Genomic DNA, 72,089 nt, shown 5'->3' on the forward strand with positions numbered 1-72,089 from the left:
TGAGGGAATGGAGCAGAAGTTGGAGAGATAAAAGTGTCATGTGGTATCTTATCTTAGCACCCAACAGCCAGGCTAAACATTTTGTTGTGCCCAAGCTGATTAAAAAAGCCCAACACAAACCTTTTTTTCCCCTATATCCTGGCGTTCCAGTCATGGACTGGGATCATGTTTTGCCAGGCAGTTGCAGAAGTGCAGAAGTGACAATCTCACCTGTAGGAACTCAGAGTCACTGAGTGACTGTTAACCAGGTCTGACACCTGCAGCTGCCTCAGTCCTGCAGAACAGCACATGCATAAAGAAGGGAGATCACAGGACACAGATGCCAGCAGTCATTTTCAAGGAATCTGAAGAGAAATTATTGGTTTAGAAAAACACCTTGGCCAAAGAAATCAGGAACAAAAAGTTAGCATCAACCAAAAAGATTAAAAACATTGGACCGCTTCTTTGTCAAGGCAATGGAGGAGCAATATGCAGAAAAAAAAAAAAAGATTAAATGCACAGAGTAACTCAGCAGGTGCAGATAAAACTGGTGCTTGGGTGAAATAAGGATGGCAAGTGTGAATTCTGACTTTTCTCCTTCAGGGAGGTTGCAGCACACTGCAGAATCACAGATTTATCCCAGTTGGGAAAACAAGACCTGAGGACTGTTTCAATTCAGCACTGAGGGAGAACATATCAAATTATGTTACAGCATAGTCATAGCGGGAAACCAGTAAAATTTTACCAGGTGGATACACAAGATTACACAAGGATATTTCCTGATTTTATGTATATTTATGTGCATGCACATACCTCTAGTACTTACATACTAGAGTTTCAGAAAACACTGAATGCCTGTGGAAATAAGACCCAAGACACTGAATGGACCTCTTAGAAACATCAGGAAAAACAGTTAAGTGTTCACGTCATTTCCCATTTCCTGACTCCTAGCACAAATAGTAATTTCCTTGCAGTGGGCAAGTATTTTCAGCAGACAGTTGGGAGGGCTTTGAGATCATCCAGCAGAAACAATCCTGGTGTTTACCCAGCACTTGCTATAGCACCGATATCTCAGATGAGCTGTGCTGGCAACAGGAAGTGGGAACAGTGCTGAGATTGCTTTGGGGAGCATCACTCCCAGTCACTTGGTACATGATCTTCTCTAGGTGTTTGCACTTGCCTGGATCAGAAAATCCTGAGGTGATCATGTTTCTCTAGAGGAGTGAATCACAGAGTGCTTGAAACTTCAGGAGACCCAGTGCACTTTTGCAGAGCTCCAGGGACAGAAGGGGCTGACAGGGAATCAGTTTGAGGCATTGAAGACTGTAGTCAAAATAGATAGTGCTGAGATAATGTAGCTAGGACTTCCCTTTTGCTAACAGAAGCCAGACTGAAGGAACTGATAAGGAACTGATAAATCATGGGAGCTGTCAAACTAGGGCTTCTGCATACTGAATAATCAATAGACCCTATGAACACAATACAATCATAAATCAAACAGTCCTGGGAAAAACAGGATTTAGCTGTCACGAACACTAAAGGTTAAAAAGTCAGAGCTGAGGAAGACAATCTTACTTCATCATTTTGGGACCCCACCCCATTAAAAAGACCACCGACCCATTTCAAAGAACAAACTACGCATGCTTGGTGGCTTTTTGGGCTAATTACCATACGAAGCGGGGAATGGGAGGTATCAGAGCTATGAATATGCATTTGTAGTTTGTGTATTCAATACTCCTGTACATAAAAGACCCTGTGATGATCTGTAAATGGCGCGTGTGTTTCTGGGAGCTATCCCGCACGCTGCCCGGCGTCGTAATAAACATACACTTTCTAACTTTGAACTGTTAGAGAGTCTTTGTCCGTCATAGTTGGATATTGGTATTAGATCAATGTCCATAGTTTTTTAATAAATCATAATAGTGCTGGAGTCTCTTTCCTGCAGGCATAATGTGCTGCCTGAAGAAATTAAGACTGAAACCACTGAAGGAGAGTGAAGTTCACTGCTGCCAGCAGCCCATCACTCACTCTTTACTGCCTCACAGGAGCTGGTGAGGATTGGGAAACCATCGCCACGCAGTCAGCAAGAGCCATTTACAGATAACGACCTCAATGAAAGGAGCCTGGAGAACAAGTGCATCCTCCCAAAAGGAGAGCTGGAGGAATGAACACAGGCAGGCCACACTCACAGCATCACAGCTAAAGCCGAGTAAGGGGATGCACTCACTCATTTTTGCGTGTATTTTTGTTTTCTTTAGAAACTCTCCACTGAACGCAATGAGCTGTTTACTTTGGATAATGAGCTGTAGCTAATGCACATCAGCTCTAGGAAATCTGCAAAGCTGTATGACCTCCCTGACAATATAATGTGGAATTACATGCAGACAAAGCGACCACACTGGTCTTCAAAACAGCAGAGACTGCAAAGAAATAATTTAAGTAAGAGTACAATCACAATTACAGCTATGGGTGTCTCTTCACTGTGAGGAAAAAGGCTAGTAAGAAGGTCTACCTGAGTAACAGGTGCCCTGTAATTGAACTTAAATCCATCTTTCCAGTTTAAAAAAAGATAAAATTTTCAATAGCAAAATATGATTTACAGTAACAAAATGAGACTGTTCTTCTCTAGAAAACTGCACACTCAGTAGCTTGAGGTATGAACATGAAGGCATTAGATAAACATTTGCTTTGACAAACAAAAAACCACCATCAAGAGCCAAAACTGCAGTAGGTCTCTGGAAACCCATGTCCCATCAACATCACCAAACCCATTAGCGCCTTTCCCTCAGGAATCTGCCAGGAATCTCCACAATCCAAACCGACTGCTGAAGTGAATGCAGTTAAAATGAAAGGATGTTGATGTATTTTTAGCAGGAAGCTTCTTGCAGTGATTTCAGTGCCAGCTGTATTTAAACTGGCTTAAAAGACAACACAGTATCCGATTTCTGTGCCACAAAACCTGACATGTGCTATACACATCATGGGTTTGATTTTTCTCCACACAAGAACAAAATTAACCAGGAGAACCACATTTCCAAAGATTAGTCCCTGCAGCAAAACCTGCTTCCTCTTGAGCTGCTCTTCCTACCTGGATCGACATACAGCAAAATTCTAAACATTTAAATACAATTATTTGTCTTGGCAGGAAGTCTTAAAATAGCAAGCATTTTCCAAGGCTCTTATGAAGCAAATAAAAGAATAAGAAACCAAACTAACAGAAGAATTTTAAATTTGATAAAGGCCAGATTTGTCTGAGGAATCTTTGTGGCACTGGGGATGTCTCATCAGTTCCTTGAGAGACACAGGGGAGCCAGCACAAAGGCGTGTGAAGGCTGTGTTTGGTTTTGGTTTGAATGCACCTGACTCCTCCCCCCTTCTGAAATTTCTGCTCCCGAGCCAGCTACTGAAAGTCAAAGTTATTCTCCTTCAGTGGCTTATTTTTTTTGCCTCCTCTCTCATGCTTCTACCACAAAGCCCCAGTGGTGGAAGCAGTCTCAGCGTGTGTGTGAGGTCTGGGTCTTTGAGATGCAGGGTGTCTGCCTCAAGTGCTCCATGTCAGAGGAAAAGAATCTCCTGAGCAAGGCCTGGGCTGGCTGGCAACTGCTCTCAAGTTTATCAAACAAGGATGCTCCCACCAGATATGCAGAAATGGGAAGGATCCACTGGTACAGGTAAAACAATTACCCCTAGAAAATGAACCTGAGGTGACAATTTTTAAACACAGTTACTGAAAAGGTTTTAATTACTGTACTGTAGCTGTAAAAATTCAGTTGCATTTATAAATATTTTAACTTGTTGCTTCCAGGAGGAGGGATCAACTTAAACTCCATCTGCCTCTTGGTGATGAGAAAGGTTGCTTAAAACAGGATAGGAAGAGCTCACACAGTTTAATTATGACTCCTGAAGCTCTCTGTTTTAAGTAAATGAGTTATGACTCCAGCATATGCAAGAATACAACAGCATAAAGTGAACATTTCTGAAATGATGACTGCTATGGGAGGCCCAAGCTGGTCTCAAGCTCATGGAGTGCTGGAGGTCCCTCCAGTCACTTCACTGGCAAATCATTGCACAATAGCAGAGCTGGACTCACAAACAGCACTGATACTGGAACCACAGCACACATCTATAAATGGAAATATCTCAGTCTCACCAAACTTTGGAGACTTGTTTTGTTTCTATGGGTTGGTGATCATTTACATTCAAGTTTTCTGAAAAAAGGTGAGAAGTAAGAATTTGGGATTAAGTTCTTACACTGATCTCAGGAGGACCTCAGGCAGTTGCTCAGCTGAGCATTCAGGTCACCTGCCTCACTGGCAACACACAGAAGATCCTGCAAGTCAATCTAGCTGAGGCAGAGGCTCATTTTTCCTGGCATTTGTACCTCTCTTCCAGAGGGAAGTATCTATCCCTCTGCTAAATGCAGCAACCACTGAAGGGTTCATTCCAAAAATACAGCCCCTTGAGCACTGGCTGTGTCACTCTGGAGAAGGTGGAAGGAAGAAAAACACCCATCACTTGTCAAAGAAGACAGTGGCCCAAGATCTGATTTAACTGCCAACGAATCCTGCAGGATAATTTTCAACCAGATCAAGCAAGTGCCAAACCCAAGTGTGATTTTTGGAAGGTGTCATTTGTGACAGAATCCCAAAGAGAAGCAGAGGTGAAGCCAGGGATACCGATAATAATAATAGAGAGTTGGACTGAGACAACACAGGTCCGACCACTGTGGTTACTTCTATGTTGTCCGTTTATTACATGCAGCACGGTGGCTTATATACAATTCTACATAGTTTATACATGTAATAACTTTTTCATTGGCACACAGCAGAGGAAAGAATGCAAACACACATTATTTAGTTTACTCTTAAGATGGCTAACACATGCTTATTAACAACTCTATTCAGTGACCTTCAACACTCCATTATTTTTCCCAGACACCTTAATATCTAATTCTAAGTGTGCCACAACTTACTAAGGAATTTTATCTGCGTCACAGGCTTCAAGGCCTCAACAAGGCCTCAGGTCAGGCCTCAGTCAGGGTAGTTCAATTTCTAGATATAAATCATGTCCTCCTTCCCTGAGGAATTCTGCAACACAGAGGCAATATTAAAAGCATTAATTACTAGACAAGTACAGGGTTGATTATGTGTATTATATAACATCCTGATTCCCTGCATCCAGATACATATTCTGGAGTATAATTGGTTCCAAAACTTTTCTTTTCAGTGGAAAAAAAACCCTATATGTGTCACCGGACTCCAGGGAGCAAAACTGCAGCTTCTTGGTGATGTGGAGATAAAACACTGAGATGCTTTCCCACTATTTCAATGCAATTTCTGTTTTGCAAAAGCAGGGAAAGGAATGGATACAGATAAATAACTATTTCACTCTCCTCCAACAGCATTAATTGACCCAGAGAGGTTGTGGACTCCCCATCCCTGGAACTGTTCAAGGCCGGGTTGGATGGAGCTTGGAGCAACCTGGTCTGGTGGAAGGTGTCCTTGCCCATGGCAGGGGGTAGAATGAGATCGTTTTTAAGGTCCCTTCCAACCCAACACATTCCATGATTCTATGATTAACTGCCCTATTAAAGCAAACTACAAAGACTCCCCACTGCTTCCCAAGAGTTAAGACCTTCAGTGCTTCTCACCAGCCAGCAGAAGCTTCTGTCTTCCAAACGATTTCACTGCAACTTCCTCTAAGTATAAACTAGGGACACATGTAACTTGTATTCAAAAATGTTTGGGTTTATTCTTCTTTATTCCTAGAGTTGTCACAGACCTGCAAGACAGCATTGCACAAGGAAAACAAGGTAAGTCTGCTGCAGTTTTTAAAACCTACTTGCCTGTTATCTAGACTGGGTGGAAGTAAATTACAATAGATATTCTGATTTTAAAAGAAAGCATTTAACCCCAGAAGGAAACAAGAATATGGTTATCTAAAAAAGTGCAGAAACAGCAAAACATTTATTTTTCCATTTATTGGCACTTATTTGAAAAATAGCATAAATATTCAACAGAAAAGAGACAAGTTGACCCACACTCAGCTATTAAACCCCCCTATACTGATGTGTCCTCTAACAAAGACTGGAAGAGACACCAGGAGGTCCATTCTTAAGAAATAAGCAAGATTTAAAAAAAAAAGAATCTTGCTCTCACCACAGAAGAGTGAATGCACAGCAACTCTTTGGCACAAACCTGAAACTGCAAAGCCAAACTTTACCTCAGCAGAGAGAGCAAACAGAGCCCAGCACTCCCGTGTGCATCTGCTCAGGGACAAAGGGCAGCTGGACTTGGGGAGAGACTGCAACCAGCAGGGTGATTATTACAATAATTTAAGAGGAATGATACCAGAAGTAAACCATGTCATATCTTAACTAGAACAGAGTTAGACTATTAAATACATTCTATTTTCTCTCTACAATAAGGACACACAGAAATGGGTCACTGGCCCTCAGGTTGCCAGGTCTTTGCACTCCAAGTCATCCCTTTCTCATTTTGATGGCTGCTGTGAGTCAAAGCTTCATCCATGTGAATCTTTCACAGCAGAGTTCAGGGCAGGTTTTTCTCCTACTTGAGGAAGTTTCCATACTTTTATGACACACTACAAAGATTTTGCATTAAAAAAAAATAAAACATTTTGCTTAATTCTTAACCTCTCTGGAGAGAAGGTTTGAAACCACACAGCACAGATGCACAGACATGTACAAAGACGGACTCAGCTGGGGGAGCTCAGCTGCACAACCCCAATAAAGGTGTCACTGCAAAATCCCAGACAGCTGTCCATAGGGGGGTCTGCAAATTCTTCCTCCTTGTTGGGGAATTTCAGAGTTGAGATCAGGATGCCTCAACGCACTGACTTTTCAAGCATCTCAGATTACCAGATTCCAGGCTTCCAATCAGCATCTGAAGTTTTCAACAGCAGAAACGACTTGATGCAATTGTTCGAGGAAGGAACATCAGGAAATTAAACACAGATTAAATGTTTGATGGCCTCAGGCTGTCAAAAGGCATTTAAGATTCCTCACTGTATCTGTCATATATGAGGACAAATACTGACTTAAAATAATGTATTTCTGAAGTACTAAATACTAAAATTTCAGGATTTAATGTATTGTTCCAAATATTGTCACTATTTTTCCCTATTAAAAGACATTTAACAGAACATCTACCACTCCTATACATCATCTAAATGGGGAAGAAAAAGAAACAAATGCCAGATACAAAACCTCAGAAAAATGTTCCACACCTAATTTAGATTTAGTCACAACAGCAGTCATGATCATGAATAAAATCCAACAAATAAATTTGACAATTCACCGATTTGTTCTTTTCTGACATCCACTGGAACACAGAATTGATTAAGAGCCAATCATAATAGAACACAATAATATAAATAATAATCAATTTTCCCCCTGTAATATTCTCCCTTTCATATGAAGAAGAAAAAAAAATTTAACACTCTGGGAATAGAAACAATTAGTAAGCTGCTTCATTGGTTTTAGGCTGAGGACAAATGTGAGTTATCTGCTCCTCCACAGGCAGGGAGGACACAGGCTGCTGGCAAGCCAAGTCTTCCACAAGTAGGACACATGCACAGTGTTTGTAACTCATGCCAAAGAGATCACATCCACTGCAAACCAGCGGCCTGCTGACTGATGTGAGCACTCAGCATGTCTGCAGCCCAAATGCTTATGTATTGTAGTAAATGTCATACAAATCACTAGAAAGGTGAATTCCTCCTCAAGGAACTATTCTGGAAGTTTTCTAGATGTAATGACATTGCTGGAAGTTCCTATGAGGAACAGAATGGGTTACACACAATAGAAAGTCTGGGCGATATTCCGCCTGTTTCCTGGTGTCCATCAGCAGATTCCTGCTTCTCAGTTCATCGGTAACTTGGCCATGAGATCGACTGGCAAAAATGGGGATCTGGAGTTGGAGAGTGACACTGGAGAGTCTGTGCTGGTGCCAACCTCAGCTGGGGAATCACAGGAGGAGCCTGCACTGCTCCTGTTGTCATCCAAGGCATGCGAGGACAGACTGAAAACACAGCGACACCAGGGCATGAGAAACGAGGCACTGGCTCAGGTAAGTGCCCAAAACCAGCCCAAATCATCACAAAGCCACTCTAAACACGCAGGTGCATCTCTGAAGGAGCAGCAAGCCCTGTGATCTGAAATACACCTGCAGCTACATACACAGTCACTTCCAGACTCACACAGGACACTGCCCATTTCCTCCTTTGCTCACCCAAAAATGGGGCACAGATCAGAAGTTCCAGACCTAACAATCCACTGCCAGCTTTGCTCCATCCTCAAAGCCCTGGGCCAGCACAATAGCCCGAGGCCTTTTTGCCAAGAGAGACACTGATAAACTGTCCATCTTCCATTGTACTATGTATTTCACATGACACAAATTCATAACTACAGCTGATCTATCATCAGTGATAGCAGCAAAGTGATTTTTTTAAAAATTACCATCTCCTACACCAAGAGGCAGCAATTGAACCCACACTGCTATCCTATCCCCATTGTAAATGGTGTGCAAAAAAGATATGATTTTAAAATACCTTTAAAACATCTATTTTGCCATTGCCACTCAAAGCTTCTGCATGACTTGTACATCAGCTGAGAGGCAAAAAGACAGAAATACTGTGAACAACCCTTGACAGTTGTGTGGATACATGCTATGTATGATTTAACATTTTGACTAAAACACTAGATCAAAATCCCTTGCTATTACAAATCACTACAATTTTTAACAAAGTACTTTTTATCTCCTCCCAGCTCCTCTGACCCTCCAGGGAGGGTCAGACAGACTCATGTTCCTCTGTGACTAACAAGGGAAAAAAAGAAAAAACCCAATTCACCCAAAAAACATCAGCATTCATATTTGATTGCAATTTGAATCCGACTCCAAAAAGCTATCATCCATGAGGTGTCTTTTCTTACACATGCTCAACACCCCATGTTATCAGTCAGGCCTAGAAACTGCAGAATTGTAGGGAACATTGCTGCCTGTTTACTGTGATAATTTCAGTGCTGTAACATTATGAGATATCTCTATTAAAAAAAGACAAAACAAGCAAAAAAACCCAAAAAACCTTCAAGCATTATCACTGCTAGAAAAAAAAAAAAAAAAAAAAGATTTGTAATACTTCTGCTGAAAGGGACAATAAACAGCACAGCATTTACCATGCCCCAAGGTCTGCCTGATGTGCAGCCTCAGCCTCAGGGGTTAGCAAGTTGGTGGATCCTTGGAATAATCTCTTTGGGTGATCTTCCATCTCTGTCACACCTTTGGGAAGAGATACTGAGTGATAAAAATTACGACTCATTTAAACTAAAATCTACTTTCAATGTAACTTCTACAGAGCAAACAGAATAGAGGTTCAAACTTCCAATATTTCATATGTAGAACATAGAATTTAGATGCTGAAATTTTAAAGACTATTTCCTGGAACCATTTTGTCCAAGCTTCAGTACAGTTTAGTGAATAATTAACTAAGGCTTAAATATCAGATATTTATTCTTCAGTAGTGAAGACTAATCCTTTTGTTTCAGTTTATCCAGCTATCAGTTCACTGACCAGCTCCACCAGAGCAGAGAAGCTGAAAATAAGGAAAAGGAACAAGCTCCAGGATTATCACAAAACTTTTCTATTGACTTTGATTTCCAAACACTCTAGAAGAGGAGAGGATAGATATATGCCTAAATAGGCTATGACAGAACTCAGATGAAAGTGTTTTAAAAGTTGTCTCAGAGCCAGAGGTATTCTGCAACAAAGGTGAAGCTTGAAGATATAAAAATAGGTGCAATAAAATTTCCAGAAGTTAAACTTGAAGAAAAATGCAGAAAGACAGGGAAACATTTCCTAATAAAGCTGTAAGGTGCCTACAAGGCCTGTGCATCAGCTTTGGGTTTTGAAGAGTTATTTGAAATGTACAGTACCTGTGTGCTTCAGTTAACCAGGACTTTCAAAGTTTTCTGTTTAAGTTAAATATACCAATAGTTGTATATTTATTGTTTTGTTAAGCAGGTTACATCAGATTTTTTATCATATCTATATGACCACAGCAATGGGGAGGAATTAGAACAAAACAATTATTAGCTTTATGGAATTAAAAGCTTTATGGAATAGTAAAATATAATTTAATTATTTGTCTGTTTCATTATGTGAAATATGTTCCATTTCTAGTTGCTTTTTGAAGTATCAGCCAACTGGACACAATTATGAAGAAAGCTATATGAATTATTATATAACTAACAAGTTGGCCTATTGTATTTGCCAAACCTAAATACTGTACCTTTTCTTTTGATTGATCCAAGAACACTTGGTCGAATGGAGTTAATTGGGCTCTGGCTTCTTCTGCTAAAAGAAGACAAATGCTGCACTGAGATCACCATTAAAAGAGAAAAGTTGAAAAAAGAATCAAAAGATACTCAGAAAACAAACTACTGGGTGGAAACCACTAAGAAAAATAGGCATTAAAACAGCTTATCCAAAACAAGTCCTTTTTTTTTTTTTTTTTTTTTTTTTTTTTCTGAAGATAGGCCAGGAAGCACAGAACTGAGCAGGAAATGTTTAATTACATTATTTCACAACTGGGGCAGTCTAAAAGCTCTCATCCAGGCACTGACTACATCTCAGTTGACAGGCTGAACTGTGAGGGCCTAGTAAAATTTAATTGTATGCCCACATCACTCAAAGGGGTAACAAACCCTAAATCTGTTTGTGTTTTCTTTCCCTCAGAACTCAATTACTAAAGATGTGAATGAGAGCAATAAAGAGACTACACTGGGAAGATAGATGACACAATGCAGTCCATTTCCCAATGTTATGACATGAGGATTTTGACAAATGTTTTACAACACTGTAAAATCTAAAGTCTACATGAGTATATGAAGTTGTGTTTGTGCTCAGAAATCAATTATGGATACGACAAATTCTGGTATTTCAAATGCCTACTATGAACAAGCTACATCTATTTTCTATCATTGATATGATCTGGTGACTTACCTTGAAAATCTCCTTGTTGGACTTGGGCTGGGACTTGGAGGCAACCCACTGCTGCTCACCAGACTTTGCAAAGATGGTGAGAAACATTGCTGAGAGGAAAAGAGTTTGTGTTATTATAAATACTGTATCACTCCCGTGTGGTAACAATTGATGCTTAACTGCAGAGAAATAAACAACCCAGTATCAAATTCAACAACCAGTCACTGGGTATACTAAGACATCACTTTTTGCTACTGAGAAAAAAAAATTTAAAATTTGACAGATTCCATTTTCATGCAGATTTATTTCACTGTACTCTGGTTAAACAGACTTATTTGTTTTTTATTAACCACAGCATAATAGCTGAACACTCCACAGAAATTCACATCCACAGGATGAGCAGCTGGTATTTTCTCATTTGGGGTTTTAGAGGGTTTTATTTACTCTCTAGTTTCTTGTTTGCAGCTGAGGTAGAAAGGAGCAGGTGGCTTAATCTTTTGCTACTAATTTGGTTGAATTTATTTAGCTCTACTTAAGATAAAACCATTATTACCACATTTTGCTCACCTTCCCTATTCCTCGTGTAGGTGAAGGAGCTGGAGAAACTGGAACAAAGTCTACTTGCTTTGATGATAGTGATTTTTCAAAATCATTGTCACTCTGTAAACAGTACACATAATCTTATGAGCAGGTACCTTAACAAGAAAAGGACTGATTGGTGTGAAATCCCAAAGTTATCCTCCATCATATCAACAATTTTTAGGCAGCCATTTATGACTTTATGCTTAACAAAAAAAACCCCAAAAACTTAAACATTGCATGGAGAGTATCAGAACATGTAAGAAAATTTGAATAGACAAACATCCATGCAATTTCCTTTTGACACAGCAGCTCAAGGAACCCACATATACTTTGAACAATTGATAATTCTATGCCTTGTTAGTGTGAAAAATTGCTGATCAAAAGCAGTGCTATACTAACAACTTAACTATAGGTCAAACTATCAAAGGAAATGTTGACATGAGAGGGTCTCTAGTGTCCTGATACTGATGATAGAAACACAAATTAAAGCATGAATGCATTACCAGGCTCAAGCTCTCCTCCCATGAGTGGCTCATCTGCATTGCTACTTGCACTTCTCTATAAAGAAGAAAAGAAATGTATTGTCCCGGACCCACAGATGGCTGCAGTGACTGTTCTGCTTTGCCTTAGTGCTCACCTTTCACGAACTGTTTCCCTGTTCAGCAAATTCATTCCTTCTTCCTAAAAGATTAGCACATGAAGAAGTAAGGTCAAAAAAAAAAACCAACCCACTTTGTTCCAGCAAATCAGAAAAGTTGTGGTTTCACTTCACTTTGGCATGTGGAAAATTTAATTCAACTCAGTTAAGCAACAATAACTTCAATTCTCATCCATGGAAAGGAGTGAGGAGAGGATGAAAAAGAGATGTAGCAGGAGAGACCATCATATAAGAAGTGCTTATATGTGCTGGTTGTTTCCAGCTTTATTTTCATTACTAACCAAGAAGTAGCTACAAAACTGAATAATGATAGTATGAACCAGAAATTCTGCACATGCCAGAGCATCTTTATGCAGTCTTGAGTAACATCATTTTACAAAGGGGACACTAGTACAGATAAACCTCAAAAACATGGCTGAATTCTTACCTTATTCTATGGATTAGTGACTACCTAGACACTTGTCAGCATCTCATTTGCAATAGACTGCATTGCACATAATGAATTCAGGAGTCAGTGAGGTTTTTTTCTAAAAAAAAGCTCCATAAAATATTATTAAAATTGAAGAAATATATAAAATTAAACTAAACATTAACACCAAGTACAAATATGACTCAATCTCCTCTTAGGCAGACACCATTCCTTAAAATTAACTGAATGCTACCCAGTTTGTTCAGTGAATGAGTATGTTCCTTAATTCAAGAGTAAAAGTTCAACTAAACATCTTCACAATCCTCATCATAAATAGGAAGAGTCTAACTTCACCTGTGTGATAATTTGCTCAGATTTGTAAGAGATCAGAAGTGAATCACACAGGTTCTCAGTGAGTATACAGGACATGGAATTAATTCCAACTAGTGAATCTAATGCTCAAACACAAATTAGGAAATTACACTGTTTGCTTTAATAAATGGATGACACAAACATGACTGCAGAAGCATTTTCCAGAAGACTGAATTATTAAATTTTACTTCAGGTAATAGAGCAGAGCCACAACAGTCCATTCCTTTGCTCTCAGCATATTTCTCATTATATCTCCCTGCTCACTGCAGGGAGGTTGGACCAGATGACCTTTAAAGGTGCCTTTCAACCCAAAATAATTTATGATTCTATGATATTTACATATTAATCCTAAGCTTTTTTATATTGATAAAAAGAGCTGTACAGCTGACCTGAGTGCTTCAGAGTCTATTTAAGCCAGTAAATTATTTACATAATGAAAGCAAGCTGTTATTTTCTTCAGGATTACTGTGCAACTACCTTAAATAGCCAAGGTAGAAGGCAGAAGTGCTTTCCTTCCACCACTCAGGCACCATACCCTAAAAATGCTGTCTGAAGCATTAAATTGTTTTCTTAACTTTTGACCCTGTAAAAATCAAGCCTATCCATTGAAAACTAGCCAGCTAAAAAAAAAAAATTAAAATTAAGCATCTTCAAGCCAATTTTATAACCATTCTACTGTCAAAAAGTGGAGATATAAAATTAAGGACACACAAGAGTTTGAGCTTGTTGATTTTAAAGCTGGAGTCTTCCGCCTGCGGTGCTGGCTGGGAGCAAAGCTATTTGAGCCTGCTCAGATATTCCCCACACCACCCCCCTTTCCCGAGTGTTTGCTCTGCTGCCCTTCCCCCTCCATTTGTGCTGTGATAGCATGAGTACAGGGATCTGGCTAAGAGAATTATACAGATGAAAAATAGCCCAGCCAGAAGAGTACAGACTATTTTTCAGCCAGAGTGCTTCCTTATTCTCCTCATTTTCTGGCTGTGCAAAAGCCTTGTGCAAACACAAGTTAAGGAACACTTTGTTATTGGCCCCAAATGTTTATGCTGGCACTGCTGCCAAAAACTTGGTGAAACTTTACCCTAAGGGTTTACATTAAAGGTTTCCTTTCTAAAATGTCAATTTTAAGAATCCTCTTTCTGCTCAAATCTTCTCCTTGCTGTAAGATACATTTTGTTTCATGAAACGTGGAACTGGGCAGGCAATTTGAAACATTGACTGCAAAAAACCCCAGCCACCTATAAAAAACTCATTTAGAACAATCTGTGCTTACTTGTTTGATTTGATGAAGACGGCTGCTAGGAATACGGATAGGAGATGATGGCACAAACTGCAAAACAAAGTCACATACAATTAAAAGTATAGCAGAAGGGAGGGAAAGGTGCCACAGAAATGTTAGTAAAGTAGTGTTGCCCCAAACTAAAAAGAACCTAATTTTAAAAAAACCCATGTTACTTATAACACTCTTGGTATATATATAACCTACATTACTTACTTGCAAGAACATGTTAATATATATTTCCACATTATACTGCTTTGTAAGCTCACAGATGCTAACTGGTATCAGCCTGGCCTCCACTCCATTTCCAGGCAACTAGAACTGACAGCTTTCCCCACAAAATGGAGCTGCTTTTCACCAGCACACTGTCACCCTCAGTATATATGTTGGCATAAATATTTTCCTTTATGTGATTCAGAATATTTATTTCCATTTAAGTGATCCAGAAAGCTCTCCAATAGATCCTTTAAAAATACAAAGCCAAAACAATGCATTGTACAAAAAGGTTCCTGGATTGTTGTCTACCTATAAATGAGTACTTTGACAGGTGAAAAAAATCAGCTATTAGAAGGCTAACAAAGAGTTAAACACTTTGTTTATGGTTTCTCAAGAGCTTCACCAATTTGTGTGAAATCAGAGAAGACATGACTAAAAATGGTCTTCTGTTAATGTTGACAGTTTTGCATCAAGATCTCACTGGAATGCTATGATCTAAAACTGCACACCCAAAACTGAGTAATTTAAAGTGATTATTTTCTTAAAATATAATTTTCTTTTATATATTTCCCATTCCTCACATTGTCAACTCTCAGTTGATTTGTCATAGCCATTCAGGGATCAAAAATTCTAAACCAAAGCCTTGAATAGAGGTTTAACTTCTCTGTAAGATGACAATCCTTCCAAAAAAACAAGGTGTCTTTTTGAAATGGATGTGTTCAGCAAGTAAGGCTTGCATTATTAGAGGTGTTTTTATAGTTCATTTATTATAAGGCTTCATCTGCTTCACAAAACATTATTAGGGCTCTTCATCATGCTGAAACTGGAGAACTAACAAACATTCAGTTAACTGTTACTGCACCATCTTCTAATCAGTGCCACAGAGAATACAAAGATTTTGGTGCCTGACAGGGTAAGTTAACACAGACTATTAATGCTTCATACATCCAGAACCCTCCTCCTAAAAAAACAAACATGAAGACATCACACCCTGCTTCTCACAAAAGAATTCAGCCTATCAGGCTCACACAGAGGATGACTAACGTTTATGCCAGAATTTAGTCATCGTAATATATAATACTAGAGTCTAACAGCTATAATATCTTGATTTGCTACTTTTAAAGTCCAGTTTAGGTCAGCTTTACTATTATACTGGGTTCCCAAAAATCCTGTGCACCTAATAAAAAATCCTTCAAGCTGCACCAGCCAATGCAGATCTTGAGTTGACCTTGATTCTCACACAGAGAAAAGAATTTGGACAATAGTGCATTCCTGCCTATTCAGTCTGTCATTCCACAGTAGAAATGCATTTGTTCCACTCATTATATTCTAATTTTATGACTGTGATCCACATACTTTAAGGTTTAATATTAACAGAATATGTACAAAAACAGTGGTTTGCAGTATAAAACAAAAATATAAAAAGACAATTAAGTGTTCCTCTGCAGGGTCTGATGCACTAACACATCTCTGAGGATCTTACATCTTGTTTCCAACAAGTCATCATCCTTGCTTTGTCAGTGTGTAAAATTCACTTTTGCTCTATTTGCATCATTCGATTTAATTCTTGTGAAAAGAAACCTCTGTCACTTTCAAAAGATACTTGCTAAACTGAACCCATTTATTAAAATTATGCTACTCAAATCCTCAATGTTTTAAGAGAGCAAAAAGCTTAATAAAAACATTATGAACTATTAGACTATGACAGGGAAGAAAAACACCTTCCCCCCTACTCCAGTGTGTCGGATATTGTGTTCCAGCGCAGGTAAAGTTTCAGCAGTGCCAGGCTGGCAGAAACCACTGCCCAGGTGAGCAGGGACTGCCCCAGTGCTTCTGCCCTGCCCTGCAGTGCCCTCTGCCTCCTGCCAGCACAGCCACTTGTGGGGCCACACTGAACACAGCAGGGAAACTGCCTGGTTTAAAAAAATAAAATTAGAAAAAATTTAACATCAACTTCTGCTGAAATAGCACCTAAACATCTAACCAGAGACTCAACTGCTCTGCTTAAGCAACAAAACAAAAACCCCAGCCATGCAAAACAAAGCAAAAACACACCAGAACATTTACTCACTGGTATTTCCTGGAAGAAAAAAACCTGCAGATACTGAGCCTGGTTAACCCTTCCTTGGCAATAACATGTAGTGTCAGAAAACTGCAGATCAAGCCCCAGCCCAAATGGCACCACTGCCCTTGCAGTGATCATTATAAACCAGCTGAAGTCTGAGACTTGGAGAAGCTATTCCAAAAATAGATTGTGCAATTCAGCTGAGCAACTGGGACAGCACTGAAGATGGAGTTGATGGTGTATGACCTTCCGTTACCAGAGATTTTAGCAACTCCCGTTGTTCCCCTGACAGCGAACACCACACAGATTAGACAAACACTAATCAACTTTTTTCCACAAAGTTTAACAAAACATAAAATTTAAGCTGTACTTGTAATAAAGAAGTTTCAGTTGCTTACTGAATCTTTTAAGCCTCATAATTTACACTGCAGTAAAACCTGGATTAGATTTCTTAAATACAAAGAAGTGGGTTTTGAAATACACTTTATCACCTTCTTATGTAAAATTTAATTTACAAAAGTAGATGTGATCTAGCTCCTTAGAATATCTCTAACATCATAAAACTAAATGTACTTCTTTGCTATAGGAAGAATACCAGGGAAAGTTGCTTAGGGTCCTTAATGGTGAAAGTTTAATTATAACACAAAATTATTTATCTGTGGATGATCCTGGTTTAAGACCACAGAAGGATGAAAATCTATAAGATCCTTTCCAATTCCATCCTCCCTGCCATATTCAACAGAACCATAACCCAGATCATAACTCACCCTGAATTAGCATCTTTTTAGCCCAACAACTGAGGTTATTCAGGAGTAAACACAATAAACTGAGCTTTTGCCTTTGTTTTTTTTCTCCTCTTGCCTGACCACGAGCACAAACAGATTTACACTAAGCTGCTGCCCTAAAAATATGAAGAAAGAGACTTGATTAAGAAATCTTGACCATAACACTTTCAGTTTTTTCATCCCAGCAGGAGAAAGGCTTTTCCACCAGTCTTTCTTATATAGAACTATTCTGGTTCTGTTACAGATGCAACCTTTGCTGAAGTATTTGTCTGCACTTTTTTTCTTAAGCATCAGAAATCATTTAAGACATTGATTACTGTTAACAGTACAGTTATATAATTCGTTTTCTTAGCAAGCTACCTTTCCTACTCTACCCTGGAACATCTATTTTATAAGCCAAGTTATGATCACAATGAAATACAAGCATTCTCCAAGCCAAATGATCTATAAGTAACATTTCATTATAGCTACAGCATATTAATGTCACAGTCTAGAGCCTTGTTTCTGAAAGCAATGTGGTATTAGTTTTACAGACTGCAATCAAATTTTGTTTATTCCTGTTTGCACACTTCTGCTTGGCACCTGTTGAGGCTGCTGTGGGAGTTTTCTTACCAGGCTGTGCCGATTCATGACGGTGGTGCTGTTCCTGCGGGTGTGCAGGACGCTGCCCTGGAACACCTGGGAGTTATCGCTGTGAAAATAAACACTTGTCAAATGCAAAACCTATTTCCTCCCCAGCAAAAAAGCACCTCTTCATACCAGCTCAGTTTCAAATGCTGTGACAGCTCTCCTGTTCAGACAAAGCACTCCAGAGACAGGTAGGTAAGAACTCTTTTAGCTTGTTGGCAGAGAGTGCAAATCAACTCCTTCATCCTCCAATTCCCAGCTGCTTCAATTAATTATTTCAATTAATCATTTTGTGTCTTCAGAATAATTGAAGAATTGTTTAGACTGTGGGGATTTATTATGTTTGGAATGGCTGCTGCTTGTATATTGCTTCAAATGTCATTCAACAGAACAAATGTAATAATGGCTTGTAGGCAGTAACTGAAACCAACTTTGATCCCACAGATAAAACAGAATTTAAAAATACAGCATCTTGATAAATCTTATCACTACAAACATTTAATATCTTCTGAACATTTTTCCAGGAAAGTTTAAATTAAACTTACAGTAAACCCAGTTTTTAAGGCCCCACAGCAGCATATCCATTGAAATGGTATAAGATTATTTATTTGACACAAAATTAACTTCTTTCTCAAGGCAATTTTAGTTCTATTGATTCCTAAAGCAAGTTTTACTGGTAATGTCATCACCAGTGTTTCAACAGCCAATGATCAGCACTTAATAAATGCAACTGCAGAAATAAACTAAATTTTATGGTCGCTAGAAAAAAATTTTGAGCCACAAACCTATAATCCTCATGCCCAAAAATCAGTGAGGAACTGCACAGGTGAACAAATCCAAATGTAAGATTGTAATTAGATTCAAATTACAAGAATTCACATTATATCTTTTTTGTTTCTGCTGCTAACTTGGGATGAACAAAAGCACCCTACAAATACAATTTCTTTAAAACTAACCTGACCAGCACCACTACCTTGCTGTAAGGACTGATAATCCTACTGCACTTTCATGACACACCATTGTCAGAATCCTCTAGTTTAAAACACACCAGTTTGACACATAAATTTTAGATAGCTTTTATGTAGCTAAATAAAAAACAAAGCTTATACTGTGAAATAAAAACCAACAGCAACTGGCATAAGCACTGTACTTTCTGCCAAGAAAAATGCATAGACTCTCCTTCTCCAAAATGTCAAGTACATAGGACCAGACATCATTACAATTTTCCAAGAAGTTTCACTCAGCTCATGCCCATGAGAGATCAAACAGCTGCCATTTGACAGAGGCGGAAGAGGACAAATTGAAGGGATCCATGACATGATGTTTAGAGATCCGTTTTAGCTGAGGCCAACAGCCACAATTCTTTTCAGTGTAAGTGTACTGGTTGGCATGCAAGCACAAGACAAACAGCACATCCTGAAATCCAGGATCTGAGTAAAGAAAACAGGTTGGAACAATACTGTCCCACATTACCATAGCCTGAGTCCAATACTCAGTGCTAAGTAGCAGAGAGGGAGAGAAAAAATACCTGCAAATAATCCTATCTTTAATCTCCCTTGCAAAAACACCAGAACTGGTCAGATCTCAGTCTTACTTTTCACAGAAAACTACAGTTCCCATTAAAAATCAAATTTTTTTGGCACAAAAACAAGAATTAAAAGTTCTGTGAAAGGTAACTTTTGTGATCTAAAATATTCCACTTATAACTGTTCTCTGGATCTACAGCAACTCATTTTCCAAGTTCCTTACTAAAAAATGAAGAAGTCAAAACAGGAAGCAGAGGAGAAAAAGCAAGCTGTGTAAGAGCAAGAGCTTTTGTTTCAGTTTACCTAACAAAGCCATTCTGGGAAAAACTGAACTTTCTTGCCAAGAGCTGCAATCTTGCAAAACCAGTATTCTGGTGGGAAATTCCAAAATAACAGGCAAACCACTACAACCACCTCAGATTAGTTTGATGGTATTTCAGTTTTATTTCTATGAACACCTAACTCAGTGTATGCACAGTGTCAGGGAGTCCTGGGTTGTAGTGCAGGATGTACACAAAGTATTTATTCTATCACCATCTTCATGAACTGTTAGAACCAGGGCAGTGTTCTTCCCAGGCCCCCTTCCTTTGGGCTGTCTTCTGCTAATGGCCCATCAACGCCTTGCCCATGACCCATAGGTAACTCCCTCCAGGAGTTATCTCTGTTTAATGGGCCATCAAGGACCCACTTCACAACTCATCATCCCATTGTCAGATGCTTTGCCCAGGGGGAGGAGCCAAGCATTCTCACCTGGATATAAGCTGGGATTTGGGACAGTGCAAGCAGCCCTTACTCACTGAATTCCCAGAGGAGCAGAGCTACCAGACCTTTCTACAGGATCACTGCTTCAGGAAGACCACCTCATCTGGACTGCTTCCACCATCCTGCTCAGGTTGTATTCTGACTCTGTCAGTGGTCTTTTGTATTATTGCATTTATTTTATTTTATTATTTTATTTTTCTTCTTATTAAATTGTATTTCTGACTTGGAGCATCTCACTCGTTTTGCTTTCAAACCATGACATATTTTTTGGTGCCCAACGTGGGGCCAGAGGCACTGAGAAAAGTCAGAATTACAGTTTTGTATTGAAGAAGACACCTGTTTGCTATGATGCTCAACATGCTTACATGTGTCTTATACCTATCTCTCTATATTTTTCCACACATGGCGCACTATCTGCCAGTCTTAATGCTCCTGCATAGACCAGGGTATGGTACTAAAATTGCTTTATTGGTCTATTATGTCCATTGCTTGATAAACTCCGAGGCAATGAACAGCATTCAAAATATATACCCAGTTTTGTATTTGTGTTCTGGTCTAGGATGCTACATCTGGAGCCTCAACAATCTCACTCAGCCCCTGTGGGGAGGAGTAAAGAATGATTTTTTCCAGCTTTTCAGGCATAACACAGCAGTTTTTGAAAATATTGAGTACCCTCTGGATGCCAAGGACAGCATGATGTTGTTGTTAGTCCTGCTTTGTCTTCTCTGCACAGCCCGTACCATGCTTAGGATCAAAACACTACATGGTGTGATACAGTGTGTTCTTAAGGAAGAGGGAAAGAGAAGCAAAGCAACGGCATCAGCGTCTACACAGACTGTCACAAAGAAGAAGAGAACCAAAGGCAAGGCAACAGTGTCCTCATCTACACAGACCATTGCAGAGGAGAAAGGAACCGAAGGTGCTGTCAGCATCTCCACACAAACCGTCACTGAACTGGAACAACCTAAACCAGTAGCAGTTGCCACCACTCAGAAAAAGAAGTCAAGGAGCAAATCAGTCCGCGTAGTGACTGACGAGAATGCAGCAGGACCTTCGCAGCCAGCAGAAGTGACAGAGATAGAGATCATCACTCGCTCCCTATCCCTGGGTGAGCTGCGTGACCTGCGAAGGGAATTCACCCGCCAGACCAACGAGTCCATCCTGACCTGGCTGCTCCACATCTGGGACGCTGCAGACAATGACACCATTCTGGATGGAATTGAGGCCAGGCAACTGGGATCGCTGTCCCGGGATGTGGTCATTGACCAGGGGATCGGGAAAACCCAAGAACCTCTCAGCCTCTGGCAGTGACTGCTAACAAGTGTGAAAGACAGATACCTTTGTAAAGAAGACCTCCAAGTGCACCAAGGCAAATGGAGCACAATAGAACAAGGTATCCAACGCCTGAGGGAATTGGCTGTGCTGGAGATCATTTTTTCAGAAGACGAGAGATTTCCTAAAAGCCCAGATGATGTCCAGTGCACATCACGGATGTAGTTGAGAATTGCACGGCTTGGACCAGAAATGTACTCACATTACCTGGCAACACTGCAATGGAGGGAAGGTGAGGACAAGGTGGGTGTCTTGGCTAATAAATTAAGAATTTACGAGGACACTGTCATCGCCCCAGTTCGCACCCATGTCTTGTCTGTGGAAACAAGACTGTCTGAGCAAGTCCAGAGCTTGATTGAAGAAGGCCATAAAAAAATTGAAAGAACTTAAGGAAGAAATTTACCATATCTCACCAGAGCCGACGAGAGTCTCTGCCATTAGGAGCAGGCGTCCCCCAGCCAGGCAAAGAGGATACACACCACGGGGTAACCTCTGGTCTTTTCTTCGAGAGCATGGAGAAGACATGAAGAAGTGGGATGAAAACCCACTTCCTCCTTGGCAGCCCGGGTACGTGAACTGAAAAGAGGAACACCTACCACAAGAAGCCCATCTAGAATCAAGGTTGCCCCAGTCTCTCATAACTCCAGACGGTTCAGGAATGATGATATGACTGATCCTCTGGAAGGGAACTCAGAAACATATGTACAGGAAGAGAACAATGTATGCCATGACCAGGAATAGGAGGGGCCTGCCTCTAGCCAGGAAGAGGAAAGGGACAATCGGATCTACTGGACTGTGTGGATCCAATGGCCTGGCACATGTGACCCACAAAAATATAGGGCATTGGTTGACACTGGGGCCCAATGTACCATGATGCCATCAAGGTATGTAGGAACAGAATCCATCTCTATTTCTGGGGTGACAGGAGGGTGTCAGAGTCTGTCTGTGGATGTGTTATGCCCCACAACTGTCTCCGATGGTTGAAGACCAAGACCCCCGAAGAGACTGGAGAGAGCCCCTGGCCTGGCTGAGGTGGGGCGCCTGCCGAGGACTGATATGCATCTCCACGGGAACGGAATGCAAGAACAATAGTAGCTCATTACAGTGGACTGAGCTGACTATACTGACCGTGCTAAAAGGGTACAGCCTGCAGCTTGTTCCTGAGCACCCAACCTTAACACAGGTGCCTGCCTGGGCCATGTGCCACTTGCCCAGTTCTCCTGGGCTTCGTGCCACTCGCTGTGGTAACCAACCTATAAGAACTCCGAAGATTCCGAACACCTTCGTGATCACCCCACTGGAGAAGATCGCGTCTATGGGCATCTCTACACCTTGAGGACTCGACCCTCCAAGTTGGTAGCTATAATCCCCTCCCCCTCTTTCTCTATCGTTCTCACTATTCTCTATTTTCTTTCCCTACTATCGCATTGTGGGCACTAAATAAAAGTGCATTTTTTTGTTTAAGCAAACTGAGTTGTCCCCTGCTGTGTCTTTTGCGCTTTGAGATCTCCAAAATGAATCATCAGGTTCCCTGCATATGTTTTAGGACCCTGACAGAGGGTCTCAGGAACTGACTGTATTAGAGGCTGAAGTGAGTTTAACTGGGAATGGGTGGCAAAAACACCCCATCGCGACTGGTCCAGAGGCCCCATGCATTCTCGGCATAGACTATCTCAGGAATGGATATTTCAAAGACCTAAAAGGATATCGCTGGGCTTTTGGGATAGCTGCAGTTGAGAAAGAAAACATCAGACAGTTGAATATTTTGCCTGGTCTCTCAAATGACCCCTCTGCTGTGGGACTGCTGAGAGTCGAAGAACAACAGGTACCAACTGCCACCACAACAGTACACCGCCGCCAATACCGCACTGACAGAGACTCTGTGATTCCCATACATGAGATGATTCGTAAACTGGAGAGGCAAGGGGTGGTCAGTAAGACTCATTCACCTTTCAACAGCCCAATACAGCCTGTGCATAAGTCCAGTGGAGAATGGAGACTGACGGTGGGTTACCATGCTCTGAATGAAGTCACGCCACCACTGAGCGCTGCTGTGCCAGACATGTTAGAGCTTCAATATGAGCTGGAGTCCAAGGCAGCAAAGTGGTATGCGACCACTGACATTGCCAATGCCTTCTTCTCCATTCCTCTGGCAGCACAGTGCAGGCCCCAGTTTGCTTTCACCTGGAGGGGCGTGCAGTACACCTGGAACCGACTGCCCCAGGGGTGGAAACACAGCCCCACCATCTGCCATGGGCTGATCCAGGCTGCACTGGAGAAAGGTGAGGCTCCAGAACATCTGCAGTACATCGATGACATCATCATATGGGGAAACACCCCAGGGGAGGTCTTTGAGAAAGGAGAGAAGATTATCCAAATTCTGTTGAAAGCTGGTTTTGCCATTAAACAAAGTAAGGTTAAGGGACTGGCTCAAGAAATCCAGTTCCTGGGAGTCAAGTGGCAAGATGGACGTCACCAAATCCCCACAGAGATAATAAACAAGATCACTGCCATGTCCCCACCTACCAACAAGAAGGAAACACAAGCTTTCCTAGGTGCCATAGGCTTCTGGAGGATGCACATTCCTGAGTACAGTCAGATCGTGAGCCCTCTATACCTGGTTACCCGCAAGAAGAACAATTTCCACTGGGGCCCTGAACAGCAACAAGCCTTTGTTCAGATCAAACAAGAGATTGCTCATGCAGTAGCCCTTGGCCCAGTCAGGACAGGACTAGATGTGAAGAATGTGCTTTACTCCGCAGCCGGGAACAATGGTCTGTCCTGGACCCTTTGGCAGAAGGTGCCTGGGGAGACTCGAGGCCGACCATTGGGATTCTGGAGCCAAAGTTACAGAGGCTCCGAAGCCAACTACACTCCCACAGAGAAGGAGATCTTGGCCGCCTATGAAGGAGTGCAAGCTGCCTCAGAAGTGATTGGCACTGAAACACAGCTGCTTCTAGCACCCCGATTACCAGTGCTGAAGTGGATGTTTAAGGGAAAGGTTCCCTCCACACATCACGCCACTGACACCACATGGAGCAAATGGATTGCTCTCATCACACAGCGCGCCCGTATTGGAAACCCAAATCGTCCTGGGATTCTGGAAGTTATAACAAACTGGCCAGAAGGTGAGAATTTTGGATTATCATCTGAAGAAGAAGAAAAAGCAAGTAACATGTGCCGAGGAAGCCCCACCACATAATGAGCTACCGGAGACAGAAAGACAATACGCTCTCTTCACTGATGGCTCCTGTCGAATTGTAGGTGCTAACCGGAAATGGAAGGCTGCAGTTTGGAGCCCCACAAGACAAGTTGCACAGGCTACCGAGGGACAAGGTGGCTCGAGTCAGGTTGCAAAGCTTAAAGCTGTCCAACTGGCTTTGGATATTGCTGAACGAGAGAAATGGCCGAGGCTCTATCTCTACACTGACTCATGGATGGTAGCTAATGCTCTGTGGGCATGGCTGAATCGCTGGAAAAAGGCCAACTGGCAGCGCAGAGGAAAACCCATCTGGGCCGCTGACATTTGGCAGGACATCGCTGCCCGAGTAGAGAGACTGACCGTGAAGGTTCGACACGTGGACGCGCACGTACCCAAGAGCCAGGTAATGAGGAGCATCACAACAACGAGCAGGTGGACAAAGCTGCCAAGGTGAAAGTATCACAGGTGGATCTGGACTGGCAGCACAAGGGAGAACTGTTCTTAGCTCGTTGGGCCCATGATGCCTCTGGTCATCAAGGAAGAGATGCGACATACCGATGGGCCTGTGACCGAGGGGTGGACCTTACTATGGACAGCATCTCCCAGGTCATCCACAACTGCGAGACCTGCGCTGCAATCAAACAGGCCAAGCGAGTGAAGCCTCTGTGGTATGGTGGACGATGGCTGAAGTACAGGTATGGGGAAGCCTGGCAAATTGACTACATCACCCTTCCGCAAACCCGCCAAGGAAAGCGCTACGTGCTGACCATGGTGGAAGCCACCAATGGATGGCTGGAAACCTACCCTGTGCCTCATGCCACTGCCCGGAACACCATCCTGGGCCTGGAAAAACAAGTCCTGTGGAGACACGGCACCCCTGAGAGAATTAAGTCAGACAATGGGACCCATTTCAAAAACAGCCTTATAAACACCTGGGCCAGAGAACATGGTATTGAATGGATATATCACATTCCTTATCACGCACCAGCTGCCGGTAAAGTTGAATGGTGCAATGGACTACTAAAGACTGTCCTGAAGGCACTTGGCGGGAGGACCTTCAAGAATTGAGAAATAAACTTAGCCAAAGCTACCTGGATGGTCAACACCCGAGGGTCTATTAATCGAGGTGGTCCTGCCCAGTCTGAACCCTTGCACACAGTGGATGGAGATAAAGTCCCTGCAGTACATATGAAAGGCATTTTAGGGAAGACTGTTTGGATTAATCCCGCCTCAGGAAAAGGCAGACCCATCCGTGGAATTGTCTTTGCTCAAGGACCTGGTCACACTTGGTTGGTAATGCAGAAAGATGGGGAAACCCGTTGTGTACCACAGGGAGACTTAAAATTAAGTGAGAACAGTGTGTAACATTTTATTCTCTATGTGTATGCATATCTTTGTAAGAATGTATTGATTTGGATATGATGTAGATGGTAATAGAATAAGAGGTGGATTATGTCCTGGGTTGCAGTGTAGGATGTACACAAAGTATTTATTCTATCACCATCTTCATGAGCTGTTGGAACCAGGTGGGGCAGTGTTCTTCCCAGGCCCCCTTCCTTTGGGCTGTCTTCTGCTAATGGCCCATCAACGCCTTGCCCATGATTCACAGGTAACTCCCTCCAGGAGTTATCTCTGTTTAATGGGCCATCAAGGACCCACTTCACAACTCATCATCCCATTGTCAGATGCTTTGCCCAGGGGGAGGAGCCAAGCATTCTCACCTGGATATAAGCTGGTATGTGGGACAGTGCAAGCAGCCCTTACCCACTGGATTCCCAGAGGACCAGAGCTACCAGACCTTTCTACAGGATCACTGCTTCAGGAAGACCACCTCATCTGGACTGCTTTCATCACCCTGCTCAGGTTGTATTCTGACTCTGTCAGTGGTCCTTTGTGTTATTGCATTTATTTTATTTTATTTTTTACCTTTCTTCTTATTAAATTGTATTTCTGACTTGGAGCCTCTCACTCGTTTTGCTTTCAAACCACGACACAAGGGAAGAGCTCAGGCTTACCCATCTGCCCAAACCCTGAACTAAATAATTTGTTTGGGTTTTTTTTAAGAGTCAAGGGTCTTACAATTTCCAATTTACAAAAGGCTGATATTATAAAAATGTCTTGTCTCAGTTACACAATTAGTTTACCTGCTCAGAAACCTCCCAGGGGAGAGCTGCGATACACAACCCTTCCATACTGCATCAAAATATAAAATGGGAGTTGTTTCATTGTGATTATGTAAAAGAATCAAAATTACATTCACTTAACATTAAATCACGATGGAATAGGCAAGAAGTAGTATTTCATCTGAACTGTCAGACACTGTTAACCATTTTGGTAAAAGAAGTATGTGAGATTTGTTCATCACTTGATATCCAGTTCCTTACAGAAAAAGAAAGGGGGAAAAAATCAATCCACCATGAAGTACTTATCATGTAATATACTACAGTTTATGAAACTTATTGTCAATATGCTCTCCCAAAATGCAGACTCATCACTAACAGCAGCACGTGGACCACCTTGCAGTTGGATGGAAGCCACACCACGTAGTAGATGAGGAATCTCTCAACTTCTCAACAGCCCAGAGAAGACAAGAAACAGCCCTTTGGGTTATAAACTTACTCAAACAAAACTGTACAAGAAACCCTGCCTGTCTGAAAGCTTTGACCCGCCCCTTGCCTGCCACTGCCACTTTCTGTCCTGTCAGCTGAAGAGAGCCAGACCTGGCAAACACCCAACCCTCCTTCAAACAGACCTGCCACAGGCTGGTGGCAACATCCAAGCACAACACATTGTATTTCTCCCAGTAATGCATACTACAGAAATTAGCATCCAGGAAAATTCCTGGCCACCTGACACACTGTTTTACACTAAATGTAAAACTTACGTCAAGGTCCCGTGAAACTACCTTCCTGACCAAATTTGCCTGATTGTCCCGAAAGCATTTACTGTTGTAATCATACACAGAGAAGTGATTTATTTTGTTCAGACTTGATCCATTACAGAAATCATCGCGATTGTTATTCGATGTATAAGAACAGCCACAACTGACGTTGTGGACGGTGTTTCTCTGCAACACAGCAGACCTTGGTGAAAACAAAGCGTTTCATAAAACCAAACCTCGTCTTCCCGGGTTTCCTCGCACCTCTCCACACGTTAATATGTTCCCTAAATCCCTCCCAGCCCGGGACAGCGCTCAGGAACCCACTTTTCCACCCGCCTGCGCTGGGGCCGGGCCGGGCCGGGCGCCCCCCGGGCCCCTCACCTGAGCCCGTGGATGAGCGGGGCGCTGTTCGACCGCCTTAGGCCGCCGCCGTCGCCCGGAGCCGCGGCGCTCCCCGGCGGCAGCTCCAGGTCCAGCTCCATCTTCTCCTGAGCCATCGCGGCAGCTCCGGCTCCTCCCGCTCCGCCCATCCGCGGTCTCAGGTCGCCGCTGCCCCGGCCCTGCCGAGCCCGCCGGCGGGGGGGCTGCCGCAGCAGCGAAGCCGCATCCTGGAGCTCCGGGGGCGGCCCGTGCCCGCTGTTCCTGCTGATCCCCGCAGCCCCCGGGCCGCCCTCCCCGCCCGGCCCCAGCGCAGGCGGGCCCGGCTGCAGGGCGCAGGCGCGGCGCTCCGGCTGCGGTCGCTCGGGCACAGCCCTGGCAGGTTTGAGGTGTCCGGAGTATGCTCGTTCTCCAGAGCTCTCTCGCCAAGGGACACAGTGCTGATCGCTAAATAGCGAAAATACCGCCTCTGAGTTCATACCGAGCTGTTCTCGCTTGCAGAAATACCAGTGAATGGTTCTGTCCAGGCCCAGACAGCTCCAGGAATAAAGAATAAAACCAAACGTTTTCAAAATACTTTAATAGCTACATGTTGTAAGGAAGAAGAGCTTGACTCGGCCAATATTTCAAGCAACAATCAATTTATTAATTCATTAATTTAAATGGTAAAGTGTGAGCAAAGCAGTGCGTTGGGTACACTGGGGGTTTCCCCTCCAACTGTACGCCGGCTACTAATTTTTGCTGGTATTTATTGAGCATCTTCATAAGCACTTTTCAGCAGTTTATTTTTTGTGGTTTCCTCCTAGTTTCTAGTTATGAAGTCTGATTTCTATACCCCATTGTGATCAGTTCCTATTGGTGACGTTGAATTTCTATACCCCAGGGTTGTAAATTAGTGATGGTGAGGTCCAGTCCCTTTCCAGGACTGCAAATCAGTGATGGTGATGTCTAGCTTCCCTTTCCAGGATCATCAATTTTTAGCTTGGGATAAGCTCACTTCCTTCTTTTATTTAGGTGATTGCAACTCTTTTTATATATTCTAAAGCTATAGTTCAAAACCTCTTATTACAAAGCAGCTTAAACCTTATAACAATTTTATTTTCAAAGCAAATATTAATACTTCTGCATTCTTCTATCCTACATGTTAAAGGCCTAAAAAAACCCTTAAAACCTCTATTGTGAAAACTTTAAAGCTCACATTATTCACTTATAAGCATGCAAAATATTTGTCCAAAAAGCCTCTTTCCATGGTTTTTCCATTTGTTCATTAAAACTCATTTTTATAACTGTCCCATGGCCTTGTTCCACACATTTCACAACCACAACTACACAGGCCACCTTTTTCTACCTGACATGAAACACAACCCCACATTTCACAATGTGCCCCTAGCTTATATCTAGAGGACATTGTGGTGAAACAGGTTGGAAGGTCAGTGCCACACTGGCTGGTAGACAGTGCTGAGGCTCCTAACTCTTGGGAAGAAGTGGGGAATCTGGTTTGCCTTAACAGAGCATCAATCATGGAATGGTTTGGATTGGAAGGGACTTTAAAAACCATTTTGATCCATGCCCCTGCCGTGGACAGGGACATCTTCCACTATCCCAGGGTGCTCCAAACCCCGTCCAACCCGGCCTTGGACACTTCCAGGGATGGGGCAGCCACAGCTTCTCTGGGCACCCTGTGCCAAGGCCTCACCCCCCTGACAGGGGAGAACTTCCTCCTAATACCCAATCTAAACCCATTTGCTTTTGATTTGAAGCCATTCCCCCTTGTCCTGTCAATCCAGGCCCTTGTAAATAACCTCTCTCCATCTTTCTTGTAAATTTCCTTCAGGTACTGGAAGGCCACAATTAGGTCACCCTGAAGTTTCTCTTCTCCAGGTTGAACAATCCCAATTGTCTCAGCCTTTCCTCAAAAGAGACGTGCTCCATCTCTTAATCTGTTTATAGTGAGAGTTTCAGGCAGTCTTTAGGAACAGAAATAACCAGAGAAAGAGGGTAGATTATGGAGAGCTAAACCATTTTTTCATGGGCTCCATGCTTACTAATTTATCTAAGGCTGATGGTATTTTGTTACTGTGGCTGAGTTTATTTCACCCACAGGGTGAAATTCCCTGACACTATTAAATACCCCCCACTTCTTCACCCACTTCATGCCCATCAGTCCCTCTGTATCACTGTGCTCATGTATCTCATTCTATCACTGTTGCCCCTCTATGAATATCCATCCTTTAACTGTCTCCTCCTAAGGCTCCGTTTAACATGTTCTCTCCTTTCTTAACTCCTCTTGCCATGGTGCTGGTTATCTAACTCAACAACTTGTGATTTGTTCATTTCCATCATTCCATTCCACAGCACAACTCTCCCAGAGGCACCTCCCTTTGCCTCATTACCCTCCGCAGCCCTTTGGAGGGTCACCCTGACAGTCCCCACTTTCCTTTGTACATATATTCCCAATAAAGTTCCCTTGGCTACAGTAAATCCTGATCACAGTAGAATGGTGTGCCTGGCACTGGAAAATCTGAGGACATGGAGCAGATGTTTTTGAGCTCTCAACCACATTTTGGATATTGTTTAATTTTTCCTTAACAGTATCCTGGTACATAGCATTTGAAGCTGTTTGCTGCCCTTAGTGGCAAGGACATAATATAATAACTCCGCAATAAAAATAAATAGCAAAATCCACATAGTTTAGTGCTGTAGTCAGATCCTGCAGGTGGCTTTTGTGTTAAGAGAACCAGCATATTTGTGAGATTTCTGTTCAGAGATAGAAGTTTTGCTAGGAACTTTCAGATGAATTGGCTTTTAGGCAATTCTAGCCGTGGAAAATGAATGTATGGAAGCTATTCCAAGCTGTGAAATGCTTTTGCTAAAGCACCAGACAAGGAGAATGGTGCAGGTTCTGTAAAAGTGTTGGATTGCTTTTAGAGAATCGCGGCAGTGGTGATTGACAGTATATTCCTTTTGCAGCTGCAGATCCTAATTTTCCAGTAAATCAGACTGGTCATAATTATTAGAAATTAAGCAAAATTATTTAGATATTTATACAGTGTTTTAGTACAATGAATAAGATTGGTCTGTTATAAATGCAATGGCAAATATCGGATTAACAAAGAGACAATTTATTAATAACACGATATCGATCACCAATAAAAGAGAAAACCACAAAATAGGAAATTAGCAGCGCCGCGCCGGGTGGATAGGGGTCTGCACACCAGGGTACAGGTCACCCAAATCCACCCTGAACAATTCTCAGTCCACCGTTTTATAGGATTTTTCTGCCCTGAGGCAGTCCAGGTGTCCAGGGTGGGCCAAATAGTCCAAATTTCTTTTCGATGGCCTTACCGGATCTGCCAAGTCCCGTTGATCCATTCCGGGAAGGTCTTTTCTTATGCCAATTGTACCAGTCAGTCTTATGTTGATTTCAGTGTGCACATCGTGCCAGGGCGTTGATGAAATCTGCATCGTCGTCAAGAAGGAATTCTCCTTGCATTGGAAAGGGTGCGATTCTTATCGGGGCTGGCTAGCGTCTTTGTTCAGTCTGATGGTCCTTCTCCTGTTTCGCAACTGGAGCCGTGGAGGCTGGGGATGCAGATTTCGACCTACTAGACTTTACATTTTATTAACATCATTCTTATTATACATTGGATTATTATTTTATACACGAATTTTTACACCAAATTTATCACAGGTCCTTTAGGGCACCACCTTTTTGTAAACATCTGTCTTGGTTTGAATAGACAGGTATCTGCCAAAGAAGATTGGAGTCTCCCTTGGAATGTAAGCCCCTCCCTCCCCCTTTTCAAATTATTATAAATTTGCAATTAAAAGGCTGACAGGCAAAGATTTTGGGAAAAGGTATAGCAGTTCTTTACTAGGGATATTTAAAAAATTACAAATGTTGTAGTACAAAAGAATAAGCAAATAAACAAACAAGGAATCCCAGAAAACCCTGACAGAGTCAGAAATACAACCTGATGCCCTGTTGGTCAGGGTGTTGGAAACAGTCCAAAGTCAGCCCTCCTGGAGTGGCAGATGTGGTCCTGTTGGAAGCAGAGATGGTCCTGTGGAGCCAAGGGTCCAGAGATGGGTCTAGTCTTCCTTTGGGAGTTCCATGGGAACACTGGAGTGCCTGGTGACACTTGTGGCTTCTTTTTATCTGGGTGGAAATGGTTTGGCTTCTTCTCCCTGGGTAGAGCATCTTACAATAGGATGATGAAATGTGTCATGCCATTGGTGAGCTTTAATGGTGCGTTAACAGAAGATATTCCCATGGGGGTAGTGAAAGACTGAGCAGAGATAAGAAACAATACCCCACCCAGTTTTTTAACAGCTGGCTTGTTATCAGAGAAGGCAGTTACCTCCTCCCTTCTGGAGTTACAACAGATAAGAAAAAACCTCCCCAACCAAGCTTTGGCCACCTCTTTGTTTTGGTCAAGTACTCTTAAGTATCCAACACTTAGTCTCCTTGGTAACTTATGGGGAAAAATTCTTTAAAGTAAAAAAGAAGCAAACCTAACCTCCAACATCTCTACCAGTAAACAAGTTGGAAAAACATCAGGTGTCAGGAGGAGGATATCTACAAGGTTGTTTTGGGTTCCTCCTTATGATTTCCCAGGCCAGACTGAGAGAATTTTGTACTTGGCTTTCCCACAGGCTTCAAGCTTCTTGCCTGAAGCCTAAGAATCCATGTTCTGACCACTGTCAGTTCCCACATAAATACGTATCAAAAAATCCTGTAAATATTTTAAATGCAATCTTGTGAGTCTTTTAACTCGACTCCATGCATCTTTGTGCATGTCAGCCCAAAAGTCTTCGTTAATAGTATCATTGCAGTGAAAGAAATGCAAGTGATTTATTAAAAAAACTATGGACATTGATCTAATACCAATATCCAACTATGACGGACAAAGACTCTCTAACAGTTTAAAGTTAGAAAGTGTATGTTTATTACGACGCCGGGCAGCTAAATCCTGTTTTTCCCAGGACTGTTTGATTTATGATTGTATTGTGTTCATAGGGCCTATTGATTATTCAGGATGCAGAAGCCTAGTTTGACAGCTCCCATGATTTATCAGTTCCTTATCAGTTCCTTCAGTCTGGCTTCTGTTAGCAAAAGGGAAGTCCTAGCTACATTATCTCAGCACTATCTATTTTGACTACAGTCTTCAATGCCTCACAAGCATCAACAAAAGCTGATAAAACAGTCACCAAATGTAGAAAAATGGAATATGCTCAAGTCAGTCTTGATTAACAAAAAATGCAAGGAGGTACCATAATAAATACTAAGGTACAGTAACAAGAGTTCTAATCAGTTATCTAGAAGCATCTACCTTCAATCATTTTAAAGTAAGAGAATAATTCATCTAGCCATGTTCCTAACTAAGGTAGTTGAAAGGTTGAAAAATCCTAACTTTTTATCTTAACAGTTTCAATACCTAGCACACTGGCAAAAGAACTGTTTTATTCCAGGAGAAAATTAAGACCTTTTAAAATTTGGTGCTGGGAAGAATCCTGAAGCCCCCTGAATGTAAGAGACAAATATGTATTGTAATAAATGAGACAGTCGGATTTTGAAAAAAAAAAAAAACAACATATATATATATATATATTTTTTTTTTTTTTTTTTTTTTTTTTTTTTGGCATAACAGCGAACTCGGAAAAGCCACAATAAAAGGACAACGCTGACCCTGGGATCGAAGCTGGGTGAACTTCAGACCAGCCTCTATCGCACCAGTCCCCCTCCGTCCGTCCGTCCCCCCCTTCACAAATCCTGGTACCAAAAGTGCAGTTTATATACAGTTTATTTTCTCCGAGGCAGGGTTTCTTTGTCCACTTCTACTCAGATCGCATATTCATGTGTCTTCTTTTGGGACTTCTGTTCTCCTGGATAGCCTTCCGGGCGGAGATGAGGAATTGATGAGATTTCCGAGAAGCCAATATTGATATGATCAGTCTTGACGAGCTTGGGCGTCTTGTTGTTGATGCATATCTGGTATCAATCACCTAGGGTAACCTAGCTGATCACCCTTGATGGCCCATCTCCTGGCTGCAACTCTTTCTGTTGCAAATTCCTCCTCGTCCTCTTACAGATGTAAATCAGCTTTCCCGGCATCAGCTTGTGATTTCTTATTTCTATATTTCTTAATTCCCAGCACAAATTATTTTATACAGCCATTACCCATAACGTGTATGATGCAACTGCTATTGCAGAAAAATACTGTAAAGTAAGCACAAACTTTGATGCTTTGATCACTTGGAGTGAGTTTGCCCAGGCCAGTGTCAAACCTGAATACAGTCAAGAACTAGGATCACATCTCATAATGAATTTTACGCCAGATTGCTGAAAGCTGAGCAGACTCTCATTACAATCAAAGCCCTGGTACGTGCTTCAGCAGCTAGGGAAGGCTGGGGAGAACACTGGGAAAGCTTGTGGGACTTAGGTCGGAGAAGGCTTAATCTTGAAGAAAGTTGTAAAACCTTTTCGAACTAAGACGGGAAAAAGGCGCCGGGTTGGGACTCGAACCCGGATCCTACTCAGGCCACGCCCCCAGCCACGCTCCCGCGCCGCGCGCGTCCTAGCGACCGTTGCGGCGTTTCAAACACACACACGCTCCTCCCACAGCCAATCAGCGCTTGCAGCGCCCCCGGGGGCTGTCGGGAGCTCTCCCACCACCGAAGCAGTGCCGGGGTGTGGAGCCATTGCGCATGCGCCTTGCGAGGTGGGCGGTGCTGCCTGCGCCCCGAGCCCCGCTCATACGCATTGCACGGCGGTGGTGGGTACGGAGTGTGGTCGGCACCGAGGGAAGCACCGGGAGCGCTTCCACTGCCGCCGCGGGCAGCACCACCGGCAGCACCACCGGCAGCAGCTGCTGGAGGAATTGGCCGCCTCCGGGCCGCCCCCGGGATGCGCCGCTGTTGCGGCCGCCCCCTCCGCCGGGCCCGGCGCGCCCCCGGGCTGAGCCCGCGGCGCCGCCCGCGGGGCCTGTAGGGCCAGGGCAGCGGCGGCCCGAGGAGCCGCGGCGGCCGCCGGCAGTGAATGGGCCCCGCGGCGGGGCGGGAGGAGCCGGAGCTGCCGCGATGGCTCAGGAGAAGATGGAGCTGGACCTGGAGCTGCCACCGGGGAGCGCCGCGGCCTCGGGCGACGGCAGCGGCCTGAGGCGGTCGAACAGCGCCCCGCTCATCCACGGGCTCAGGTGAGGGGCCCGGGCGGCTCGGTTCATCAAGCCCCGGGGTCGCCTCGGCAGACCCGGTGCTCGCTCAGCGGCCTGTGGATCGTGTCCGTCGCCCGCGAGGCCTGGGCCGCCAGTGCTCCCTTGTCCCCCCTCCGCTCCGGAAGGTGCTCGCCGCGCTCCCAGCGACAGCACTGCTCCTGTTCAAATAAAATGATGTTTTCAGCGCTCTGGAGGCTGAAGCGCGTCATAGCACTGTGGAGCTTTAAGTAAAGCGCACCCAAAAAAGCTGTTCACAAAACTTTGTTTTCTCCCCCTTCAGTGACAACTCCCAAGTGTTTCAGCCTTACGTGTTGCGGACTCGCAGGAACAGCACAACAGTTATGAGCCGTCATGGAATGGTGAGGAATCTTAAGCATGTCATGTTTACACACAACAAGGAATAATTGGAGTAGAGAAATGTCGTTAAACTTGATTTGTATTTGCACTAAGTATCCTAGCAAGCTTCCTAGCTGCAGAATAAGCATTTTTTTTCACCTCTAACAGCAACCTATAATGAAATAATACTGGTGTGTTGACTGTGTGTCCCCAAGAAGACAAGAGTAGTTGACATTGTATGTGACTCCCCATATTAAATCCAGTTTTAAAGTTAACTTAAGCCTGACTGTGTTAGAAGAGTAAGATTCTGTCAGAGTTAAGTCTTGAAAGGATGTTTTACTTTGTTGTGAAAATGGATGAGGGAGTCACAGTTCTTTGTTGACCTGTTTGACATAGTGCTATTTTATCGCAAAGGCAGAACACTAGACCTCAGAAAATCACTGAAAGAGGAGGGATTTATTTGTTACTTTCTGTTATAAGTCTGGTAGTATACACTACTGCAGTTGTTTAACTTTTCAAAGATGTTGCATTTCTTTTTTTCTACTCTTTCCTTGGCAGGTGAGGGATTTATGTGCTCCTTCCACTGAAATTTTTGTCTTGTCTGAGGGTAGTGAAGATTAAATATTGCTTTTCTCAAAACCTTAAAGTCCTGACATAAGTTTCCTCTATGTTATCTGTTCAGGAAAGGTGACAGGGATTTTTAATTCAGTCTTCTGTTGTGAAATTTCTTAAAAATCCAGAATTTTGGAGCTCATTGGACACACGGCCATCCTGAGTGGGAACTGTTGGCCCATTTATATGTGATGTTAGAGTTCCAGAGAAATTAGATGCATAAAATTGCACACAATTGAAAAATTGCAGAAGTTAAGCTTTAGGGAGTGTTGCTCAAGACTGAGTTGAAGCACTGAGATTTCTCTTTTACAATAGCCAGCTGGTTGAGTAAGGTGCCCTACGGGTGTTTGTCATATCCTGGGCAATGGGGGACTGTGTAACAATCACATTTTCATTTGTAGTATCTCCCTTGTCTAAGTGGCATCTGTAGCTATTTGTGTACTTGAGATGCTGAGCAGTATCTGCCTGCAAGTCAGATCCATGCCACTTGCTGAGTGAAACAAGGAATTTGTGAGAGGTAAAACAAGTCTTTTCTCTTGAAGGTCAGTGTTTGCTTTTTTGCAACATTGTTTGAGTCATCCACATGTAGTTGTGCAGCTCATTTTGAACTCCCTAAGAATGTAGTTGATGGTAAATAGTGTGTATGCAAGCAGTTATGTGTGATTTAATCATTGTGGCTGTCACTTTTTTTTCCAGTTCTTGTCATCATCTCCTATTCGTATTCCTAGCAGCCGACTTCATCAGATCAGAAGGGTAAGTGGAGTTTTTATCTGTGTATTCAGTAACAGAATGAAAAGTACTATATGATATTGAAGTACTTGCACAGTGGGGGTTTCTTTCCTATTGAATTTTCAACTACTAAAGAAAACAGAATATTTCTTAAGACTTAATTTCAACAGGGAAGTGGCCTTGCAAGGCTTATTGTTGTGTTTAAGCTACCTTGCATTTTAGTAGTATTTCATTTAAGAGAAGCAGTGAGCTGGACTGGTGGCTGTCCTGTCTTTCTGTAGTGGTTCTACTGCTCATATTTCAATCCTGATGGCAAATAATGGAATCACAAGTATTATTTGAAGTACCTGTGATGAATCAAATGTTGTGGGAAAACTTATGACGTTTATCTCTTGCAGGAGGAAGGAGTGGATTTAATGAACAGAGAAGCAGCACATGAAAGGTGAGTGTTGCTGAAAGAAGGTGATAAAATAGCCAGTTATCCTCTTTGTAGCTACTGATGGGGTTTTTTGTATTCTAGGGAAGTGCAGACAGCAATGCAGATAACCCAGTCATGGGAGGAAAGCTTGAGCCTGGTAATCTTTTTATAAATGCTTCCTATTTAATTCTACTTTTACACTGAAAGGACAAATTTAAGGGAAAGGGAAGAATTAACTGAAAATAATTTAAGAAGAATTTAAGCTCATCTGCTTTAGCTACTTTGTGCATTTGACCCAATGACTTTCCATTAGAAGGTTGTGCCTTGGATTTCAAGGTGATGTCTTTGCCAGTGTTAAGTCTGAAACCTTGTATTCACAGAGCGACAATGACTTGGACAAGTCTGAGAAATCTTTTTCCCCAAAGAGAATAGACTTCATTCCAGTTTCACCTGCACCTTCACCTACAAGAGGAATAGGAAAGGTAGGATAAGTGAAATACCAAGCTGAGACAATATTTCAGAATTCTAGACTAAGTTGAACTGTCAAGATGTGTAACTTCACAAATTGTTCTGTAGTTTAAAAAACCCCTGAACTACACAACTGAACAAGCACCAAAAAAGCTGAATCCATATTTTGTTGGTTTCTTAGAATCAAATGGTTGCCATCTGGGAGCCTGCAGAGTTTAAGGATGTTTTCAGTTACTGCTGTTTGTGCAGTGTTCAGGTGGGTTGGGGTTCTGGTTCTAGGGAAACTGGAAGAGGTAATGAAAATAGTCGTGGGCAGGATCTCCAGGTGCAGAAGTGGGGGGGATTTTGGAGAAGAAGCACCAAAATTGGACTGCAAATCTGTGTGGTGAGAGATGAAAATGTGTCCATCAGTTATGAAAAGGAAGGCACAAATGCACTCTGAATGAGGACTTGGGTGTGTTGAATTCATACTGAAAACTGGTGGCAGATGCCAGAGAAAGGGGTATATGTTAGATAAACTACTTTTCCAGTGAGGATTGGAAAACTGAAATGTAGCACAGAGAAACTGGCACCTGGGTTTGAAGGTCGGCTGCTTGACTTTGCACCCTCTTGTGTGATTCTGCTTTTGTACAAAAAAGGAGCAATCTGTCTGCTCCTACCATATTGGTGCATGTAACAGCCATGTACAAGTGCTGAGTAAATGTGTTCCTGGGAAAACACTGATGCTGGTAGCTGGTCCTGTACCTTTGGAATTCTGACTGTAAAGCACTAGCAGATAACTTGACAGGAAGATTTTTGTGTTTAGCTAAAAGCATTCATGGGCTAAGATCAAATTAGCTGCAGAATCACAGAGATAAATATCCTGGTTTACTCTGGAATATTGTCAGTTTTCAGGTCAGAGGTATTTTGAGTAAACTCAACTTGTTTGTTTAACAAGCCCCTTGATAGAAGTAAGTCCTGAGTACTGTACTGCTGTTTCTAAATGTAACAAAGAACAGAAACAATTCTCTTATTTAGAGACCAGTGTCTATTTCAATTTTACTTCTCTTGTGGGTTTCAATTTTAGCTTAATCTGAGCAGAATTGCATGGGCCAGTATGTTTTTGTAAGTTAAAATTTAATACTTGTAAGATTATATTTGGTAATCTGCATAATCTGTTGCCAGCTTTTCTTTAAGAATAAAAAGGGAATAAACGAAGGGATGTTTGTTTTGGAGGGTGGAGTGTAACAGCTGAGTATTTTAAAGGAAATTCTGAACTATCTTCATTTGAACTTCTTGCAGCAATGTTTTTCACCATCATTGCAAATGTTTGTGAGCAGTAATGGATTACCTCCAAGCCCTATTCCTAGTCCAACAAGGCGATTCTGCAAGTAAGTAATGAGTGTCTGTTGTGCTAACATTGGAATTTAAGCCAAAGATTAATTAAAGATGATGTTAAGGCATTAAAAGAGACTTCAGTTTTACAACTGCCGAAGCATTGCTACATAAAAATGTTCTGAAAGTTCAACCTTTACCAATGGCAGCTCTGTGTATGCTCTTACAGAGCATGTGTCAACTTTAAACTAGACTTGGTAACTTGAGGGGAAGTTCTCAGGTATTTCAAATTACTTTGTCAGCAGATTAGTTCTATATAAATACACTACAAAATTTAGAAAAGGATTGAAATGAGGATGTGATTCACTAAGGGAAGGAGAAAACCTTAGAAAATCTACTACAATTTCGTGTGGCATATAATCTGCTCTATTAGGCAGCCCATATTTGTTATCTATGTATTTAGATTCCACAAGAATTCCAGTTGTGCAGGAATAGTTTTGAAAAATGCTTCATATGCTGTGATTGTGTTGATTTTATGCAAATTGGAACCTTTACAGGCCTGACTCAGTATTCTCTTCAGCAGGAGGAGTCAAAGTCCAATCAACTGTATCAGGCCCAGTGTTCTTGGCCCCATTAAAAGAAAAGGTATGTGTATTTACCTTACCAGATGTTTTAGTATGTATGTCGTTTTCTAGCTGGATACGTTTTTTGTTATTCTGTAGATATAATGCACTTGTATCCACAGTGAACTGGAATTTGCCAGGCATAACTCAAAAATACAATGTAAAGTAGCTAGTCTAAAACACAGGAGTAAAAAACTTAAAAAACAGCTACTGCTTGACAGAGGCAAACTTTATTATACATCAAATTAAATGTCAGAGCTTACGAATGTTCATAACATTCCTACAAGTACCACTGAACAGTGCACACCCTTCAGATCATCTTGGGAATGTTGCTTATCATGCAGTATCTTCTAAACTTAGTACTGAATGTTTGTTTACACTCTGAAAGTTCAGAAGGTGAGTGTTTAAAGAAATGGAATAGATCAGTGCTCTTTCCTCCTGAAGGGGGGAAAATGCATTCTTTCCTGGAACTGTTCCATGTTGGAGATTTTCAAGTAACATCCCCAAACAAATCTCCATAGTGGAACTGTAAGAATGAGACATTCTTAAAGTATGCCTTTAGCTGTGCTTATCCTTTCTGCTTTTTTTTTTTTAACTTAGGCATTCTTAACTGCACCAAAAATGTAGTTTTATTGTACAAGACTTACATTTAGGCTTTGAGAAAAGTTACTGTTTGTCGTTTGGCTTTTTTTTTTTTTTTTTAGTACTGCTTGTCCTGTCAGATAAAGAACATTGTCTAACTGATATTGATTTGACAGAGGAGAGAGACAAGTTTTCTCATAGATGTCAATTCTATCTTGGCTTTTATTTTCTGTAAATTTTAGAGGCACTAAAATGGAACAGAAGTTTATTAAGCTAAATGATCAATAAGGAGTAAATATCCACATTTGCACTTTACACAAATTGTAAAAGCAGTGCAGGTAGAGAGACAGGCCTTTCCTTACCAAATGCACGTGCTCCCATGGAGCGTCTTTTACAAAGTGGAGATGCAAGTTTTCCTTTTCTTACTTGAAATATCAAGGAATTTTCAAAATGCTGCTTATTTTTGAAATATCAAATCCATTTAAATTAACTTACTTTCTTTTCCTAAATACATGGCCCTGTTTTTTTCTGAATTTTAGCAGTAGATTTATAGTAGGAGAAGAAAAGCCATGAACTGAAGAACTTTTCACTGCCATAGGAAATTAATGCTGGTGGACTCTGCAATGTGTTGTAGCAGTGCAGATTTGTCTCTGTGAAATTTAAGGGGCAAAAGTGTTACTTAAGTTGGTGTTTTGTTCATTTTTCTGCAACACCAAGTATTTTATAAGTGTTTTTTGCCCATTCTGCTTGCTAGAAGCAATTATTCCTTGCCTTAAGACAGGAATGTATCCCTGTGGGCTGAAGGAAATGAAAATTTTGGAAGTTACCAGTCTTCTATAAAATGTAGCAGTGTGATTCTGTTGCAGAACGTATAGACTGGTTTGCTATAATGCTTAACCTCTGTCAGGTTTTCAAACTGACTCTGTAACTACTGCAAAGTGTAGGTAAAAGCCAGAAAAATGAGTGCCATTTCATGCTTTTTTTTTTTTTTTCTCCAAAGTAAGAATGAAAATATACTGTAGGTGAGAGTTGGTTTTTTTTTTTGTTGTTTGTTTGTTTTTTGTTTTTTTTTTCCCCAAGTTGATGATATTTTCAAATGTCTGTTGTAGAGCAGCTATTAGTGAGCCAGTTCATTCTCACGGCAGATTACATTAATTCTCTCCATCATATTTAATCTCTTAATGTCTGGAGATGGTTACAGGTACAAAGACAGTCTTATCTGCAATGAGTAAGTGGAAATGCTTCCACATGACAGATTTATTCCATTCAGCTTTCCTGTAAAAGTGTACCCATACATCAGAGTTTGTTGTACAGGGGAGGGTGAAACTGAACCCAGCTGTCATTCTTATTTTCATAATCACAATTTTAAACTTAATATTTTGACTTAAGTCAGTTACCTCATCTCAGCTGTTTACTTAAAACTAAGTCATGGTAATTAGTTTGCTTTAGATTATTTTGTCTGATTGCAGTACAAGTAGCAAGTTTTATGTCTTTGAGATCATTGTAGCCCCTCAGATACTGCTGAAGTTTTAGCAAAGGATGGACTGGATGGTCTAACAACAGCTATCATCAAATTAATGTCTTAGCCAGGTGCTTGTTTGGCTGAATTAGAGAACTTGTGTTACAAATGTAACCTTGGAGTATTGTAGGTCAAACCTCTCTTTTACAGCAGACAAATATTAAATGGATATTCCAGAGACTCTAGTGAGTTTGATTATTTACACTTTTCCTTAGGTGAAATGGAAACTGAAAGTCAGCCAAAGAGACTTTTCCAAGGAACAACCAACATGCTTTCTCCAGATGTTACACATCTGACTGATCTCAGTTCATGGTAAAATATTTCATGTGCCCTGAAATGCCAAAACAGGGAATGTGTTTTTATCACAAGCTTTCTAGTTTTGTTTTGTTTTGTTTTTTTTTTCTCAGGAAAAAAATACTTTGTGTGTATCTTGCAGATGTGTATTAATGGGAGCTATCCTGTGGTGGTGTCCTGTGACAATGGTCCTTCTCCTTTGATCTGTTCTTCCTGAACAGACTCTAGCCTAGATTTTGTGTATCAAAGCTTTTACACTGAATATAATTGTTACAAAATCCCTGCTGATTCATAAGCAAAGTTACTTTGCTTCATCATTACAATATGTTGTAGGCAGTGGTCATACAGTGTCTGTGGCACTTTGCTGAATACTTAGAAAATGTGTGAGTACTTAATTGTTCTTGTCCCTAAGTTCATGATTTTTAGAGTTATCTTTCTTTATTACAATCATAAAATACCAAGGGTTTTTTTTTGTGTTGAGTCAGATACTAAGTATTCAAAAATATCAGCTGTTATTACTGTAATTTTGGTTTACCTACAGATTTGAAACTGCCTAGATGGTTTTTTCCATGTTGCTTCCCCCTAAATTGCAAAAGCATCAATTTATGTGCCTTCTGGGATCTTGTATCTAGACTTCAAAATCCAAACACGGGAATTCTGTGAGGAAAAATAGGTCTCAATCTTGTTTTGAGTAGTGCCATGTTAAAGAGCATACCAGCTAATTAATGACATCTTTGCTGCATTGCTGAGTAATTTATTATTTTTCCTTTACTATATAAGCTTTTAAGGTTTTATACTTATTTGTTGTCACCTCCTTTCTACATCTGATTAAAATCAGCTTCAAATTTATCCTGCATGTTAAAAAAAACCAATAATTCTGCTCCTCATTCCCATGAGGAGCATGAATATCTCTAACATGCTACAGAAAACAAGGAGTTTTCAGGGCTGCCAGTCTTGCAGTAAAGACTGAGTGGTAGTATAGGTCTCCTACAAGTCCTGTCCAAGGGGGAAGCATGTCAGCTTTGTTTAGAGCCTTGTGCCCCTGTACTAAAAGACCTTTTTCCCTTCCCCTAGCCTGTCCTCTGATATTCTCGATGGGAGTAGCAGCAGTGTTGGCTCTTCCTCTGATTCCCTGACTAAAAGCAGCATCACCACGGAGTCTCCAGTGACCTGCTCCAACTCCTGCTCCTCATTCATTCTGATGGATGACTTCTCACCCAAGTGACTTTACCAAGTTCTGAGTCAGTGTCTGGCTGTGCTGTCCCCTTCCTGTACACTCGTACAGAGAAATGAACTCTGATCCTTGAACCATTCATATGAGGTTTATTAAAAGGAAAAATTGTTGTTACTGTAATCCTTGGCTACTTTCCAGTGATTTTTTTTTTTTTTAATTTATCCATTTAATGGACATTGTAGACCATATTAATGTCTGGTTTTGCGAATTTATTTTTTAAACAAGATGTCTGCTGATATACTAATTTTTGCTTTCAGGAACTTGCATACACTTTTTGATTCCAGGAATAGGTATCTACCTATTAGTGTTGCAGTTTTTAGGAATGTACTTCTATCATTATCATGGTCACTATGTCTAGGGAAATAACTTGGTTTAGAAGGATTTGAAAATACTAATTTATTCTCTAGCACTTCTATTATTGAGTAAAATTATTCTTGCCTTTTTCTTTTTTTTTTCGGTCACTAGCCTCAAATTCCTTTATGGAAGGGAGAAAAAAATTTATTTTCTTACTGCTGCTAGTCATTTTCATTAATTCATTTACAGAAGACCACATTAGGTGTGGAAATCTCACTCGAATACATTAAACTAAAAACCCCACAGCAAAATAACTGATGACTGTCACTTTTGCCCTCAGTGAAGAAATAATAATACTCTACAGACATGATTAAATTAGCTGCATAGTTCTCTTCCCAGAACATTTGTCCTAGAGATTGTATGAAATAAGATATGTTCAAGATTTGGCCAGGAAAAAATAATCCGCACCTTGATTGAAGACATACAGTGCAGATAACTAAGTTAATTAAACTACTGTGTAGAAGAACCATGTATGACACCATCGATGTCTCCTGTGGCATTGAGGTCATAAGTTTTTTTTGTGCCTTAGGGGACATTGTTACAAAATTATGGAATGTAAACCAGAGGGGTGGGTGGGGAAAGTCCTTTGTGTACAGCTTGTTTATAGAGTGCTTACCCAAGTCTGTCGGCAATGCTGCTTCCCTTAGTGTTTCTTTCCGAGGTGTGGAGGTGCTGGGGGCAGCCCCAGCTCCAAGGGGCAACCAAGGTGAGACCCTTTGCAGCTGCTCTGGGCAGAGTTTGTCCTTTTGTTGGTCATGAGCAGAGCAAACAGCTCAGCAAATGTTCTATTCCTAAGGAAAGGCTTTGGATTGGATACAAGCTCTGCAAATTGCTTGGTGAAGGAGTTCTCTCTGAGATCTGAGTAGTCTTGATACAGTACCTTGGTCAGTCTGAGGTAGGAACAGATATTTTACTTTTTAAAGACTATAACAGGGCAAAATAAATCCGTTTGTAATCTACTGTGTTATGCTATTTATTATTTATAACTGTAAAAAGTCTGTGGTGATGAATTATAGTATTTTTTTATGACTGAATAAGTTTTTTATGTTTAGTAATTGCTGGCTGGTTTGTATTTAATATGCAACATTGTCTGGCAGAATCATAAGCTTCCATTTTTGAATGTTTGTAACATAAATGCTTTTTTTACCTAAAAGTACAACTTGTGATCTTTCTGAAAGAAAATAGCACTGAATTTAAAGTAAGATTATGTGCTTTAGATGTGAGCACAATCTCTGGCAATACTGTCTGGCTAAAAAGGGAGGGGGAGAAACATAGTTTTTCTGTTCTGAAGAAGGCATTGGGTATCCAGAAGACACATACATACTAGATTATTTTAAAAAGTGTTTCCATTAAATTGTAAGAAGTACCAGAATAGGCCAACAGTGGCACTATTATTTGTATGATCATTTCCACCTGTAGAACATTAGTTCCCCACTTCAAATAAATGTGCATATTGTAAAATATTGTCCATTGGTGCCATTTTTAAATGAGCTCTACAGTATTGAATGTTAATTTTGTTTGTATATGCACAGTGCTATTTCTTGAATTTTTGATGTCTTAAGTCACTTTTTTTTATTCATGCCTGTATCTTCTCTGCCTTCTTGGTGCTTAAAGAAGGCTGCTTTTCCATTTGCAAGATATTGATAAACAGTCTGTGATAAAATCCAACCCCGTTACCTGTGCCCCAGTTCCCTTCTACTGTGCTTTCACTGGTACCGTGATTTGGAAATCTGAATGAGGGGTGGCAGGAGGGGGAAACCTATTGCACACTTTCTTAAACCTGAGAAACCTGAGAAGAGCATAGCTCTTGCTTAATTTTGGCTGATTTACCTGTAAAATTGATGTATTCCAGATTTGCTTGTTAGTGGAGAGTCCTATCTGAGTTCTGACCTCCGTAAACATTCGAATGCAAGCTGCATAGAGCAAGCGCACAAATAGCCACTCTTGTTACAGCAGGTTTTTTTTGTAGTGTTCTGGCTATTCCCCACTCTTGGAAGGTCTTGTAAAAGGCATTGCTCTTTTATAAAATATATACATAATGCACACACTTGCTGTGTCTGTTGTTTCAGAACTAATGGATGTTGCTGTGTAATAGGCCCAAGTTCTCTTTCACGCTCCTATCACAACTTGTTCATTTTGAAACAAAGTTATCTGATATGCTGATTATTGATACTTGCACTTAACTGCATTTGAGTTGCCACTGCTTTAGGGGGTTCATTAATACTGTAGCATACTCTGACTAAAACTGACTAAAAGTTGCATTTCTGGATTTGTTACCTGCCTTGTCTGAGGGAATTAGATACCAGTTGGGAAAGAAGGCCAGGTGGTGCTTGTAGTCAGCTTTAATATATAACTATTGACATTTAACAACTGTTTTTTATTACTTCACCAGACTTATTTCTGATGAATTGCCATGATGAGTGTCTGAGAATTTCTGTCTTTCCTCCACTTCCTTCTTTTTATAAGGGATCATTAGTGCATATCTGTTGCTGAGAATCACAGTGATGAGTTACCTTTAATGTCATAATAGTTGAGAACTAAGTTAAATTGCCTGTGTAATTCAAGTAGCATTTTAGATGGACTATTTTTAATATGTTAATTAGCACAGCATTACAGCAGTGGTCTTTGTACAGCTCATTGATCAGCACTGCCTTTAGATCATATCTAGAGCATGCTGAATCCTCATTTCATGGGCTTAAAATGCTGGAAGGATTTTACCAATGGTTTAGAAAAATGTGTGGGTCAGCTGTGGAACTCAGTATGTTTTGATAATATCAAGTGTTCTGCATCAGGAAATGGATCACCGTGTGCATGTTTCATTCTCCTTCATTGAATTTGTCTTAGTTTGGAAAGACAGGTGTCTGCCAGGGAAAACTGGAGCTTCCCTTGGAATGGAGAATGTAAACTCCCTCCCTCCAAATTATTATTTTGCAATTAGGGGCTTTCAGGAAAAGATATGGGAATAGGAATAACAGTTCTTTACTAAGAATATTAAAAATACAAATGTAGTAGTACAAAAAACAAATAAACAAAAATCTTAGAAACCCTGACAGTCAGAATATGACCTCACACTCTGTTGGTCAGGGTGTTGGAAGTGGTCCAAATAAGTCCTCCTGGAGTAACAGATGTGGTTCTGTTGGAGTAGAGATGATCCTGTAGAAGGGTCCAGTGGTGGCAAGATGGGTCCAGTCTTCCTCTGGGAAATCCAGTGGAAACAGGCTGCCTTGGTGTTCTGAATTGCAGGTTTTATCTAGGTAGGAATGCTTGGCTCCTCCCACTGGGTGGAGCATCTCCCAGTGGCATGATGTCATTTTATCAGTCATGTGGTGAGCCTTAATGACCCATTAACAGCAGATAAGCAGATATCCCCCTGGAGGGAGGATGGGTTGTGGAAGAGATAAGGAACAGTGCTCCACCTGGTTTTAACAGCTGGCCCATTAACAGAAAGACCCTTCCCCCCCTCCCCCCATGGAGTTATCTGATAAAGAAAAACACCTTTTCAACCGGTTTCAACAGATTGTGAATAGAATACATGCTTTTGGTTACATCTTGCATTGTAACCAAAGACATTATCCACCCCTTACTGTATTACCATCTGTATCATACCCAAATCAATAAACTATTTTATATATACATACATAATGAAACTTTACACACAATTCTTGCTTAAGATTAGGTTTCCCCGTGTTACACAACTGGTTTCTCCATCTTTCTGCATTACCCACCAAGTGTAACCAGGTCCTTGAGCAAAGACAACCCCATGGATGGGTTTGCCTTTGCCTGAGGTGGAGCTAATCTAAACAGCCTTTCCTAAAATACCTTTCATGTGTACCACAAGGACTTTATCTCCATCCACTGTGTGCAAGGGTTCAGACTGGGCAGGACCAGCTCGATTGATGGAGCCTCGGGTGTTGACCATCCAGGTGGCCTTTGCTAAGTTCATTTCCCAATTTTTGAAGTTCCCCCTGCCAAGTGCCTTCAGGGTAGTCTTTAGTAGTCCATTGCACCGTTCAACTTGCCTGGCAAATGGTGCATGATAAGGGATATGATATATCCATTCAATACCATGTTCTCTGGCCCAGGTGTTTATAAGGCTGTTTTTGAAATGGGTCCCATTGTCCAACTTGATTTTCTCAGGGGTACCATGCCTCCAAAGGACTTGCTTTTCAAGGCCCAGGATGGTGTTCTGGGCAGTGGATTGAGGCACAGGGTAGGTCTCCAACCAGCTAGTGGTGGCTTCCACCATGGTCAGCACATAGCGCTTGCCTTGGCAGGTTTGGGGAAGGGTGATGTAGTCAATCTGCCAGGCCTCCCCATACTTATATTTGGAGCACTGCCCACCATACTATAGGGGCTTCGCTCGCTTGGCCTGCTTGATCGAAGCACATGTCTCACAGTAATGGATAACCTGACAAATACTGTCCATGGTTAGATCCAGCCCTCAGTCTCATGCCCACTTATAGGTGGCATCTCTGCCCTGATGACCTGAGGCATCATGAGCCATCGAGCTAGGAACAATTTAAGTCTATCTTTGTCACCTCTATCTTTGTAGTGTGATTTATCCAGTCATTGTTTCAGTGCTCCTCATTAGCCCAACTCTTGGGAACATGGGCATCTACATGGCGGATTTTCACAGGTAGCTTCTCTACCCGAATGGCAATGTCTTTCCATTCAGCAGCCCAGATTGGTTTTCCCCTACACTGCCAGTTGGCTTTTTTCCACCTTTCCAGTCAACCCCACAGAGCATTGGCTACCATCCATGAATCAGTGCAGAGGTAGAGCTTTGGCCACTTCTCTCTTTGAGCAATGTCCAGGGCCAATTGAATGGCTTTGTGTTCAGCAAGTTGACTTGATCCACCTTCTCCTTCAGTGGCTTGTGCAACCTGTTGTGTGGGGCTCCATATGGCTGCTTTCCACTTCTGGTTCATCCCTACGACACAACAGGAACCGTCAGTGAAAAGACCGTAGCGTGTTTGTTCTGCTGGCAGTTGGTTGTATGGTGGAGTTTCTTCAGCCCTTGTCACTTGTTCCTGCTCCTCTTTGTCTGTGAGACCAAAGTTTTCACCTTCAGGCCAATTTGTAATTGTCTCCAAAATCCCAGGGCGATTTGAGTTTCCAATACGGGCGCGCTGTGTAATGAGGGCAGTCCATTTGCTCCATGTGACATCGGTGGTGTGGTGGGTAGAGGGAGCATTTCCTTTAAACATCCACCCCAGCACCAGTAGTCGGGGTGCCAGGAGGAGTTGTGCTTCTGTGCCAATCACTTCTGAGGCGGCTTGAACTCCTTCATAGGCAGCCAAGATCTCCTTCTCTGTGGGAGTGTAGTTGGCTTTGGACCCTCTGTAACTTTGGCTCCAGAATCCCAATGGTCGGCCTCGAGTCTCCCCAGGCACCTTCTGCCAAAGGGTCCAGGACAAACCATTGTTCCCGGCTGCGGAGTAGAGCACATTCTTCGCATCTGGTCCTGTCCTGACTGGGCCAAGGGCTACTGCGTGAGTGATCTCCTGCTTGATCTGGGCAAAGGCGTGTTGCTAGTCAGGGCCCCAGTGGAAATCATTCTTTTTGTGGGTGACCAGGTAGAGAGGACTTGCAATCTGACTGTACTCAGGAATGTGCATCCTCCAAAAACCTATGGCACTTAGAAAGCTTGTGTTTCCTTCTTGCTGGTCGGTGGAGACATCGTGATGATCTTATTGATTATCTCGGTACATCGTGATGATCTTACTGATTATCTTGGTGGGAATCTGACACCATCCATCTTGCCACTTTACTCCCAGGAACTGGATTTCTCAGGCAGTTCTCTTGACTTTGCTCTTCTTGATGGCAAAACCAGCTTCCAGGAGAATCTGGATGATCTCTCCTTTCTCAAACACTTCAGCTGCAGTGTTCCCCCACACAATGATGTCATTGATGTACTGTAGATGTTCTGGAGCCTCACCCTTCTCCAGTGCAGCCTGGATCAGTCCATGGCAGATGGTGGGGCTGTGTTTCCACCCCTGGGGCAGTCGCTTCCAGGTGTACTGCACGCCCCTCCAGGTGAAAGCAAACTGAGGCCTGCATTCTGCAGCCAGAGTAATGGAGAAAAATGCATTAGCAATGTCAATAGTGGCGTACCACCTGGCTGCCTTGGACTCCAGCTCGTACTGGAGTTCCAGCATGTCCGGCACAGCAGCGCTCAGCGGTGGAACCGCTTCATTCAAGCTATGATAGTCCACAGTGAGTCTCCATTCTCCTTCAGATTTGTGCACGGGCCAAATGTGGCTGATGAAGGGTGAGTGGGTTTTGCTGACCACCCCTTGGCTCTCCAGCTCTCGGATCATCTTGTGGATGGGGATCATGGCATCTCGATTTATCCGATACTGCCGGCGGTGCACTGTTGAGGTGGCAACAGGTACTTGTTGCTCTTCTACCTTCAGGAGTCCTACTGTAGATGGGTTCTCCAATAGTCCAGGCAAGGTGTTCAATTGCTTAATGCCCTCTGCCTCCACAGCAGCTATCCCAAACACCCATCTGAGTCCCTTAGGGTCTTTGTAATAGCCATTCCTGAGGAAGTCTATGCCCAAAATACACGGGACCTCTGGGCCGGTCACAATCAGATGTTTCTGCCACTCCTTCCCGGTCAGGCTCACCTCGGCTTCCAACAGAGTCAATTCCTGTGATCTCCCTGTCACGCCGGCAATGGAAATAGATTCTGCCCCCACATGTTCCGATGGCATTAGAGTACACTGAGACCTAGTGTCGACTAAAGCTTCATATTTCTGTGGCTCTGATGTGCCAGGCCATCGAATCCACACAGTCCAAAAGACCCAGTTTTCCCGTGCCTCTTCCTGGCTAGAGGCAGGGCCCCTCTAGCACTGGTTATTATTCCCTTCCTGGGTATACATAGTAGAGGTTCCTTCAAGGGGATCCAACACAGCATCCTCACTTCTGTAATACCTGGCAGCTTGATCATGGGAGGCTGAGGCTACCTTCATTTTGGTGGAACCCCCTCAGTGAGTGTTTCTCTCCTTGAGTTCACGCACCTGTGCTGCCAGGACAGAAGTGGGCTTCCCATCCTACATTCCCATGTCTTCCCCATGGTCACGCAGATAAAACCACAGTTCAGCTCGTGGGGTGTACCCTCTCTCTCTAGCTGGGGTATGTTGAGCTCAGACTTTGGGGCCTGTGACTCGCACTGGTCCCATATGGGAACTGTTCCTCCTCATCTCCTCCCTCATCTCCTCTGAGTTCCTTAACCACAACAGAGACCTGAGCCTGCATTGGGCCACTGATCATACTCTCATAATTTCTGAGCTTGTTGGCGACAGAACCCGCTGTCTCTCGGTTGGTATCAGGATTAATTGTTGCAATGAAGGTGGTGTATTGAGGTGGCCTATGAGTTGCCAGATTCCACATTTTCCCTGTGCACTTGACTTTGTTGGGATCATTATCATGCTGTCCAGTCCTCCCAAAGAGTACCTCCAATACTGCCACTTCTCTCAGCTTTTGGATCCCCTCCTCAAGGGTCTTCCAGTGCATTGTACGATGGTGCTCCTGCATTCTGTCTCTGTGGACAAACCTCTCCCTTACACTCATTAAAAGCCACTCCCAGAGGGAAAGGGGGCCTGGCTCCCTTACAAATACCTGATTCACACCTGAGTCCTGGGTCAAGGGTCCCAAATTCCTTGCCTCACCACTATCTACTTGCACACCTGTACCCATAAGGTCCCAGACCCAAAGTAACCAGGCTGTATAAGCCTCATGTCCCCATCGGACAATATCTTTTTGCAGATTGTGTAGACTTTCATATGTCAGGGACTCAGTAATGATCTCAACCTCTGGCTCCCCTGCAGGTTGTGAGGCCCCTCCTTTCTTACCCTTATTACCTGGATGCTCTGATTTCACCTTATACTTCTTTGTTTCCACAGGGGCAACTGCTGCTGGCTGTGACTGTCCTTGTGGTTCAGCTGGAACCTGGACAGTTGTAACGTCTGTGGGTTCCACTGCTGCACCATCAGACTCTTCCCTTTTGGGACAGGAGGAGGGTTTCCCACCAGCTGGGGAAGTGTATTCCTTCAGCACCTGGCCCATCTCATGTATCTCCCTCACCAGAACCCCCACCCAATCCAGGTGGTTCATTTCTGAGGTGGGCTGTGGGGCAGGGTCAGGCAGTGGGCCAGCATCCCTATTCTGTGGGGCAGTGTCAGGCCCCATGGCAGTATTTCCAGTCTCTGGAGCAGTATCAGACTCTGTGGCAGAATCCCTAGTCTTTGAGGTAGGTGTCTGTGCAGTGATCCAAGTCGACCTCACCTTATCTCTGAAAGCTAAATAGGCTAGGATTATCAGCAACACTTGGTTAGTATCTAGAGGAAATTTAAACCCTTCAAAAGCTGGTGGGGTAGGCGCAAAGAAGTTGTTGAAGGGCCGGGAGAAAACTTCACCCATTGTCATTTCCTCACAGAAAGTACCATTCTTAAAGTAACCCCAAAAACATACACTTAGTGTGTGATAGCCATGTATCCATGTGCTGCCTTCCAGAGGAAGTTAAAAATCCATGAATTCCTCACCTTATCAACCCATAAAACCAACTGGATGACAGCCACAGTAGCCTTAGTTTTAGGGTCCATGTTTAGATAAGGGCCTGCAAATGGGAGAAATATACCCACAACCACATGCCACCCGAACCAGGGTAAGCTAGACTACATGATGCTGCCTAATGAGGTTTCTATACCCAGTACACAAGAACTTAGGTCACTCAAGAACTGTTACTCCTTTTTCTCTCAATACCCTCAAGCTCCACACTTGGGCGCCAAAATCTGTCTTGGTTTTGTTATGGGGAATGTCTATATAAAATAATTTGTGCTAGGAATAAAGCAATATAAAATAAGAAAGCACAAGCCGATGCTGGGAAAGCTGATTTACATCTGTAAGGGGACAGCGGCTCCAAGGAGGAACTAAGAAATCAGCAACAGAAAAGGAGTCGCAGACACGGAGATGGGCCATCAACGGTGATTAATCTAGGTTACGACTAGATGATTAAAATCAGATATGCCTTAACAACTGGATGCACCCACTCGTCAGGATCGATGGGACCAATGTCACTTTCTCGGAAATCTCACTAACTTCTCTACTCTGCCTGGAAACTTATTCAGGAGAACAGGAGTCTCAAAAGAAGATGCATGAATATGCAATCTGAGCAAAGGTAGACAAAGAAACCCTGCCTCGGGGAGAATAAACTGTATAAAAACTGGACCTTTGATGGCGGGATTTGTGAACAAGGGGGGACTGGTGTGATAGACGCCTGTCCTGCATTCACCCAGCTTCGATCCCGGGATCAGGGCTCTCCTTTTATCGTGGCTTTCCGAGTTCTCTGTTACGCAAAAATAAATTTTATTTTTTTTATTTTTCAAATACGGCTGTCTCATTTATAACAGTTTGAAAGACAGGTATCTGCTAGGGAAGGGCAGGACCTCCCCAGGAATGGAGAATTCAAATCCCCTCCCTCAAAATTATTATAATTTAGAAAATTAAAGGGGCTTTCAGGCAGAGGTATGGGGATGGGAATAACTGTTCTTTACTAGTATGTATAACAAAGCAAAACAAACAACAACTACAGCATTAACAACAAAACAGTACCAAGAACCTTGAGGGCTTTGCTTCACAAAACCCAGGGCAGTTTGGTCTTGGTGCCCCTGCAGGACTTTGAGAGCACTGAGCTGGAACAGTGGAAAAGTCCCGGGCTGCTGGGGGGTGCAGGGTCACACCATAGAAAAAGGAGCAGTGCTGAAGAAGCTGTGATGGTGGGACAGGGCTGGCCCAGCTCCAGCAGGGTAGGTGGAAGAGCTCAGAATTCCTGGGCACACAAGCAGATGATGGTAGATTTCCCAGGACCGGACTTTCTGGTGACAGTGAACAACTCAAGCAGCAGCCTGGCCATCCTCTCTCCAATGCCGAGAGCAAGAGAGTGAAGCTGCCTCCAGCTCTGTCCTTTACCTGCCCCAAAAGTCCCATTATCTCTCCCTCAGAGAAACTCCCAGAGACAAAAGAAGTATAGCCAGGTGCTACAACTCCTCTCCTTTGGCACCTTTATTCTGCTTGAGCACCCATAAGTACCCAGTAGTTAGTTTCCTACCAACTTATGGGGAAAATTCTATAAGTAAAAAAAAGAAACAAGTCTAACCCCCAACAGCTTGTTAAATAATCCTTAGCAAATTTCAGTGTAAGATGGGTCACTGGAGGTACCAGAAGACTCAGTGAGAAGGAAGCAGTGACTTGCTCCGCTAACTATAAATTAAGAGTTTTAGCCTTGAGTTGTGAAAAACAGAGTTCACTTTCCTGGTAAATTTTAAGAAATAGGTTTAATAATAAAAAACCATAAGACAATTAGGAAACAGATTAAGCAAAAAGGAAGGACAGTGGGCCGGGTGACGGCATTCAGCCAAGTCCACACTCTGCTGTATCAGAGACACTCGTTAAATACCCTTTCTATTGCATCAGTATTGTTGCATTCAAACTTTTCCACAAACTAGTTTCCATGTTCCAGGAACTGTTTTGCATGATCCCTCCTTGAGTTCGCCTTTTTAGAGCATGTTTGTTTCTTGGCTGTGTTCTTCATTATCACTTCCAGCTTGGGCCTTGGTCCATACTTTCTTCAGATGGTAGATGCTGATAGTTGGTATATCAATAGCAGAGTCTTCTTTACATGTTCACTGGATGTTATCCTGGCCAAACAGACAGTTTAGGCATACTATATCAACTGCTACTACTATGCCTAATTTTCTTTACTAATAGCAGAAATAAAAACTTATATCCTTACCACAAAGTTATTAATCATATAGCACACATCTTGTGAAAAGCTAATTTTATAATATACATTTATAAAAATATCCCCTCCTCTTTCTTTTTAACAATCATTTGGCTTGAGCAATTCTTCTTGTTTTCTAGCCTTCATTATTTGCTTTTTTTTTTTTTCAGATCAAAAAGGGGTTTTCCATATTATTTTATCTGTATAGATGCAGTTATTTTACGGTCCATAGATATTGCCAATATTTGCTTATTTTGGACTACACTAATGATTAGCCGAATAGATACCTAATTTCTGAAAATTCCAGTATTGGTTCTAATTTTACACATATGTAAGCATGTAATTTGGATGGGTTATAATAGTGAATGTTGACATGGGCATTAGAAAAAAAACCTGAGTTTACAGTCTTTCGTAGCACTTGTGTCATGATTCTGTTAATATTTTTGAAAGACAAAAGAGTGAGTGACAAAAATTGAGTTCCAGTTCTTTGACTTATATTCTCACCTGACCAGGCCTACGGGCGTGTATCCTACAGTCAGTATATGACTCTTCTCAGTGGCAAAATACAGTGGTCTTGACTGGGTTTTACCCTCTTATTTTCTTGTCACACTCTTTTCATTTTCAAGCAAATAGTTTCTGATACCTTTTAATTGAAGTTGTTCTATGTTACTGTCCTGGGTTGACGGTGCCTCCTATCCCATATCGTGGACTACATTGTTATGTCTAACAGCTGTCCCTGTTTTCCTGTTGGCTGGGCGGGCACTCGCTCTGCGCTCTGCTCCCTCTGCTTAGCTGCTGGCTTTTTGGCTGCTCTGGCTTCTGGCTTGTTTTTTTTTTTTTTTCTTTTTTGCTGCTTTGCACCTCTGTTTGTTTTTTTCCTTCCCCTCTTTTCCCTTCCCCCCCCCCCCCTTCCCCCTTTTAAGATTTTGGACCGGCACCGGACCTGACCTGACCTGAGAAGTCCGAGGATCTCCGGAGCCCGCGAAAGAAGATCTGCGCCCTCTCCCTCACAGTAACCTGAGCTTTTTTTTTCTTTTTTTTCCTTTTCCCTTGTGTCAGGGGGTGTTCTCTCATTTGTCAATAAACCGGTTTTTTCCACTTTGTTTGAGAAATTCCTTCCCAAACCCAGGACTGGGGGAGGGGTGGTAGAGGTTTTGTTATTAGGGGATTCCTTTGGAGGTTCTCCCCTAATTCATCCTAAACCAGGACAGTTACTCAGGCATCTCCCATTCAACAGGAACTAGTAATCCCCATTTACCAGGATATATGTATACATGCATCACTAAAAGGCAGTAAAGTCTTTTAATCCAAAGGCCAGCTGCAAAGCCTTTTTAGAACTGACAATTAATTGTGCTGGCCAGAGCTGCACTTTGAGTAAAACTAAACTGTATCTTCAATTTAGCTATTCAATGTACTGTGATTCTCCTGCATGATCATTTTACTGAAATTAGGGTGTCATTTTCCTCTCTAGGGAATCACCTCTGATACCATTTAATTTTTGAAAGCCTCCACCTTTTTAACTGCAACGAGGATTGAGGGACAGGTTAAAAGGAAACTTAAAGAGAAAAATTTACTCAATAACAAAAATAACTTAAACTACAGAGTGTAAAAAAAAGAAACTACTTTTACCTCTTTACTTCTTTCTTTTCTATTAAGGTATTTATGGGCTATTCTTAACTTGTTAACTTAATAAATATTCCGATGTTAGAGCTTTATCATATTGAAGGTTTCTGGTGGGCAGATCCTCCACCCAGCCTGTTCCTGGGGCAGGAAGACAATGAATTCTTGCTATTTTAGAATATTTTCTTTTACTATTTGTTGTGGTTTGAAAGCAAAACGAATGAGAGGCTCCAAGTCAGAAATACAATTTAATAAGAAGAAAGGTAAAAAGGTTAAAATAAAATAAAATAAATGCAGTAACACAAAGGACCACTGACAGAGTCAGAATACAACCTGAGCAGGATGGTGGAAGCAGTCCAGATGAGATGGTCTTCCTGAAGCAGTGATCCTGTAGAAAGGTCTGGTAGCTCTGGTCCTCTGGGAATCCAGTGGGTAAGGGCTGCTTGTACTGTCCCACATACCAGCTTATATCCAGGTGAGAATGCTTGGCTCCTCCCCCTGGGCAGAGCATCTCACAATGGGATGAGGAGTTGTGAAGTGGGTCCTTGATGGCCCATTAAACCGAGATAACTCCTGGAGGGAGTTACCTGTGAGTCATGGGCCAGGCGTTAATGGGCCATTAGCAGAAGACACCCCAAAGGCCATTAGCAGAAGAGGCAGGGGGCTTGGGAAAACACTAGCCCACCTGGTTTCAACAGTTCATGAAGATGGTGATAGAATAAATACTTTGTGTACATCCTACACTGCAATCCAGGACACTATTTTAGGAGAACTTAGAAAGATGCATACACTATAGGATTTATTTTCATCTAAGGCAAAAACACTCACTCAATTTGCTATGCATTGCTTTGAGAGATTAGATACTCCTTAGAAACTTTGATGAGAACCCCCTTTGACAGCAATTAACACCACCAGTTTTGTGAGACAGGTCTCATCTGCAAAAAGCTGGAAAACTAAGTAAAACCTCCAAAACAGTTTTTGCAAAATTTATAATAATTTAGTGCCATTTAACATCACCAAACAGGGAAAGAAACAAAGTGACTAAAAATTTTGCATACACCACAATAATATTTCAAAGCAGCAAGTATCTTGTCATTCATACTATTTCTCTTCATACTTTACCACAAGAAAAAATCTGACTTCTTCTTATATTAAAAAAAGAAAACCAAAACACCTTCAAAAGTTTCTTAACAATCACACAAAGAACTCCCCCCAAAAACCCATCTCAACTGATATTTTGTTACCCTAGCCTTTTAGAGGGGCAACATGTTGTGACGTGGGAGCGGACCTTGACAGAGGACAGCAGGCAGCAGCTTGGTGAAACATGGAAAGCTCTTTATTATCTGACTACAATAGGCTTATATACATTTTGTACAGAGGGCCAAGATTGGCCCAAGGAGGTTACAACCTCCTGACTCCATTGGTCAATATGACCATCAGTCAAATTCTCTCTCAGAGAACAAGAATGCAAAACATACAGATAAATTCTAAGAATATAACATTGTTTACATGAAGCAGCGTGAGAAGCTGCTGCAAAGACTCAAACACTTGAAGGCAAGAAATTCAGGGACGACAATATTTACATCTCAACCTTTATCTAAGAGATGGATGACAGAGTTTTCCACTTTATAAAGTTATATAATTAGTACCTTAAATTATTTTTGACCCACCCACTTAGAAGAGCAAATCTTTATATCTCTTCTTGTGACTTTCAAATAGTAGAAGAAAAATTTGCTCTTGAGATTTTTTTTTTACTATAAACTTGACAGAACTAGATTTCTATCAGTAATTAACTACTTTTTTGTGGGGACAACACTGCCAGCATAACTGAAGAATGTCCCTTGTTGGTTACAAATATCTGCATGTTTGTGTGTGTACAAAAGAATCATATCTACTGTAGTAACTCTGACACAGTACAAGTTCAGTTGAAACTCTAATTATTACACTGCTGGGTAGTAGTTCAAATCTATATTCTGTGAACACCAACATATCCCCTTGGTATTTTGCACAGGTGCTCCTCCTTGCCCTCCCTCTTTAAGCTATCCTCAGTTAGTGCACTAGCAGCACAGATTAATGAGTAATAAAAAGTCTTTAAGTTAGTATGAAAGAGCTACTTTAAACACACAAAAAATAGGGAAAATAAAAGAGGCAAAAAATATATTGTCTGTTCTGTAAGGTATAAAACCTAAAATAAATTAGCCAAAATGCCAAGAATATGGAGCCAGTCCTCTTCCTGTGATCTTCATGTACCTGCAACATTACACAGTGGGGTGGCATAAACTCTTTCAAAACAATACTACACATTTCAACCTCAACTCTCCACACCTGTAGAGTAGGGTTACTTGAAAGTCCATTTTCTTTGTAGCTGTGAAGAAACAGAAGTAAGAGGATCTGACAGACCGGACTGATTTCTAAATGTTATGCAGAGAAGTAAAACAGAGAAAGTTTGTTGTCCAAAATTTTTGAATTATTTTAGTTTTTTCCAGTTCATGACCACTCAGCTCTGTTTAAACTTCAACTTGGTATCACCTGGTTTGGATGTTACAATTCATTCTTAAGTTCTTACACTGGTCTTTTGATCTTGTTGGCGCTGATTCAAAATTTGCAGCTTTTTAGTTGTCAGTCATACTGCAGCTTCAGTTGTTTGCAATACCTGAAAAAGCATCTTCTTGCTGTGGGGCTAAAGAACTGTCCTTCCCATTTTTGCAATTGTAAAGATATACCTTTTTAACATTCATCTCTTTTTACTTCATAAACAACAGTTTCACAATTCAAACATTACCTCTTAGGGTGTTACTTTCAGGTTTCCATCTGGGTTACACCTGGACTCCTAACACACATCTCATTTATGGCATTTGAGTATTAATTTTGTTAGAAAAAAATTCCTAATAACGAAAAATTCTAATCTCATCCATAATCCTTTCTTCTTCTTCGTCATCACATTCTTTAAACTTCCAATTCCTTCTTATCAAACACCAGAACTCTCACAACTCTTTTGACTCCAATCTCCTGTTCTATCAAAATTATTCCTTCCCATTTCCGAGGTCATCCTCCCCTTCAATATCTTACAGCTATTTCTTCAGGCAATTTCAATGCCCCTAATTTTATTAAAAAAAAAAAACAACCAAACTTCTAAGACCTACAAAACCCAAAAAAACCCTCTAAAATTTCCAAAAATCTCAAAAAAACATTTTAAGACTTCTAAAAACCTAGAAAACCCTTTAAAAACTTTTAAAAATGAACCTCCCCATTAATTTGTAAAACTGCATTAATCCTTTTTCAAGCAGCCCTCTTTTTCCTAAATTTTTTTAAAGCATGTATTATCCTCAATCAGTAAACATTTTACGCTTTTTAAAGGCACATCTCAACATTCTTTTCTTTGTAAGATTTTCTTACAAACCATCAAGATATTTTTTCTCTTTTTCTAAGAGGATTTTATTATTGCCAAACTTTGATTATTCTTCTGGTATAACCCCTATTCCCAATAATATTTCTAGATCTTTTCCCAACACATTAAGACTCAGTTCAGGGATTAATAAAATATTTCCCATCCATCTGTTGGTATTTCTTTTAATTACTATATCTTTTATGATAGGGACGTCAAACTTTTTCCCTCCTACTGTCACCATTTCTGAGATTTCTTTACTTACCTTACATCCTACTGGGTTTTTCATGATACATATTTTTTCTGCTTTAAGATCAACTAAAAACTGGAATACCTTCTCTTTAGGACCTACTTTTAAAGTTACTAAAGGTTTTATAAAATATTCATCTCTTGAAAAACAAACTCTTTGTTCTTCTCCTGGATGTAACCTTGTCAGAGTTTGGCTTCCTCCCTCCTTTCTGTCCTCAAAACTCAAATCGAGATAGTTTTGGACTCTGACTAGGCTTCCTGTATCAAAAAGAAGGTCATTTATTAAAGAAATGAGTGCCGATATGAGAGCAGAATCTGTTTCAGATTAATTCTTCTAAGGCAGGGAGAGGGATAACAGGACCCACGTCTGAGTCCTCTAGGAGTGGGGGGTGTAGGCGGGGCCTGGGACTGCTCTTTTGTGAGGACAGGGGTCTTCTGGCGGAAGCCAGGCGACCCGTGGAGCATCCGGTGGCCTTGCTATGGACCCTGCAGGCAGCCCCCTCGTTCCGCAGCCACGGCTGTGTTATATGTGTGTATTATAAAATTGGCTTTTCGCAAGATGTGTGCTATATGATTAATAACATAGTAAGGATATAAGGATGCTATTGGTAAAAGAAGATTAGATATAATGGGAGTAGTTGATGTAAGTCTGCTTAAACTGTCTGTTTGGTTGGGATAACATCCAGTGAACATGTAAAGAAGACTCTGCTACTGATACACCAACTATCAGCATCTACCACCTGCAGAAAGCACGGACCAAGGCCCAAACTGGAAGCGATAAAAAGGACACAGCCACGAAACACGCATGCTCTAAAAAGGCGGACCCAAGGAGGGACCATGCAAAACAGGTCCTGGAATATGGAAACTAGTTTATGGAATTTTATGAATATTCATATATCGATATAACGAGAAGGGTATTTAACGAGTATCCCTGAGAAAGCAAGGGGTGGACTTGGCTGAATGCCAAGTCACCCGGCCGGCCGTTCTTGGTTTTTTCTTATCTCCTAATTGTCTTAATTATTTTATTAAACATAGTTTTTTTAATTTACTAAAAAGTGAACCTCGTTTTTCACAGCTGTAATATGAGTAGGCAAGGGCAGGGTTGCAGGGAAGTCCAGCACGAATCTCGTGGGGACAAACAGCCACACGGCAGGGGAGATGGGCAGCCGCCCCGGCGTAGAGGAAGTGGCTGGGGGTGGGGTGGCCAGAGCCAGAGGGACCCCCGGCATGTCAGGCGGAGTGACTGTGGATACAGGCCATGGCACGGCTGTGAGTGGTGTTTGTGTGGGCAGTGACACGGGGGTGGGGGACAGGCAGCCCGATAGAGACACAAGCGGGAACTTTGGCGCCGCCCGAACCAGGGTGGGACGTACGGCAAGCACAAACAGTAGCCCGGCAAGCGCCAGCGGAGCCGCGAACAGAGGCTGCGCAGTGGAGACAAGCGGCTGCAGAGACTGCACAGCTAACACAGAGAAATGCGGGTGGGGGCTGCACCCAGCCCTCCTCCCCTTCTTTCCCTGCAGCCCAACTCATCTTTTTTTCCATTTCCTCAGGACTCTACCTGTTCTGCTGTTGAGGTGTCTTTCTCTGCCTCGGCTAGCCCTGACACCTCAACAGTAAAGGGGGCGGCTCGGTAGCAGAGTGAACTTCACCGACCCTATGAGTTCTTGCTTGGTTGAAGGAGTGAAGCAACGACGGCAGGTAAAAAGAGGAGGCTGTTCTGGGTTAACTGCTGGCTTTATTCATCAGGATATCTGCCCCAGCAGACACCCCTCAGCAGAAGCAGCGGGGGAAAAGCGAGGGGAAAAAATCTTCTTTTGAACCCCCCAATGCAACACCTTTTATTGGGGGGAGGAACTCAGGGATGGGTATAAGTGGGGACAAATCAGGGGCCAAAGGGGCATGGCTCTCTGGATAAATGACATACATAGTAACAAATTAATAACTCAGGTGGGGAGACAGCTGAAGTCTTGTCCAATCACTTGGGGTTTTTCCTGGAACTTTCCAGACTTTTGGGAGAGACCCCAAAGTGACAGACAAGGCCCAGGGGCTGGATAACTTCTGATTGACATAGAACTGGGGTTGGGATGAAACCAATGAGGGTGTGCTGCCCGTTCCCGAGAGAAAACACAAACCAACAGTGTCAGTTTATGCGGTGCTTTATTTTTTAGGGCCCGAGGACCTGAGGACAAATGTCTCAAAGTCAGGGTCCCAACTTGGTTACAAAAGATGCTTATCTTTTATACCTTTGTTACAAGTCTTACTTCATCAGTCTACGTGCAATCTCCTACGTATTTTACTTTAAACATTCACATTCATCTTACAGGTAACCTTTCTAAAGGCTATAAATTTTGCACGCTTGCTTTAGCTAAAATAAAGGTTAATTCTCTAAGCTTAACTCCCACCATAGAAACATTTTATTGGTAACCATGTAATCATATTTCACAAGTAAATTGTATACCTATATGTACTACATGCTCTACTAAGTCCTTTAAACGTTGTTCCTTGCATCAGCAGATTCTCAGGCCTCATTTCTCAGGTTTGGTTCTAATGGGCCTGCACAGGGACCAACTCCTTAGCCTAACTACTGCTAACGGAGGCCTTATGGCAACAACTCCCCCCTTTTGAGCATTCTTCAACCAGTTGCAAGGATGCTCAATTCTCTTCTTCATGCAGCAGTCTCTATATAAGATGGTGGTGGAGTAATTCTTGTCATGACTTCATTTTGGGTCATGGCCTTCATGACTCTTCTCGTATGCATCCTTTCCCTAAAGATCATTCCTAAGAAACAACGATATGCTACAAAAATAATCACAACCAAGATTATAATCATTATTACATATTGAATGACAGAGGATATCCAACCAGAAACCTGGATCCCTAAAGAGCTAAATATTGCTCCAATCCAATTGTGTTCAGCATCTTCTTTGGTTTCCTGTATCTTAGACTCTATATCATCCAATTGACTTATGTCTTTTTCTACTTCCTTTGTAACGTTTGCGATATGGATACAGCAATGATCTGTTCTATCATGTAGGTACCCGCAGACACCATGTTCCTTTAATAACAACATATCCAATGCCATTCGATTCTGTATAGCCATCCTACTAGTTGCTTGTAGCTGCAAATTCAAATCCTTAAACCCCTTTTTAGTGGCTGATGCTAATCTCTCAGTTTGTCCCAAAAGCCGGTAGAGCATTTCCCTATTTCTATAGGTCGATATGGGAGCAAATAATGATTCTAACATCCAACCCAATTTGACCCCTCCTGATGGTTCATGCCACTCATCTTCTGGATCTATTCCCTCTATGACCTCTCTTTTATTCCTCCTTCCTATGTCCAAATCTGTCAATCTTGATTGTTTCCAGAATGGGCATAATGTGGGCACTCCCAATGTTATTTGGGTTACCAATCCATCTATAGGTATATGTGTGGTCCACATTCCATGTCCCATGACCCATACTAAATTCCCTGGACTCCTTATAGTAGTAGTTTTGCAATTCACCTGCTTTTGTCCTTTTAATTCTCCTTTTATAGAGTGGTTGTATCCTCTACATTCACATCCCCATTTCAGCAAAATCTTCACTGGTACCAGCCCTACCTGCTCTCCTGGTGTATCACATGTAATTACCCTTGTACAATTCCATGACTCTACTTTCTCTGTCATTTTCCTATGACTTGTTTCTGCTGTCAGGACATGGGCATGTGTCTGGTTCTTTCTACCAGTCCATTGTATACACCATCCAATTTTCCCTAGATAACTATATGTTTCCAGCAAGCTTGGCCCCCAGATTGCTTGCCATGTAGTCCACTCTTCCTTGCCATCCTGGCAAACCACTTCATAGTAATATTTTGTAATGGGCATTTTATGTGATTGTACCTCATCATATTCACACCATCCTACATTTTTGAATCGTCCAATCGTGATGAATTTGGAATTGGGTAAGGCTTCACAATCCCCTCTACTTCCAGGTGATGACCACTGTTTGCGGAGAGTTGTTGTTTTAACTGTCCACTCAGTACGGTTATGCAACTCTTTCCTACATTCCTTTGTCCCATTTCTGGTGATCGGAGGCATTTCAGTGATAGGAATAATTCCCCAGGGTATGGGATCCCCTGCTGCATGGGGTAAAGGTAGACAAGCAGTTATGGATGACACATTCTGGGTTTTTCCAAAGTCTCGTATCAGTCCTACTACCAGATTTTCCTGTTTAGAGTTTCTTGGTAACCCTACCTCACTGTCTACCTACCGAGTCACTCTCATCTCACCTAGGTACATCATCGTTCTTGCATGTGCCCACCAATCATCCTGTGCTATCCAACACCAGTAAATGCCTTCATCTTTTCCTGGCTGCACATTCCTTACTATCAGGATAATTGATTCTCCTAATCTCCTTTCTATCTGATACTTCCCTGAGGATGTTAAATTTTTCCCAAACCACCATCCATACTCGGAAAAATGCTGGCCTTCTTTAACTTCACAAGTAAAAATCACATCCTTCCCTTTGGTCACTTGATATTCTCCATGTTGGGCCTTAATTTCAGAGCCTAAGTGGGCCCTTGCCTCCACCTTTCGTAACCCAAAATTCCCTTTCCCTCCACAAGACACTATGCACAGATATATACCTTCTGTCTCTCCTATCTTCGGATCAGTATAATTCAGCCACCCCTTCCCATAAGTTCCCAGAGTCCACCAACTTATATTCCCCAGCTGTCTTTCCCATTGCTGATGTTTATTCTGTTTCCACCACTTGACTTGGATATCCTGATAACATTCCTTTTCCAATTTGAAGGTACAATTTATTCTCAAAGGAGGTCCGTCCCACATATCCACCTGAGTTGAGACTGGAGTTACATTTACAGCTACAGTTTCTTCACTTATTTTCCCAGTATCCCATGGTAAAACTTTCAATTTGAAACTCCCATAATCAAAACTCTCTCTTATCCAGTCCACGCAACGATAAACGTCGCTGTCAGTTATTGTGACATTGGATAGTTGCAGGGTGGTATTTCCTTTTTGCTCATCCTCATCCCAAACCATAGTTATACCTGTATGAATTTGTTCTGCCCCTTGTCTCCTCCACTTTATATTGATTTTGTCGGATCCAACTTTCTGGTTGTCCGTGAACAGACAGGTCATAGACACATTCATTCCTTCCATCATCACTATTTTGGGTTCAAGTTCTGTAATAACTAAAAATTCATTGGTTAAAGGTAATAAACAGATCAGCAAGAACCTGTCATCAGACAGAATCTGTCCTTGGGCCAGAACACCATTCGAGTGGGGGTTAACGGTTGAACTTCCCAACGGGTCGGCACCTTCTTGACTCGGGTGTAATGTATCCAGTTGTCGATCCCCTCGACTTTTACTGCGGTGAAGGTGGTCATGATCACTTGTCATGGGCCTTCCCATGTTTCTTTCAGGGGGTCTGTGTTCCAATTCTTCACATAGACCTGGTCTCCTGGCTGGATGTCATGGACAGGATTTTCCAGCGGCAGGGGTCTGTTCCATTGCAGGGCTCCTTTTAGGGCAGTAAGTACCTTATTCAGAGACAACACATAATTAAAAAGCACATCATTCCCTACTACATGAGGGTCTCCCTTTAATACTGTAGCATGATATGGTCTGCCATACAGTATCTCGTATGGACTTACTCCTATCCTCTTTTGGGGTTTAATCCTAATTCTTAACAAGGCTAATGGTAGGGCCTGAGGCCACTGGATTTTGGCCTCCTGACAGATTTTCTTAATCTGTCCTTTCAGGGTTTGATTCATCCTCTCTACTTGCCCGCTGGATTGAGGACTCCATGGGGTATGCAAATTCCAGGTAACATCTAACAGTCGGGCGACTGTCTGTACCACTCCTGCCACAAAATGAGGTCCCCTGTCAGAAGAGATCCCTAATGGAACCCCAAATCTCGGAATGATTTCTCTCATTAATGTTTTCACTACTTCTTTGGCCTGATTAGTTCTGCAAGGGAATGCCTCTGGCCATCCCGAAAACGTGCAGACATACACCAGCAGATACTTGTATCCTTGTGATCGGGGCAATTCGGAAAAATCTATCTGCCAATAATCTCCTGGCTCTGCTCCTACCTGTAATTTCCCTAGTTGTATCTGCTTCCTCACTATTGGATTATTTTTAAGGCACACTGGGCACATGGCATTCACTCGTTTAGCCATTGTTAACATCTGGTTAGAGATAATTTCCCTCTTCAGAAATTTTACCAATACCTCTGCTCCCCAGTGGCATTTATTATGCTCAGTTTCTAAAATCACCTTCATCAATTTGGTAGGGACCACTACTTGGCCAGTCCCAGTCACATACCATCCCATTGCATTCTTCTGGGCCTGGACCAGCTGTGCCAATTTCTCATCCTCAGCGGAATAACTGGGTTTTTGTCCCATATAAGGTTGTACTGGTCCTACCTTCGTTGGAATCGGCGCCATTTCAGTCCAGACCTTTCTAGCAGCTTTTCGTGCGATTAAATCAGCCAGCCGATTCCCTCGAAAAATCTTTCCCTCATCTTTCTGGTGTCCTTTCACATGCATCACAGCCACTTCCACTGGCTTATACACAGCTTCCAGTAGCAGCAGGATCTCATTCCGATGTCGAATGGATGTCCCCTGTGAACTTAACAGTCCTCTCTCTTTCCATAAAGCCCCATGTACGTGCAGAACTCCAAATGCATATTTTGAATCTGTCCATATATTTACCTTTGTCCCACTGCTCAGGACCAGGGCTCTGGTTAATGCTATAATTTCAGCCTTCTGTGCAGATGTTCCTGGGGTGAGGGCCTTAGCTTCCACCACCTGCGTGAGGGTCACCACCGCATACCCGGCATACCTGGTTCCATTCTCTACGAAGCTGGATCCATCGGTGTACAGTTCCCAGTCTGGCACCTCCAGGGGCACATCTCTCAGGTCCGGTCGGCTAGGGTATACCTGTTCGTTGGTTTCCACACAGTCATGTGTTAATTCGCCCTCATTCTGCTCACTGCGGAGGAACTCTGCTGGATTGATGCAATTAGTCACTTTGAGCTCAACATCATCCTGTTCTCTGAGCAATGCATGGTATTGTAACAATCTGCTAGAGGACATCCAATGCCCCCCTTTTTGTTCCAAAACTGCCAGTACCATATGGGGCACAAACACCTCCATCTTTCTCCCCAGAGTCAATTTTCGGGCCTCCTGGATCAGTATCACTGTGGCTGACACTGCCCGCAAGCATGCCGGCCATCCTGCGCTCACAGTGTCCAGTTGTTTAGAGAAATACCCAACAGGCCTCTTCCACGATCCGAGGGTTTGGGTTAGTACGCCCAGGGCTAGTCGCTGCCTCTCATTGACATATAGCTGAAAGTCTTTATTTAAATCTGGTAGGCCGAGTGCAGGTGCCTCTTTCAAGGCCTGTTTCAGATCTAGGAAGGCCTTCTCCTGTGGTTTGTTCCACTGCAGTTGAGACTCCTTTAAAGCTTCATAAAGGGGTTTAGCCATTAGCCCAAAGTTTGGTATCCAGAGTCTACACCAACCCACCATTCCTAAAAAGGATCTTAGTTCTTGGTGGTTTCGGGGTGTGGGTATTGCACAGATAGCTTCAACTCTATTGATTCCCAATTTCCTTACCCCCTTTGAGATTTCACAGCCTAGGTATATCACACTCTCTTGGACTAATTGGGCCTTTTCCTTTGAAACCCGATATCCTCCTTGTCCCAGCATATTCAACAGTTCTATGGTTAGGGTTAAACAGACCTCCCGTTGTTCTGTAGCCAGAAAGATGTCGTCCACATACTGGAGGAGAACGTAAGAGAAGGGTGATTCTCTTACCTGAGTCGTCTTCCATTCCTCCAGCTCTTTGGCTAATTGATTTCCAAAAATTGTAGGAGAATTCTTAAATCCTTGGGGAAGTCGTGTCCAAGTGAGCTGCCTTTTTCGTCCGGTATCCGGATTTTCCCATTCGAAGGCAAAATATTTCCTACTTTCTAATGCCAGTGGGATGCAGAAGAAGGCATCTTTTAAATCAATAACTGTAAACCATTGGAATTTCTCTGACACAGATGTTAACAAAGTATACGGGTTGGCCACCACCGGGTGAATGTCTTTGACAATGTTATTTATTGCCCTTAAATCCTGTACTAGTCTATACTTACCATTTGGCTTCCTTACGGGAAAAATAGGGGTATTGAATTCAGATTCACATTCCTGTAGTATCCCTAGCGTAATGAACTGAGCGATTAAAGGGGCTACCCCTTTCCGGGCTTCCAACTTTATAGGGTACTGTTTCACCCTAACAGGTTGTGCTCCCTCCTTTAATTCAATTACCACTGGCTGGGCTGCTTTGGATTTTCCTGGGACTCCTATTTCCCAAACCCAAGGTACTACTGCCTGCTCTATTTCCTCTGGGACGGGGGTAGGTTCAACTTCTTTAAATACAAATAATTTGGACAATTGTTCATCTGGTATTTCCAGTTTAACTCTTCCTTTTTCAAATATTATTTTTGCATTTAATTGTGACAATAGGTCCCTTCCAAGGAGAGACTCTGGACAGTTAGGTAAATATAAAAACTGATGATCAAACGCCTTCCCTCCAAATTTAATATCTAGGGGCTGTAAGAAGGCCCTCTCTTCCATTTTTCCCATAGCCCCCACAACTTGAATTTTAGTATCACTTAATGGTCCTAATTTTGTGTTTAATGCTGAATGTGTTGCTCCAGTGTCCACTCTTAATTCATGTTCTTGTCCTCCAATTTCTAAGGTTACTTTGAGATCCTGGTCTAGTCAGCTCTGATTCTGATAGTTTCCTAAAACATATGCTTGAGCAACATCTGCTGTCCCTGAAGCGAAAGTTCCCATATTTCCCATAGTAGTTGCTCCGTTCCCCATTCCCAATCTCACTGGACATTCGTTTTTCCAATGCCCCATCTGCTTACAAAAGGCACATTGATTAATATCCAACCTTCTCTGGACCCCCAACATATTCCCAGCTCCCCCTCTTCCCTGACTTTGCAGAATTCTCCCGTGACTGATACCTCCTCTCCCTCTTCCCCGCCCCCTTCTATTATCACCCCCCACAGCCTGCTGTAGCACTGCTAACATGCTAGACTGTTGCCTTTTCACTGTTTCCTTTTCCCTATTATTATACACTTTCCAAGCAACTTCCAACATCTTCTCTAAATTTCTCATGTCCTCCCCTTCTAATTTCTGTAACTTCTTTCTAATGTCTTCCTGCGACTGCCCCATGAAAATCAAAGCCAATTGTAATTTTCCTGATTCTCCTTCCACTTCCAAATTAGTATATTTCCTGGCTGTCTCTTTCAGCCGTTCTAAAAATGCAGAAGGAGATTCATTTTTATCTTGTCTTACAGAATATAATTTAGACCAATTTAAGGTTTTAGGTATCCCAGTCCTAACTCCTTCAATCAGCAACTCTTGGTAGTCTCTAAGCCTTTTCCAACCCCTGTTTGTGTTCGGGTCCCACCCAGGATCCTCTCTTGGCACCAGATCATTCAAAGTTCCCTCAGCCAGCTGCAACCGCACCATTTCCCTAGCTCTCTCCGTCATGACCCGTAATACCATCTCCTTTTCAGTGGAGTCCATTAATGTATCTAATAAAACTTGTAAATCATTCCAATCCGGATTCTGAGTTTTTATCACCATTTTAACCACACGAGCCACTCTTTCTGGGTCCTCCCCATACGACCCGGCTGACTGCTTCCAGATCATCAAATCGCCTGGGGAAAATGGGACTTTAATCACTACTTTCTCTCCTTGCGCCCCCATCGCTTCCCTCAATGGGGCCATTAATTGAGGGTCCTCCCGACCCTTTTTCCCTTTTCTAGTTCTTTCAGCTAAGGGAGTTCTCAGCTTCTCCTTCACCTTTCTCGCAGGTGACTCTTGAGTATCACTTTTCCCCGAGTCCCAGGAAACCACTTTCTCCCCCCCTCCACATTCTGCTCCATCCTCTTCTTCAGAGGATTCTAAAGGGGGGGCACTAGGGGATACAAGCAACGAAATGTCTTCCTCTGTACTCATTAACTTACTAATGCACTCATCACATTTACTTCTATTTTTACATCCTAAACAACCATCTCCATTCTCTGTCTTTTGCAAGAGCATAATTCCACACTCCTTTTGCCACTCTGGTTTGTTTTTGAGAGCATAAAACAAATCAAGATAAGGTATTTCATCCCATTTCTCATTATTCTGTAAAAAGCACATCAAAGGGGTTATAACATCAGGGTTAACAGATCCATTCAAAGGCCACTCTGGGCCACCAGTTTCATATAGCGGCCATCGATGATTACAATAATCAATCATTTTACTTTTATGTAACTCTTGGTGGAATCCTTCCTTTTTCCACCTTCCCAGTAAACATCCCAAGGGGGAATTCCCTGGGACCTTATCATTAGATTGTACCAAAGTCTTAAAGGTTTTAAACGGCATCATCTCTCTTTTTTTTTTTTTTCTTTTTTTTCTCTTTTTTTTTTTATTTTTTTTTTTCACTTTAAGTTGCTCACACATACACACACACCAATACTAATACTAATACCAATACCAATACCAGTACCAATACCAATACCAAACTTGCCACTTCTCGTCGCCGCGAGGTGCAAGTGCCGAGCCTGCGAGGCTTTCGCCTCGTCTGACGGTCGGCGCCTAGGCTTCCCAGACCATAGACGTCTTTAGCCCAACCCTGCGGGAATCGCTGTCCCGTCTTATTAGGCAGGCACCCAAACCTTAAAAAAAAATTAAGCACCTTTCGGGCTTACCTTCTCACAGTCGTCCGTCAGGCGCGGGGTCGGGCGCGGGTCGATGACTCCCCAGAAATCACCTGGTGCCGGCATGGAGTTGATCAGCTCGCGAACCGCCCCAGCCACCTCCGGAGGTCCTGCTGCGGTTGCCAGAAAACTGCTGCCCGATCCCCAGAGAAAACACAAACCAACAGAGTGTCAGTTTATGCGGTGCTTTATTTTTAGGGCCCGAGGACCTGAGGACTAATGTCTCAAAGTCAGGGTCCCAAGTTGGTTACAAAAGATGCTCATCTTTTATACCTTTGTTACAAGTCTTACTTCATCAGTCTACGTGCAATCTCCTACGTATTTTACTTTAAATATTCACATTCATCTTACAGGTAACCTTTCTAAAGGCTATAAATTTTGCACGCTTGCTCTAGCTAAAATAAAGGTTAATTCTCTAAGCTTAACTCCCACCATAGAAACATTTTATTGGTAACCATGTAATCATATTTCACAAGTAATTTGTATACCTATGTACTACATGCTCTACTAAGTCCTTTAAACGTTGTTCCTTGCATCAGCAGATTCTCAGGCCTCATTTCTCAGGTTTGGTTCTCATGGGCCTGCACAGGGACCAACTCCTTAGCCTAACTACTGCTAACAGAGGCCTTATGGCAACAGGTGGAACATGGGTGCATGGGGCAAACCATTATAACTTATAAAAATGAACTTAATACAAAGAACAAATACATACATAAAACTGATAAAACCAAACCCACACCACTACATTCTGCCTCTCCACTCCAACCCATTCTTCTGATAGGTCGAACACCATCTACTCTCCCCCCCCCACAGTACAGGAAACCCCTCCTTTCTAACAATACAATACAATAACACAAACTCAACAACAAGCACATCTCTCAATTGCACATACTTCTGAGAGATGTAGTGTATAAATTCGCGTATAAAATATTGTACTAAAAGCTTGGACTATTAAAAGCTGCTCAAGGGTGTCTCCAAAATTCCAAGGCCCATTGTGCAGCTGTGAAACCACAAAATTTGCAACAGAAATGACAAGGCTGGACTGGAGATGGCCCATTCATCAAGGGTGGACCTCCACTTCACAGCTAATCAAGACCTGATATCAATTCTGGTGGAGGATCTGGGAGGATGATGCCCCAAAGGGAGGATCCAGAGAGGATCTGGGAAGATTCTTGGGACGTCTTTCATACTGACAGGAAAGCCTTTCAAAACCTCACTTGGAAATAAAGAAATACATGAATATTCGGACTTTTAATGGACATAGCCTCCGGGCAGAAAAACTGTATAAAAACCATACACCGAGACCCAGCATTTGTGGGCAAGGTTGGACAGCACCCTTGCTGCTGTTACCCTGTCCACCCAGCATTCGATCGATGTTGTCTGATTTTATTGTGGCATTTTAAAATTGATCTTGGAAATTGCTAAATAAATTCTTTGATTTTTGGATTGGCTCTTAATCATTTATAACACTTCCACTCACACAAAGACAACATAAAAAGATTGGTATTCTTACATTCATTCATTCACCCT

The 72,089-nt window shown here is 42.2% G+C and overlaps 2 protein-coding genes across 8 annotated transcripts; one reads left to right on the plus strand and one right to left on the minus strand.

The window, feature by feature from the left end:
- Positions 1-4,708: 4,708 nt before the first annotated feature.
- Positions 4,709-28,202, minus strand: LOC310922044 (P2R1A-PPP2R2A-interacting phosphatase regulator 1-like; the record flags this gene model as incomplete). Of its 3 annotated transcripts, none has more annotated exons than XM_083882341.1 (10): positions 4,709-8,021; positions 9,176-9,278; positions 10,288-10,352; positions 11,001-11,089; positions 11,547-11,639; positions 12,065-12,119; positions 12,199-12,242; positions 14,271-14,327; positions 17,955-18,033; positions 28,054-28,202. In XM_083882341.1, 10 exons carry the CDS (start codon positions 28,200-28,202, stop codon positions 7,862-7,864), a joined length of 894 nt encoding a protein of 297 aa, XP_083738467.1. In that variant the 3' UTR covers positions 4,709-7,861. The 3 variants fall into 3 exon arrangements, with proteins under 3 accessions (XP_083738467.1, XP_083738468.1, XP_083738469.1); XM_083882342.1 differs by having other exon boundaries at positions 10,288-10,349; positions 28,054-28,172; XM_083882343.1 differs by lacking the exon at positions 4,709-8,021 and adding an exon at positions 8,242-8,608 and having other exon boundaries at positions 28,054-28,172.
- Positions 28,203-35,115: 6,913 nt separating this feature from the next.
- On the plus strand, positions 35,116-45,879 carry LOC310922086 (PABIR family member 2-like). Of its 5 annotated transcripts, none has more exons than XM_083882399.1 (11): positions 35,119-35,246; positions 35,545-35,623; positions 36,909-36,965; positions 37,340-37,383; positions 37,462-37,516; positions 37,740-37,841; positions 38,009-38,083; positions 39,109-39,197; positions 39,725-39,786; positions 42,081-42,177; positions 43,234-45,879. In XM_083882399.1, the coding sequence occupies exons 1-11, from the start codon at positions 35,131-35,133 to the stop codon at positions 43,382-43,384; spliced, it is 927 nt and encodes a 308-aa protein (XP_083738525.1). In that variant the 5' UTR covers positions 35,119-35,130; the 3' UTR covers positions 43,385-45,879. The 5 variants fall into 5 exon arrangements, with proteins under 5 accessions (XP_083738528.1, XP_083738525.1, XP_083738524.1 ...); XM_083882398.1 differs by having other exon boundaries at positions 39,722-39,786; positions 43,234-45,874; XM_083882401.1 differs by having other exon boundaries at positions 39,699-39,786; positions 43,234-43,347.
- The last annotated feature ends 26,210 nt before the right edge of the window (positions 45,880-72,089 follow it).

The sequence above is a fragment of the Zosterops lateralis genome (genome assembly GCF_965231275.1).
Source record: "Zosterops lateralis genome assembly, chromosome: W".
Taxonomy (NCBI): domain Eukaryota; kingdom Metazoa; phylum Chordata; class Aves; order Passeriformes; family Zosteropidae; genus Zosterops; species Zosterops lateralis.

Coding starts and splice junctions, on each gene's coding strand:
- LOC310922086 (XM_083882398.1), top strand. CDS start 35,131: ATGGCTCAGGAGAAGATGGAGCTGGACCTGGAGCTGCCACCGGGGAGC. Junction 36,966..37,339: donor GACTTCATCAGATCAGAAGG/GTAAGTGGAGTT, acceptor TATCTCTTGCAG/GAGGAAGGAGTGGATTTAAT. Junction 39,198..39,721: donor CCAACAAGGCGATTCTGCAA/GTAAGTAATGAG, acceptor TATTCTCTTCAG/CAGGAGGAGTCAAAGTCCAA.